We start from the raw sequence: 72,089 nt of genomic DNA on the forward strand, positions 1-72,089 counted from the left end.
TTGAAAAAAAAACTTATTAGTACATAGTTACCTAAGATTATATCTGTATATATATATGTATATATGTATATATGTACATTCAGAATATATATATTTAAGTAAAGCACTTCTGAATATTTATTCTTTCTTCTCAAAAATGCTGAAATTTTGTGTCTGGCCTGTGTAAAGGGCATTGATACAAAAAAAAACTGTTTAGATTTATCTATTATTGTACATAACCCAATTTTGGAAGTAGGTTTAATGTATATAAACCTAAGCAATGTTCCTTCTGACAAGAATCAGCCTTCAGAATGTGGGTGTCTATATACCAATGATTATATAAACTTATGCTTTCAAATAAAAATACTAATGTAAATGCAAAATATACTACTTTTGCTTGTCTCATTATACTACTTAGCAATAGTTTTCTAGATTCAATATAGTGAACTAACTCTCCTTTACAACTTTTTAAGTTAAATTAAAAAAATGTCTAATTCAAGGGAACTGAGAGTTTGACAGTAATAGAAAATGTATACTTTTCTGAGATTTAAAAGCACAGCACCACAAGTAACTTATAAGCATAATTCTTGAAACTTTGTGGAAAGGTTCTGCTAGGAAGCAAAAGTATGAAAAGTTGAGATATTGGCGACCCATGAATGCCAATATAAAAAGATTGGCACTGTATTTTATAAGCACTTATAAGCATTTTATAAGCACATACAATTTAAATGTCAATTAATATATTTTCATCCAACTATTTCTGTATAATTTTATGCACACAGTATAGATTTCAATTTGCCAAGATTATCATATCCAGCAATTTTCAGAAAAATACATAAATCACATGTCTATGCCCTTGCCTATAAGAACTTGTCCATGTAGTGTGCCTTAATAGAAGATAGAAGCCACCATCAACAAAACCAAAATTAAGAGGCACTAACTATCACTGGTTATTAATATATCTTAATATCAATGGTTTCAATTCACCTATAAAAAGACACAGACTAACAGAATGAATATAAAAACAAGATCCATCCTTCTGTTGCATCAAGAAACACACCTCAAATTCAAAGACAGACATTACAGCAGAATAAAGGGTTGGGGAAAAGTTTTCCAGTAAAATGGACCTAAGAAACAAGCTTGTGTAGCTATCCTAATATATAACAAAATAGACTCCAAACTAAAATTAATCTAAAGAGATGAAGATGAACATATCATTTGTCACAGGAAAAATTCCTCAAGATGAAGTCTCAGTTCTGAACATCTATACCCCAAATACAAGGGCACCCATGTTACAAAGAGGGCCTGTGTGTTTGTCCTGGCCCCTCAGCTAGCTTAGCCCTGAAATAACCACACAAAACTGTATTAATTAAATTACTGCTTGGCCTATTAGCTCTAACATATTATTGGCTCTTACACCTTTATTTAGCCCATTTCTATTAATGTATGTATCACCACGTGGAAGTGGTTTACCAGATAAAATTCTAACCTGTGTCTGTCTCAGGCAGAGGATCCATGGCATATCTCTGACTCTGCTTTTTTCCTCACAGAATTCAGTTCAGTCTTCTCCACCTACCTAAGTTCTGCCCTATCTATAGCCCAAAGCAGTTTCTTTATTAACCAATGAAAGCAACACAAAGACAGAAGGACCTCCTACACCACACCCGCATCTGTAAAAGAAGCATTATGGAAACTCAAATCCTATACTATGATATGGGAAGAGTTTAACAGTCCACTCTCACCACTGGGAAGGACTACCCAACAGAAACTTGACAGAGAAATAAAGAACTAAGAGAAGTTATGACTCAAATTGGTTTAACAGACATCTATAGAACATTCCACCCAAACACACACACACATACACACACACACACACACACACACACACACATCTTCTTCTCAGCACCTCTCAGAACATTCTCACAAACTGACCACATACTTGGTAACAAAGCAAACCTCAACAGGCACACAAAAAATATTCAAATAGTCCCCTGTGCCTTTGGACCACTGTGACTTAAAGTTAAAACTGAGCAAAAAGACTAATTGTAGAAAGCCAGCAAATGCATGGAAATTGAACTAGGCTCAACTGAATCAGCCCTGTGTCAAAGGAAGAAATTAATAAAGAAATTAAAGTCTTCCTAGAATTCAGTGAAAATGAATGCACAACATAACTAAACTTTTGGGACTCTGAAAGCAGTGCTAAGAAAAAGAAAGTTCATAGCACTACATAAAGATCCTGGAGAAACCTCACACTAGCAACTTAACAGCACATCTGAAAACTAGATTAAAAAAACAACAACAACAACCAAATTCATCCAGGAGGAGTAAACACACCAGAAAATAATCACATTGAGAGCTAAAATCATTAAATGAAAACAAAGAAAGCAATACAAATAATCAATGAGATAAAGAGTGAATTTTTTGAGAAAATCAACAAGATAGACAAAGTCTTATCCAAACTGACATAAATGCAGAGAACATGCAAATTAAGAAAATCAGAAATGAAAAGCAGGACATAACAACAGACTGAGAAATTTCAGAGGATCATCAGGTCGTACATCAGAAACATGTACTCAAAAAAAATTGGAAAATTTAAAGGAAATAGATAATTTTCTGGATATGTAAAATACACATACAAAAATTAAATCAAGAACAGATTAACAATTTAAATAAACTTATAAACCCTACAAGAATAGAAGCAGTCATCAAAGATCTTAGGACCAAAAAAAAAAAGCCCAGGACCATATGGTTTCTACCAGAAATTGCACAGAATTTTACCAGAATTTCAAAGAAGAACTAATAACAATACTCCTTAATTTGTTCCACACAATAGAAGCAGAAGGAACATTGCCAAAGTCTTTTTATAAGGCAACAGTTACCCTGGTAGCCAAACCAAATAAGATACAACTAAGATAGATAATTACAGTCCAATCTCCCTCATTAACATTGATGCAAAAAATACTCAATAAAATACTGCAAACCAAATTCAAAAACACATTAGAAAAATCATCCAGCATGATAAAGTAGGCTTCATCCCAGAGTTGCAGGGATAGTTCAACATATGAAAATCCACCAACATAATACACCATAAAAACAAACTGAAAGAGAAAAGCCACATGATCATCATCTCATTAGATGCAGAAAAAGCCTTTGGCAAAATGCAACATCCTTTTATGATAAAGCTCTTGGAAAAATTAGGGATATTAGAAACATACCTAAGCATAATAAAGACAATATACAGCAAGCCAACAGCCAATATCAAACTAAACAACTTGATATTGGTACAAAAACAGACAGGTGGACAAATGGAGTCAAATCAAAGACCCTGATATTAATCTTATGAACACCTGATTTTGGAAAAAAAAACTACAATTATGCAATGGATAAAGGAAAGCATCTTCAACAAATAATGTTGGCATGACTGGATATTAACATGTAGAAAAATGCAAATAGATCCATATCTATCCCCATGCACAAAACTCAAGTTCAAATGGATCAAGACCTTAACCTTCTGTAAGGCAAAGGATACAGTCAACAAGACAAAATGACAACTTACAGAAAGGGAAACAAAATCTTCACCAACCCATATCTGATAGAAGACTGATCTCTGAAATATACAAATAACTCAAGAAACTAGATATTAAAGTATCAAATAATCCAATTTAAAAGGGGGGTACAGATCTAAACAGAGAATTCTCAACAGATGAATATTAAATTGCAGAAAGGAATGTAAGTAACTGCGCAACACCTTTAACCATTAGGGAAATGCAAATGAAAATGATTCTGAGATACCATCTTACACCAGTCAGAATTGCGAAGATCAAATCCACCAATGATAGCTTATACGGGAGAGGATGTGGACTAAGGGGAACATTCTTCAATGCTGATAGGAGTGCAAACCTGTACAGCCACTTTGGAAATCAATTTGGTGGTTTCTCAGAAAATTGGAAATCAGTCTACCTCAAGACCCAGCAATAGCACTCTTCAGTTCAGTATATGCATAAAGCATGTTAACCTGTTCTGCCCAAGTTTCTGGTCCCCAAATGAATTCACGGAGCCATATTTCTGATGCAAATTACATGATGGTTTTTAATTCTAACTCAAGTTTGGACTGCACTTCCACCATGCCAACAGTGTGAGTGAGGGAGGTGCAGCCCTGAACAGGGGGAAGGGGCAAACTTTTAAAGGGGAGACACCACAGTCAGGGGAGTTCGAGTCCTGTTATCTTGGGGTTGGGTGAGGAGTACATAAGATAAGGTAGTTTCTGAACCCATTGGTCAGTTTTGGGATGCAAAAACCTAATGGAGAGTCATAAATTACTGACAAGGTATCTTCCAGGACAGGATGCCTCCCAAGAACATCTGGACCTCATTAGATTTAATGGCTCTGCTTCCTGTCTTCTTAGTTAGCCACTTTTGGGGTATTTGTTTAAATTTCTGCTATCACAGCACATTTCTGGAACTGAGATCTGCTCTCCCCACCTCATTATATGGATTAAAATGAAACCCCTTCTTTAAAATGGAGTTTGCAAAATCAGGTCCTCTCAGATCCATACCACAAGGACATTTGCTCAAGTATTTTCATAGCAGTATTTTATGTGATAGCCAGAACCTTGAACCAAACTAGATGCCCCTAAACTGATAAATGAATAAAGAAAATGTGGTACATTTATACAATGAAGTACTATTCAGGGGTTAAAAAAATGACATCTTGAAATTTGCTGGCCAATGGATGGAACTAGAAAATCCATCCTGAGTGAAGATTCCCAGACACAAAAATAAAAACATGGTATGTACTCATTCATAAGTGGATAGTAGAAATAAAAAGAAATAATACAATCTACAATCCCAGAGAAGATAGGAAACAAGGAGAACCCTAAAAGAGACATGCATGGATCCCCTGGAAAGGGAAGTAGACAAGATCTCTTTAGTAAAGTGGAAAGGTTGTGGGACACAAGAGGGTGGTAGGGGGATGGGGAGTGGAGAAGTGTAGCTGGGAGGAGAAAATGAGGGACCTGGAAGTTCCAGTTGAGTGAAGGACAGTGATGAGAGCAAGGAAAAATATATCTTGAAAGAGGGAGCCATTATGGGATTAGCGAGAAACCAGCCAATAGAAAAATTCCCAGGAATCCACAAGATTGACCCCAGCTAAGAATCTAAACAATATTGGAGAGGGTACCTAAAACGACCTTCCCTTGTAATTAGATTGATGAATATCTTAATTGTTATTATAGAATCTTCATCCAGTAACTGATGGAAGCAGATGGAGAGAGATCTAGCCATAGAGAGGGAGGAGAAATATAAGCAAAGGGGCCGAGACCATGATGGGGAAAGGCACACAAAAAAAAGTGACCCAAGTTAGCAGAAGCTCACTGATTCTGGACTGACAGTTGTGGAACCTGTATAAGACCGAACTGATGGGAGATCACCAACTCCAGTTGGAATGGGACTGATGGATCATGCGACCAAACCCGTCTCTCTGAGTGTGGCCAACAGCGGGGGCTGACTGAGAAGCAAAGGACAATGGCTCTGGGCTCTGATTGTTCTTCATGGACGGGCTCTGTGGGAGCCTTCTCAGCTTGGTCGATCACCTTCCTGGACCTGGGGGGAGTTGGGAGGACCTTGGTCTTAGCATAGAGTGGGGAACCCTGATGGCTCCTTGGCCTTGAGAGGGAGGGAGGGGAGGTATGGGTGGAGGGGAGGGGAGGGAAGGGGGAGAAGGAGGGGAGAGAAAGGGGAGAAGGAGGGGAGGGAGGGGGGAGGAGGAGGGAAGGAGATGGAAATTTTTAAATATAAAAAAAAATAAACCATGAGGAAAAAAAAAAAAAAAAAAAAAAAAAAAAGACCGAACTGAGCTCCCAAAGTTCTGATGAGGAGCGGATGGAGAGAGATCATGAGAAAGAAAGTCAGAACCATGAGGGACGCGTTCACCCACTGAGACGGCAGGACAGAACTAATGGGAGACCACCAAGTCCACTTGGAATGGGACTGATGGAACATGCGACCAAATCGGACTCTCTGAGGGTGGCTGATGGTGGAGGCTGACCGAGGAGCCAAGGACAATGGCGATGGGCTTGGTCTCTACGACATGGACGGGCTCTGTGTGAGCCTTGTCAGTTCGGTTGCTCACCTTCCTGGACCTGGGGGGAGTTGGGAGGACCTTGGACTCAACATAGTGTAGAGAACCCTGATGGCTGTTTGGCCTCAAGAGGGAGGGAGTGGTCGTGTGGGTGGAGGGGAGGGGAGGAAAGGGGGAGGAGGAGGGGAGGAGATGGCAATTTTTAATAAAAAATAAATAAACTGGAAAAAAAAAAAAGACCGAACTAGACCCTCTGAATGTGCGTGACAGTTTTGTGACATGAGCAATTTGTGGGGCTGCTAGCAGTGTAACCAATACTTATCCCTAGAGCCGATTCTTAATGGAGGGATGCCTTGTTCAGTGTAGATACAGGAGGGAGGGCCTTCGTCCTGGCCCAAGTGATAGGACAGACTTTGTTGATTCCCCATGGAATGCTTCACCCTCTCTGAGGAATGGATTCAGGTGGAGTGGGAAGAAGATGAGGGAGCCGGGCAGAAGGAGAGGGAAGTGAGATTGGTATGTAAAAAAAGACTTTTAAAAATATAATTAAGAAGATATTAGCAAATATAATGGCCTATATATTTTTTTCTTTTTTTTTATTAAAGATTTCCATCTCCTCCCCTTTCCCTCCCCTCCCTTCCACCCATACCTCCACTCCACCCCTCTCCAAGACAAAGAGCCATCACAGTTCCCTTCACTATGTTAAGTCCAAGGTCCTCCAAGCTCCCCCTAAGTCCAGGAAGGTGAGCAACCAAACTGACAAGGCTCACAGTGAGCCCGTCCATGCTGTAGAGGTCACGTTCATTGCCGTTGTCCTTGGTTTCTCAGTCCTGCTCCACCATCAGCCACATTCAGAGAGTCTGGTTTGGTCCCCTGTTCCATCAGTCCCATTCCAACTGGACTTGGTGTTCTCCCGTTAGATCTGTCCCACCGTCTCAATGGGTAAATGCACTCCTCACGGTCCTGACTTCCTTGCTCATGATCTCCCTCCTTTTGCTCCTCATCGGGATCTTGGGATCTCAGTCCGGTGCTCCTATGTGGGGCTCTGTCATTTTCTCCATCCAATGCCAAGTGAAGGTTCTATGGTGATATGCAAGATATTCATGAGTATGGCAATAGGATCTGTACATTTCTGGCACCCTCTCCTCAGCTGCCCAAGGACCTAGCTGGGGGCGTCTTCCTGGACACCTGGGAACCCCTCTAGAGTCAAGTCTCTGCCAACCATAGAATGGCTCCCTTAATTACGATATATAATTCCTTGTTCCATATCCACTTTTCCTATATCCCAATTATCCTATTCCCCCAAGCTCTTCCCATCCTCCACTTCACACTTTTCTCTCCCCATTCCCCCCTCCTCCATGTTCCCATTTTTTGTCCGGCAATCTTGTCTACTTCCAGTATCCAGGAGGATAACTATATGTTTTTCTTTGTGTTCACCTTCTTATATAGCTTCTCTAGGATTTTTTACGAATTATAGGCTCGATGTCCTTTATTTATGGCTAGAAACCAATTATGAGTGAGTACATCCCATGTTCATCTTTTTGGGCCTGGGTTACCTCACTCAGGATGGTGTTTTCTATTTGTATCCATTTGCATGCAAAATTCAAGATGTCATTGTTTTTTACCGCCGAGTAGTACTCTAATATGTATATATTCCACACTTTCTTCATCCATTCTTCCACTGAAGGGCATCTAGGTTGTTTCCAGGTTCTGGCTATTACAAATAATGCTGCTATAAACATAGTTGAACAAATGCTTTTGTAATATGATTGGGCATCTCTTGGGTAAATTCCCAAGAGTGGGATTGCTGGGTCCTGGGGTAGGTTGATCCCAATTTCCTGAGAAACCTCCACACTTCTTTCCAAAGCGGTTGCACAAGTTTGCATTCCCACCAGCAATGGATGAGTGTACCCCTTACTCCACATCCTCTCCAGCAAAGTCTATCATTGGTGTTTTTGATTTTAGCCATTCTGATAGGTGTAAGATGGTATCTCAACATTGTTTTGATTTGCATTTCCCTGATTGCTAAGGAGGTTGAGCATGCCCTTAAGTGTCTTTTGGCCATTCGAACTTCGTCTGTTGAGAATTCTCTGTTCAGTTCAGTGCCCCATTTTTTAATTGGGTTCATTAGCATTTTAAAGTCTAGTCTCTTGAGTTCCTTATATATTTTGGAGATCAGACCTTTGTCTGTTGCGGGGTTGGTGAAGATCTTTTCCCAGTCAGTAGGCTGCCTTTTTGTCTTAGTGACAGTGTCCTTTGCTTTACAGAAGCTGCTCAGCTTCAGGAGGTCCCATTTATTCAATGATGCCCTTAATGTCTGTGCTGCTGGGGCTATACGTAGGAAGCGGTCTCCTTGCCCAAATGTTGTAGAGTACTTCCCACTTTCTCCTCTAACAGGTTCAGTGTGTTCAGATTGATATTCAGATCTTTAATCCATTTGGACTTGAGTTTTGTGCATGGTGATAGACACGGATCTACTTTCATTCTTCTACAGGTTGACATCCAGTTATGCCAGCACCATTTGTTGAAGATGCTTTCTTTCTTCCATTGTGTGCTTTTAGCTCCTTTATCAAAAATCAGGTGTTCATAGGTTTGTGGTTTAAGATCTTCTATTCGATTCCATTGGTCGACTTCTCTATTTTTATGCCAATACCAAGCTGTTTTCAATACTGTAGCTCTGTAATAGAGTTTGAAGTCAGGGATGGTAATGCCTCCAGAAGTTCCTTTATTGTATAAGATTGTTTGGGCTATCCTGGGTTTCTTGTCCTTCCATATAAAGTTGATTACAAGATACAAGATCAACTCCAAAAAAATCAGTCGCCCTCCTATATACAAAGGATAAGGAAGCAGAGAAAGAAATCAGAGAAGCGTCATCTTTCATGATAGCCACAAATAGCATAAAATATCTTGGCGTAACTCTAACCAAGGAAGTGAAAGACCTATTTGACAAGAACTTTAAGTCTTTGAAGAAAGAAATTGAAGAGGATACCAGAAAATGGAAGGATCTCCCTTGCTCTTGGATTGGGAGGATCAACATAGTAAAAATGGCAATACTACCAAAGGCAATCTATAGATTTAATGCAATCCCCTTAAAGATCCCATCAAAATTCTTCACAGATCTTGAGACGACAATGGCCTATATTTTTAATGTGAGAAAAATAGATTCTGTAGCACTTGTGTATAAATAATCGATAGCTATGTGAATGTTTGATATTTACATATAAAGTAAGAATGAATAAAATTAAAAATTAAGAAATAAAGGGCAGTTTGCTACATCAACTGTGGATCAGTCATATGATGCATTATTCAAAGTAATGTAAGATTGTTAATATTTGAAGCAATAGCACATGTCTTCATTAAATTTTCATTGAAATCTATGTAACATTTATGTTTTATAAATGCCACAAAAGGTCCTGTTTCCATTTCATTTTTGCTTAAATTTTCTGCATCCAACAATTTTCTCCATCAACACGAGCTAGAAATAGTTTTACATCTAAATATAACAAAGTATTCCATCTGATTGATATTGCACTATATGACATAATTAGTTCTAAATTAAGTGATGGAGAAAGCACCTTCCTTGTTGATATGCAAATAATATTATAAATAGATTCTCAAGGGATGAACAATGAAATCTCTTCCTGCAGCCCATTTTTAAAATCCAAGCCTAATAAATTGTGGTATGGTTACCAAGTACAGATTGCATTCTTGTACGAGTTCAAATTGTGAAGAAAGTTAATTTTATTCTTGCCTGCCCAGCACAGCTTTCTTCATTTATGTTGTCTCCACTGAGCAAGGCTGACTCATCCTCCAGGATATTGTGGTATGTGTATTCGGCTTTACTCAGACCCTACATTTATGTCTTGGTCAGGCATATTTATATTATTTATTTTTAAAAATGCCTTTTGCTTTTAGAATATAAACTTTCAATGTATATTCTCTTATGTATATATTTTTGGTAAGATTTATATATCATAAAGTTTGTGGTTTTTTTATTTTAGAGACACTTTAGATATATACAAATATATTAAGATATTAGTGAAGGTTCTGACATACATTTTTTCTTATTAGTATCTTACTTTTCAGTGAGACATTGACCACAATTAACAAGCAACAGATTGTTAATTAGTGCTTTTCCACTGTTTACCAGCATTTCTTTTTTTTTCATCATCTTTTCTTTAAGGCTTTTTAAATTTCATATTCTTCAGGTTTTGTCTTACACAATTAATATTGTATGTTGCAGCCCCTTTGCACTATCCACTGTCTTCAGGGCTTCTTTGATTTAGATGACTTTACTAATTTTGAAGAAAAAAGAATTCTGTAGCACACATGCCTGTTAAAAGATGTCTAATCATTTTCTCATGATAAGAACACATTTATAGATTTCACATAGAAAAGCCACAGTAGACAAAGACAAGATCTCCTGTGTAAATTGGGAGCATGGGGAATTGGGGAAGGGCTGAAGGGGAGGGGGGAGGAAGGAAGGAGAGCAGAGAAAAATGTAGAGCTCAATAAAAATCAATAAGAAAAGAAAAGTCAAAGAGACAAACAAGAATTTCTTCTCTCAGTGTATCTTGAGCATACATTGCCTACCTGAAAATAAATGTCACTGTTGACCTGTATTATCTAGAAGTTATAATGTTGTGCACATTTTTAAATTATATTTATGTGTGTTATGTGTTTACATGAGCATGCACATGTGTATGTGCATGTGTAGGAATACAAGCAATTCCAAAGTCCACGGAATATTATAGAAACCAGAGGACCATTCTAAAGTGTCATTTTTTCCTGCCATCTTGTGGCAGTAACTGAACAGCTTGACATGGCTTCTGGGAATCAAACTCTAAAAAGAACAGCGATTGCCCTTAACTGCCACGTCAGCACTCCAGCACCGTTATTTTACTATTGATTGCATTATTTTGATTTCTATCATTGTGCCCTTTATTAGATTAGTCAAGCATTTTATGGTTCAAATTTTATGTTCTGTTTTATATTTTAAACATGAATTGTTTTACCAACCTTTAATAATTATACCTTCAATGTTAAAAAAAGAAATGATTTCCTGTGAGAATTAGTTATAAATGACTCTTTTGACAGCCTTGCAAACAACCTCATTTGCCTGGAGGAATCGCTGGCTTTTTTTCTCTTGATTATTTTTTTAACATAAAAACAGGGAAACAAGGCTTAAACTCTTTATAAATGTTGTCTTTGGAGGAAGAATCTAACATACTTCTGTTCCTTTGAATTCAAATTACCCTTTAAGTCTAACTTGTGATTTCCTTATGATATGACTAAGTATGATTTTCCTTGGATTAATTTTGCTTCATATTTATAGTATTTGTTGAAATCACTTGAATTCCTTTGTTCATTTTGGAATCTTTCAGGCAAAATGTCCTCACACATTTCTTTTGCACCTTCTGGATCCTCTTCTTCTGAGAGTCCAATAAGATGTACGGTCTCTCTCTATGTGTGCTCTGTGTATTTCTGCCCATTTTCCAACATCGCGTTTGCTCACATTGCTTTGCTGGCTTCGTCTACTGCAGCATATTAAAGGATATGTATAACTTTAAGTTAAAGCTTTTAGATTATTATCACAGTTTTGTGGTGAAATTCTCTAAATTGATTTTGAAATTATTAAGCATAATAATCATGGTTACTTTTAAGACTGTGTATAATGGCTCTGATGCCTGTTTATCCTTCTGGCTAGTTTCAACTCATTCTCTTGTGGTTTAGACTTGGCCCTACCCTGTTTTGCATGTTATTTACTTACAAAAATTTCTGTGAAATTAAAGATAATCAAAACAAAAATTAAAACTCAGAAACTTTCATTTTATATTTCATAAGATTCATTCTATTTATTAAATAATTCCTTTTAGGGGACAGCCAAATGGATCAGACATTAACTTCTGGTACATTGTTTTACTAGTTTTGAAACATCAGGATGTACCTCTAATATTCCCCACCAACATAACTCAGTTTTGTTTTTTCCCTACTCTCTCTTTATTTGGTCTTATCTGATGAAGAATTTGCCACTGTCTTGAAGATCCACTTGAAACATCCACTATAATTAACGGTCATGTTTGTCTAATGCAGAAAAGGTAACCTAATATTGTTTCTAAGTATTCATGGCAAAGATGTGTGACTTAATCTTGGAGATGCTTAAGTAGCACTCTGTCCAAAACTTCTTAAAAAACATAGCATTCAGAATGCAGGACCAGGAGGATTGCTGAGTTAGAGGGCAGCCATGAATATAGTGAATACCACAGAACTTGGGACTGCATAACAAGAAACACACACACACACATGCACAGGCAGAAGCATGCACATGCACACACACACACACAGGCACATGCACACGCACACGCACAAACATACACACAAACACACATGCACACATGCACATACACATGCACAGGCACACGCATGAACATGCACACACACGCACACATACACACACACGCACACACACACATAAACACACATGCACACACACACTCTGGGTCTTACAGATGGAACCTTGTTCTTTCCATTGCAGAACGTTCTAATTGCGTCTTCATGGTTGCTTTCTTCACTTTCCTAAGATATAGCTTTTTCATTTTCTTCTCCACATCAGATGTGCATCTCCCGATGTGATGTATAGGTGATGTTTAGGTGGTATTTGATGTTCCTTTCCCAGGGGCTCAAGGTTTTGTTCCCTGAACAAAAGGAAAGAGAGAAGACTCTCAGAGGCTTTTAATTGTTCTTTTCTGTAGGGAGTGTTACTCCTTAGCCCAAATCTGCAGCAGGAAGACAGTGGCTGCTCTTAGACAGTGGTGATCAATCCTGATGCCAAAGTTACTCCTCAGCAATAATCATTTCATTTATAGTATGGTATAGATGTAATGTTTCATTTCATTTGTCTTCTTTCTTCTGTATTTATTTATGTTTATACATACAAATATATCATTTCCAGATGGTTGTCATACATAACTTTAATCCCAACACTCAGAAGACAGACGCAGGTGGATCTCAGTGAGTCTGAGGCCAGTCTGGTCTATAGAGCTAGTTCCAAGACACTAAGGCTGTTACACGAGAAACTGTCTCAAAAAGCCACAAAAAGAGACTATATCATCATTAAGGAAGTTTATTTGATTTATGTTTATATATACACAGTTGCACACAGTTGATAATTTGCTGTTACTTTTTATTTTTCTCTTTGGGGGCCTACCACCCAATTCCCAAATAAATATATGGAGACTTATTCTTATTTATGAATGCCTAGCCATAATCTGGCTTGTTTCTAACTAGTTTTCCTAACTTAAATTAAAATATTCTGTTTTTCTTTTTCTACATTTTGCTGCTGTACTTTTACCTTTCAACTTTTTTTACTCTTACCCTGTGGCTGACTGTTTGGATGCGTGACTGTGAGGCTGTGTGGCTGTCCGTGTGGCTGTGTGTCTATGTGGCTGTGTGTCTATGTGGCTGTGTGTCTATGTGGCTGTGTGTCTATGTGGCTGTGTGCCTGTCCATGTGGCTGTGTGTCTATGTGGCTGTCTGGTTGGCTGTGAGGCTGTGTAGCTGGCCCCAAACATCCTCATCTCCTGCTACTTTTCTTGTTCCTCCCTCCTGCTGCCTAGATTTCTCCTCCTGTTTATTCTCTCTATCTGGCAGTCCTATCTACTTCTCTGTCCTGCCTAACTATCAGCTGTTCAGCTCTTTATTAGAACAAGCAGATATTTTAAACAGGCATAGTAACACAGCTTTACATATTTAAACAAATGCAACATAAAAGAATGCAACATATCTTTGTATCATTAAACAAATATTCCACAGCATAAACAAATATATCTTAAACATTAGTTCCACAACAGTAATTAACACTCAAAAGAAAATGACTCTGTATCAAACTTACATAAATTTGAAAAAGGAAGGAAAGAAGAGGGATTCTGTGAAGAAAAAAAAAAAACAGTTTCTCAGGAACGCTGAGCAGCAGATAAGGAATCCACCCTCTATTGTTCATGTGTACTGTCTACCCATGCTCTTCCTTGGGTCACTTCCTCACTTTATCCTGAAGAGACATCAAACAGATCTACCGATCTGGGCACAGAAGTTCAACATCTTTAAAAGAGGCACAAGATCATTTTCTTCTCTGTTTCGGGTTTTTATTCTCTATTCCTGCTGAGTATCAAAACATCATGAAGTTTTGGGGCCATATTTTTTAATCTTTAAAAATAACTTTTTCCTTAGGTGAGTCTAAAACATTCTCCTTGTAAATAGTTCTCCGTCCCAGTTTCCCATCTGAGTCCTTCTTAAGTGTTTCATTAAATGTTCCTGAGGCCTTGAATCTTAAGCAAAATATCTAGTAACTTTCCTTTACCAGCTTAGCATATCTCTTTCTGTCATCCTTGTTCAGGTGATACATAAAAACATCACGTTAGTGAGACTTCATGCATATAGCTTTTGACATTTCTAGAAGACACAATATCATGACCAACTATCTGTTCTTCTGATTCTTACAAGCTTTTCAGCCCCACTGTAATGATCCCTGATTTTAGACCTTTGAGGTCAGTTTTAGCAAGTGTTGTGGTGTGGGTGTGTCAGTTGCAACTGCTCTCCAGACTGCAGCACTAGCAACTAAGCAACTGACAACTAAGAAACTGAGGGTGGGAGAAATAGACTCCCCCAGGAAAGTATACCAACTGGTTATTCAATACCAAATTATCAGTGCTGGAGTGTGTGTGTGTGTGTGTGTGCGTGCATGTGTGTGTAGTAATATATAGAATGATCAGGTTGCATTCATGTATTTAATCACACACACGCACATTCACGTGTGTGTGCATACACACACACCAGTTAAAGACCATAGATTTGCAAAAAAAAAAAGCAAGAGTAGAGTGCATTCATGGGAGGGTTTGGTGGGAGAAAAGTGAAGGAGAAAATGATATCATTATATTGTAATCTCATTTATTTATAACTCGAAATAGTTTACAGGACTGTTCAGCTGCTTTTGGTAGTGATGACTCCCCATCTGTCTTTTTAAGGTTGCTATTCTGCTGTTGTGCTAAAACACTAGGCCAGAAGCAACCTATGGGAGAAAGGATTTTTTTGGCTTGTGGTCCCACAGGGAAAATCCGTCATGGTCAGAGAGGTATGACAGCAAATAAAAGCAGAATTTCCTCTTCTGGGTCCTTACATCTGTTTGCCATAGAAAGTGCATCCCACAGACTCCCTCAATCATTACAGACAATTGTAAATGAGTATAAAACAGGAGACTTATTTTGACATGACATAGTGGTAGTAATATAAAAATCAGATCAATTCAATAATTATCATTCCTGAATTAAGAATGTCCATTTCTTCCAAGGACTTATGAACCCTCCTGGGGCAAGTTCACTGCTATCTGTTTTATTGAACTAGATATGGTAGTTTTTGCTGATGTTTGCATGTTGACCTTAGAATTCTAAAACTCAATTAGTTTAAGAACATTTCCCTCTCCAGTTTTTTCCTCAAACAATTTGTTTGCTTTAAAATCCAGGCTACTTACTAGGTAATTACTTCAAAAACAAACATATACCAGAATTTTGCAAGGCAAACTAATACCTTGTTTCCAAAAGAGCCGGCAAAGAGGAATTCATTGGAGAGTCATACTATATATTTGTTAAATATTACCTAACATTTTGATTTCTATGCTCATTCACCGATTGCAATAGGAGGCATTGGGTTAGTCATGATTCCTATACTGTGAAGAAGGAAGCACCTGAAACAATTCATTTAGAAAGAAGAAACATTACATAATGTCTTTTTTTAATTTTTAATTAGAATCTCAAGTAACAAGTTTCCTCATGGGTTTCATGCACACTAAGTTTTGGCCTGTCTTTCCCTCGTTTGCTCCTCTACCCATCCTCCTGTTACCTCTCCTCACCTTCCTGCTCCAGTATCCAGCATGGCCTTATTTCTCCACTTTGCATCTTATATGTTCTATTGCAGTCCCTATACATGCCATGAAACCTCTATTTCTCTCTCACAGGTCACTGTCTCTTTGCTTGACTTCTCATACTCTCCCACATAAGTGTGCATACATACAAACACATATCCACACACTCGTGTATATCCTACACACATACATATACATACACACATACACAGATATATATATATATATACACATACATATATACACAGATATGTACAGATATATCTACACACACACAGACACACACACATGCATTATAAACTAGTTCCAGGATCCACATATGAGAGAGATAGTAGGATCTGGAGGAAGGCGAGAGAGAGTTGGAGAAATACAGAGAGAGGGAGAGAGAGATTTGATTTTCTGATTACCTCACAGTCTGTGCTTGGCCTTTTTTGTTGTTGTTGTTGTTTGTGGGTTTTTTTGGTTTTTTGGTTTTTTTTGTTTCAAATATGTCTGTATACTCTGAAACATGAAAGGTCATGACTGAGGAAATGAGGAAACAGCCTCTCAGAGAGGTTGGGAAACCAGGGAATAAAAGAAAGGACACAGAGCCCCTATTATTGCTTTCAGTGACATGCATTCAATGAGCAAAGTCGCTTCTATTAGCTGCCACCACTGAAGAGTTTGGCCATCTCCTAGCTTCAGCACCGTTTGAGAGCAAAGACCTTCATGGGATACTGTGTGGTATTAAAGATCTAATCCACAACAAAGCTACATTTGGTCAGATTATACATAGCATATTATTCTGTACTATTTGGATAGTAGATTCAAAAACTCTGTCACATGAGAGATTTGAAAGAGAATTGGTGGAAAATCGAATTATTTTCTTTCAGAAATATTTGGGCAAAAAGCTTAACCTCCCAAACTCTATTTTGCATCTCATTTGGGAAACAGGGCAGAGCACAACAAATATTTCTCCAGTATTTGCTAAGCACACCACTGATATTACTGTGATATGCTAACAAATGTTCTGTAGCTTTCATGTAGAAAAAGCTGTTTCTGGCCCTGATATTCTTACATTTTTTTTCTATTATGCAGATTGACTGTTTTGATAGGCCACAGTGATTGATGCTGGCTGTGTCTCACAAGGTGGAAATGAATTCTATTGTCTGAGAATTGGCAGAGCAATGGATACTAAAATACCTGTCAGTGGCTTTGTTGGTGTCCCCATAGTTTTAAATCCAATACGGCTTTGAAGTCGTTAATGATTTTCTGGTGGTCACTGAATGAAAAATCTAACAAAATTAAATTAGCAGAAAAACAAAGATAAAAATTATTAGAAAAAATTATTATAGAGTCCATGATATTATTTCAGATACATATTCATATTAGTGTCTTGTTTAGCACTTGAGTGTAACGAAACATTTCTTCTATACACTAGATCAGAGGGTTCTGATTAAATCAACAATAAACAAAAAAACATCCATAATTCCTCATTTAACGCAGGGGTAAAGGCAGAACAAGTGAGCAGGTGAATAGTTTGAAAAGTTCTGACAGCTAAGTGTAGAAGAGTAGCTGGAGCAGAAACTGTAGACTCAGACTGCCTGGGGTATCCAAGTCCTACTGTAAAGATATTTCAAAATTTGGTCTGTCCATCAACTCTATGATTAGGATGGTGATGGGTGGTTATAAAATTTTGAGAGATGAGATGACTTCATGTGGTGAAGCATTTTTTATTTAGTTACTGTTTGTTATGGAAAGTGTACATTCCAATAGCTTTAAACTCAACATCCCTAATTAAAACCAGGTGAAATTCCTGGCACTGGCAACATCAACACAGGCAGCAAGATCACGAGCTTAAGATCAATCTACATTACATGCGGCATTTGACGCTAGCCTAAGATAAATAAAATCTTGTCTCAAAGAAACAATACAACATAAAAATAAAAATAACCAACATCTACCCAGAAAAATACTGTTTTCTGGTATTCTTAATTTAATTCTTTGTTAGGACAATCTGAGGTCATTGTTATTTGAAAGAAACAGCAAGACAAAAACAGTCTAATAGTTAATAGCAAAATTAATAAAAATAAATGAAAATATTTTTTCTTGATATCACACATGTCACCATGAGAATATACATACTATTGCTTACATAGTTAACATATTCTTAGAGTCTCCACTCTCATCTAACTCATCTGTCACCACTGAAAAGACTACACTCGGCTACAAAAGAAATGTTTCCAAATGCATAGAAGAACATATAGTATGCTTTTATGCTGTTCTGAAACTGGTCAAAAAGATGGAATATTTATGTTAGTGCATCTTTTTATAGTAAGCTTTAAGAATAGAACAAATAGTGATGTAATCTTTAGGAAAAGAGAAATGGAAGCTTTAAAGGCATGCTGTAAAGATGAGATGAGTGACCCCCTAGCTTAGTAGAAAGATAAGATATGCAGAAGAATAGTATTAACGTTCACAGCCTATATTTTCCATGCAGAGATGGCCAATGTTTGCTACTCAGTGTCTTCAGTTAGTGAAACTCAAATTATGTATAACATTAATCCTCTTCTATAATTAGCGATTGCCTAGAAAATTGAGTGTCCATGATAGACAAAGAGTAGCTTTTCATAAATGACAATCAGGCACACTAATGAATCCTTCTGCATACAAGAAGGAAACTCTGTGTATAATGGAGGAAATAGGAAAATCTTAGAGACTCCAAAATATTCTAAAACCATTTCAGAATCACTCAGATAAAACTGGAAAAAACGCACTAATCCAGATAGATTTATAGCGATCTTACAGCTCTTTTTCCCATCGTCCTTCACAGATACATAAAGGAGATATGACCAAGCATTATGATTATTTTCCTTTATTTCTCTCTGTACTTTCTACTTTTGTCTAAAATTTTTAGAAAAGCTGATTATAAAACTTCTTGCACTCTACTAGCAATGCATAAAATTCCAGTGGTTATGTTCCATGTCTTCTATAATGTACTTGTTAGTATTCATATCACTGGAGTTTATCTGAGTAGATAAACTTCAGGCATAAGCTACCTATGAATTCCTGGGTTACAAGTGACTAAGGATAGCTATGAATAAAACCCACCAAAAAAGTATAAGCTTACTTAAAGTGTTATGAAAATACTTTTGTTTGTGTGATATTTCTGCAGTTGATTGTGTAGCTCAAGAGTTTAGACTTTGTGGATGAAAACACTGTGTTAAAATTTGTACAAGCTTGAAAGTATTTGAAACATAATGATAGAATCTGAGTCTTGTTGTTCTGACATTCTGACATCTTTTTTCTTCAAAGTATTATTAAATCCAGTACTACACATACCAGCTTACAAGGAAATAATCCTACTGTAGAGTTTTCTCATCAACATTTCTTGACCTCCTAATGAGAAACAGACACTCAGTTCTGAGACACTGGCTGTAGAATGCCTTTGTATCTGTAATTACTCTTTCTGTACGTCCAGCTATCTCCAGTCAATCACTACCTGTTATAAGAAAACCTCAGAAATGAACAATTCACAAATTTTAAATTGTGTGTCATCTGACTGGCAATAATAAAATCTTGTTTCATCACTTTTGAAGGGCATTAGTTATCCTAGCTCATTGACGGTATAAGAAAGGCCCACACATTAATACTATATTATCCTGCAATAGCCACGTCTTCTATCACACTGGTCATGTTGCTGTCACTGTGCTTGTGTTCAAGTAACATTTGGGGTTTAATCGCATCACACAGGTATGCATTCCATCATTTCACATCATTAAAAGAGAAAGATTATCACAGCACAATATGTTATGTTGACAGACACCATCCAAATGACTTTTATTGCATTATATTGTAATAATGATTCTATTTCACTAGTTAATGATGTTCATGTCAATCTATGACTACTTCAAAAATCAAATGTTATTCTGGAGTGTATTAAGACATAGTATATCTAATATTTATACTAGTCAGAGTGTAAGACATTGGCTGGAACTGTTGGACAGGACAGGGATAATCATTTCCAAAGCCTTCCCTTGCCCAAACTCTAAAGATGCCTTTTGCATAAAAGATCTCTCTGTTCTTTCCATGGAGCCTGAAGAGTCCTGAAATTATGCTGAATTATTTTAGTGATTTAAAAAGCTATTGCTAAAAATTATAAACCCACATGCCAAGGTGAAAGGCCACTTAAACCTTCTACTGTGCCAATTAAGTTAATGAATGCAAGGATAACCTACCTCCTAGAAAACATGGTTAAAAGCTGTTATAATTAGATCTTTTTAGCGACGTGAAGATTTTAACAAGCTACTGTCATTTTTGCCTTAGGTTTGCTTTTGCTTTGCTTTTCTTTCTGTATTCATTTCTTATTTTAACCATAACATTTTTTTCAACATTTGTTTTAGTGCCGAAACAACGAATGTGGGTTTGCCACTGTTTCACGAGGGGAACGTCTCCATTAAATCGGTGTTTTGTATTCTTTTATGAGGAATTCACACTGCACAGAATGATTTTTATTAGGATGAAATCATAGAAGCAGGTGGATTCATTTCTGAATGGAGGAGAGCAATGCTGATTTTAGGAATGTGCTATGTAATGTTAATGACGATCATAAATTGCTGTTGCTATAATACATATTACATTGCACCTTTTGTCTTGCACAGTTGTGTAAATTTCAAATTCCTAAACTTGCATCATAGAAGAAAATAAACATTCAAAGGTAGTTTTTGGAATGAGCTTTCTGTTTGGTAGCTTATAGATAAGAGCTCTCATCAGTTTTGGAAAGAAAAAAGTCTGACAACAGTACCCAGCTGATCAAAGAGTTTGTGAGTTATTAAAAGAAGGGAAATCTACAGAGTTGCCATTTTGTGTTATCATTTCCTTTCTCTGTTTGCAGCTTACACGAGTTTCATGCTTTCAAATTGTGACAACGATTTAACATTTTAAATATATTTCTGATACGATGGAGGGAACATTTGCATTTCCCTGTTCTTTGGTGATTTTCTCTGTCCTCTATTCTTGTAAAGGAAGTACCACCCTGCCTTTGCCTGCAGAGTTATTCACCATCTTCAGGAACTGGAGTCACCCAGATCTGAATAGTTTACCCTACAGAGTTAAGAAGCTTTGCTTAGTTCTTTTCCACATTGCATTTCTGTAAGAATCAGAAAATTTCAAGTTTGCAACACAATGGAAATAAAATCCCTTTTCCATGGGTAAACTTAATGTATTACATGATATTGGAGAAATACAGGAAATAAATCATCTTTACTATGTATTTTTTCTTGCTCTTTCTCACACTCTCTTAGTTTTCTATTGAGACAGAACTAATTATTTTTACCTCAGTCGCGAGCCTCCTGTCTCTGGTTTCAACTGGTAACTTGAGAAGCACGTCCATATTACATGAAAATGTAACTTCATATGCACCTTTCAATTTGGTTCTGTGGTACACTTAATTGTTTCATTTTCTATAGATTTGAATGTACTATGCTTATGAAAGAGCCTAGTGTCCAGAAAAGGTAAAGATTGGTAGTGGAACACAACTCTGTGATATAGTATTTATTTAGCATGATTAGGGCTTTGTGGTTCATACGCCATCAACATAAATCAGCAACAGCAACAAAATCATTAACAAAGAGCAACTTGCTATGGCCCTGTATTGTCTCAGTAACTCCTGGGTAAAATTAATCTAATTGAGCCTGCTGTAAGTAAATTTGAGCCATGCAACAGACCATCTTTCCATCACTGAAGAAATGGGTTCAAGTTGCTTAAATACTTAACTCCCCATAATCTGTGTAATTTGCGAGTCTGTTTCAACGAGAAGTATCCTTTGTACTCATCCTGTGATTGGATTTTAAACCTACCATGTGCATTACTCCCCATCATTTTCACACATGCTTCTCTGTGACGCAAGCTTTTTCCTGCTCTGCTTGAATATAATTACATCTTACTATTAGTACCTTAATGTGAATTTTGCTTCCTGCAAAATCAATATCTGTCTTGCCTAATGGAAATTACTTCCCTTGTACCTCATCTCACCCTCACTCAGCTATCAATCTTCTGAGTGGTGAAAACTGCAGATAGTAGGGTTCAGTGCAAAAGGAACCTATTGGACCCTTTCATTAAGTAGGGAAAATGACTCCCGCAGGAATTAAATAATGAGTAGTTTGGGGCTTTCTATTGTTGCTCATTTACTTCACCTTTCTTCTCTGCTTCCCTAAGGATATTTTCTATGGTGATAGCTTTTGGGTTACTGGTCTCAGGGCAGTGCTTCTAACATTAATCACAGTGAATTTTTCATCTCAAATATTTTAGATTTTATGCCCCAGAGTTTGGTTGTTTGATTTTTTAAAAAAATCCCTCATACTTTTTTTAATTTGTGAGGTTTGTGGGAAACAGTTAAATAAATCTTTGAAATGCTTAATAGCCTAGTCAATTCTAGATATATTTTATTATTTTTCATTATTTGTGTTTAATACTTTTATGTTTATTAATTTTTTGTTGGAAGCATCCTGGTGGGGATGTTACCTTGTTATGTAGTGTTTATATTTTTTTCATAGATATTCTGAATCATTGTTTGGAGTGTAGGTTAAGTTGGTTATAATTCTTATTCTCCTTTTCTGGGTATGGGAATAGAACCAGGAATTGCAGAGCTTCACTAAGTGTTATGCAACTTGAGAGGAACTCAATCTGGACCTATTTGGTAGTTACAAGAAATACGATATACTCTGTCTCCACTTAATTCACTAAGGTCTTAAGTCTATCCAGATGGTGGAAATAGGCATTATAGACAGTCAGTACTATGTGAGAGTAAGCCAGAGTCACCATTACATTTAACCTGTCCAGGTGATTATTTCCTAGCTTTCAGGAGACAAACTGTACGCATGTGTCAGTGCTCAGCTGAACACCTTGAGAGAAGCCTTTTCTGGATCTCCAGGCTTCTCCTTCTGAGCCCCCTTCTCCTCTTCAGGATCATGCATCCACATTGTCTGGATTTGTCTCTCCTGATTCTCAGTTCTGTGGTTCTTCTCCTGCGCAACAACCTTCAGTCCCCTAGTGGCATGGTGACATGATTCTTTTTATATGTTTGAAAGTTTTGTTACCATTGCTTCTGCAGCCTGATATCCTTATCATCCATTTTTCTGCATGGCCTATGATTTTCATAGTCTAAAGGAGCAATATGAATCTATCTACTCTTTGTTACTCTGCACTGCCTTGAATCAGAAATGGCAATTAAGAGTTCTCAAGTTTTTAATTATAGATTTATTTATCTTCAGTCTCTACTTACTTTTTTCTTTCCTTCTTTGCTCTGTCTTTCCCAAATCTTTCTATCTTTTTCCTTCTCATCTTCCTTTCTCTTATTCTATCAGCTTTGTTCATGTCCCACTTACTGAATGCTTATATTATTTATAAAAACTATGTCAAAACTATCGACATGATAGTTATGATCTGATACAATATTTGTTTTCTCAAGTATATAAAATTATATTCAAGAAAACAATAATGATTTAAACAAAATCCATTAATTGAAATGTGTACTTGAGACAGTTTGTGAATACTAATTGAAGAATAAGTGGGAGTCTTATTATACAACTTATATTTTATGAAAAGAAGAGGAGGAGTAGAAGGAAACAGAAAGAACTCAATCAACTTTATAAAGATTTAGAACTAGCATGTTTCATCTTTATCTCTGTTTAGTGTTTCCACAATAATCTCAAAGGCAGATGCCTTAATATCCACACATAACCTGCACAATGCAGAAAACAGCATTTGAAATCAAGTGGCAAATGTTATACAGATATGCCAATACATTTTTAATAAAGTCTATTATGCCATTTTCCTCTGAAATCCCAGATAAGGCTGTCAGTCTTAGAATTGAATTCAGTTTCTCTCTTGTATTCTTAGGGCCACAACCTAAGAAGTAGCACAATATTTTACTGCTAGATACACAATAAATCCTTCACATATCAATGTGTAGAGATAGCCAGGGAAACAGAGTTTGGGGTTTTCCTCAAATATTACTTAAGCTCAGAATCCAGAAAAGTTGTTACCGTCATTTCTTCCCATGTTTTTCAGTCTTCAGATACAAGCACTATTAATTAGTTAAGCACCCCGTGTGTAGTAGTTTTCCAAGCTGAAATGAGACAGAAGCAATAATAAAAGAGTCAGGTGAAAGAAAGCTTTTGTAGAGTATGCCATTATAGGATTCTACAGTAAGAATTTAAGACAGTAATATATATTACTGATAAAAATAATAAATAATAATAATCAATAATAATAATAGATGACAGGGCGGCAAAGAAAGACAGAGAGTAGCAATGGTGACATTATGACCAGTATGGGGTTATTATTTAGTTCTTTCTAATATAATATCCAAATTGTTTGCATTATAAGTGGATGATTTCTAGATTCCATAAACTATCCCACTGTTATCCTCAAAGAAAGTTGCACTTTGTATAAAGAAGATCACTAATATTTTTGTTGTTGTTGTTTGTTTTGTCTTTTTACTTCTGTCTTTAAAGTAATAGCAAATAATAAGTCTAATTCCTAGAAGATGTACTACACACTAAATATTTTATTTAAAAACCATTCACACACACTCATTTTGTGTTCACCATATGGCTTATTTGAAAACTAAATATTTAAGTTGACTAAGATAATATTAAGATAGCTAGTGTTAATACCAGAAGTGAAATTCTCTTTTAAAAACCAATTTCAACCAGTCTATCTCATTTGACTTAAGTAATTGAGAAGGTGCATTCCATATTTTGCACGTTATATATTATAAAGGATCGATCCTCTGTTAGTTTCCACACTGCCCATCTGTCCCATTTTAATGTGTAATCAAGAGGTCAAACGTGGACGAATAACTTCATCAATATATCTTTCAACTTTGATATTTCTGCATGATTTCATTTTAGAATGCAGGATGACCTTTGGAGATGTAGTGTTTGTTTTCCCCGCGCTGATTTCATGACTGACATTACCCGAATCACATAACCACCTGCTTGAGTTTCCTCATCTGAAAACCAGAGATAAGAAGAATTTCCTGCTGCTACTATTAGGATCAAAGAGTGAATAGTTCTAAGCTTTGATAACAAAGGAATCATCTGTGGCAAGGCAACATCACAAAGTCAAAGCTTAGTAGATCAGGCCTGCAGAGCAATGCCCTCTGTTGTCAAAACAATCTATCCCCAAAGCAGCAACTGTTTCTCAAAGACAATTCTTTTCAGATGTCTAACTGAAGTCATGATTCCTGTTCTGTTGCTGCGAAACTTGCTCTCATTGTCTTAAACTTTCAAATCAGGAATAGAAACAGGAAGATAAATGAGATCCGTGGTGCCTGTTAGAAAAATATTTGCGTATTTATTTCCCTAAGACCTTCTTCTGTCCCCGCAATCAGTATCTATACCTGTCTCTATATTCAGCTGGGCAACGGATAGAGTCTTTAACATTCACCAACATTTTAATGTTTGTGAAATGTATGGTCAACTTGCATGGTTCCTCGTCTTATGGTATTAGACTTAAACGTTGTTATTGATGGCAACATGGAACAGAAACAAAATCAGTAATACATGCTGAGGCTCTTGTATACAAGATCATTGACAAAAGGGTTATTAGATACACGCTGCTATTAGGCGTGCAATGACAAACCCTATTTGCGTCCTCCCATCCCGTTGACAGTGCTGCTTGTACTGTGCTGTCTATCCCTCTCTGCATTACTGTAGCATTTTTAGTGTGTCTGTAATTACACAGGCGACTGTCTGAACTTTCCAAGCTGTGTTCTGAGTTACAATCAATTAATTTGTACCTTTGGTCACTAACACAATCTTGTTCTTTTTCCAAATTTAACAAACAACCATTCTAGGCTTTAGCAGGCCTCACACCTTTCTTTTATTGCAAATACTTTAACATTCAACCTTCTGTCCTCGGAGAAGTATATATACACAGATAATAACCTATGCACCATCTATTTTTCAGAAAGTCAACAGAAAGTCCTAAATGCAATATAAATATAAGATGTAATTAAATAATACACATTCAATTTGAAAATGTGTGAGTAGGCTTACACATAGAAAATTTGAGAAAATAAGTAGCTAGCACTTGAGTGCAGAATGTGACTTATATAAGGACTCCAAATGCAAATGATACAGATAAAAGACACCAAAAACATCAGCTCTGCTACTGGTAGTGGGAACTGAAATGGCAAATACATGAAAGAAAATCCTCTGTTGATTCAGTGAAGATTGCACCCTGGAAAATACATTGCATGTATTAAAACCATACAAAGTATTTTATTTATGTGGTAATGGAATGGGGTGCTAGACAAAGCAAACTCCCAAAGCCAGTTTTTTCAAATCACATGAATATTTATCAAGTATTTCTGAAGCCGGAAAATAAAACAGCACTTTGTTCTGTGGTCCTGTCCTTTGGACTGACAAACACCTGGCTTCTGGCACAGTCTTTTACTGATTGTATACAGTGTCATGCAATAATTGTGAAACCTCACAACTGCATATATTCCTCTAAGATGGCACCTAGAAAAAAAATAAGAGCACCCCAATAGTGAGTTCCATGTGAGATAGTATATAACAGTCACAAGCTTTTCTTTTTCTTTTATTTCTCAGACAGAAAAGAACTCTGACCCTTAGTATCGCCATTCCTATGTACCATTTTGTATAACATGACATGCTTGTTAAATCACTTAGTATTTTCCTGTCATGTGCTCAGAACTTGTTTGGAAATGTGAACTATTGCTATCTTCTTGTGGGAGTTTTGACTATAATCACCTCACTGATCTCATAATTAAAAGTATTGGAATTACTGATTTAATAAAAAGCTTCATGTGTTACCTCAACATTAGTTGTCAAAGTGATCTCCATACCATACATTGGGAAAGCAAAATCAAGAAAACAGCTGCATTTAGCCACAACCTGGTATTTTCCATTTTATTATATTATATTTTATTTTATTTATATTTAATTAAGCTTGTAGAGATAGGGCCTCCTGACTGTCCCTGGCTGCTCTGGAACTCCCTATGTAGAACAAGATGACCTTTTTTGATTTATTTATTTTTAATTAAAAATTTCCACCTCCTCCCCTCCTCCCATTTCCCTCCCCCCTCCCTCTGACCCCCACCCTCTTCCTGGTCCCTCTCCAGTTCAAAGAGCTGTCAAGGTTCCCTGACCTGTGGGAAGTCCAAGGTCCTCCCCTCTTTATCCAGGTCTAGAAAGGTGAGCATCCAAACAGACTAGGCTCCCACAAAGCCAGTACATGCAGTAGGATCAAAACCCAGTGCCATTGTCCTTGGCATCTCAGTCAGCCCTCACTGTCTGCCACATTCAGAGAGTCCAATTTGATCACATGCTATATCAGTCCCAGTCCAGCTGGCCTTGGTGAGCTCCCATTAGATCAGCCCCACCATCTCAGTGGGAGGGCGCACCCCTTGCAGTCCTGAATTCCTTGCTCATGTGCTCCCTCCTTCTGCTAATCATTTGGACCTTGGGAGCTCAGTCCAGTGCTCCAATATGGGTCTCTGTCTCTAGCTTCATCCATCGCCAGATGAAAGTTCTATGGTGATATGCAAGATATTCATCAGTATGACTATAGGATAGGGCCATTTCAGGGTCCCTCTCCTCAGCTGCCTAAGGATCTAGCTGGGAACATCTCCATGGACACCTGGGAACAACTCTAGAGTAAAGACTCTTGGAGGCATTACCATCCCTGACTTCAAACTCTATTACAGAGCTATAGTATTGGTATTGGCACAAAAACAGAGATGTTGACCAACAGAATAGAATAGAAGACCCAGATTTTAACCCACAAACTTATGAACACCTGATTTTTGACAAAGGAGCTAAAAGTATACAATGGAAGAAAGAAAGCATCTTCAACAAATGGTGCTGGCATAACTGGATGTCAACCTGTAGAAGAATAGATCCATATCTATCACCATGCACAAAACTCAAGTCCAAATGGACTAAAGACCTCAATATCAAGCTGAAAACAGTGAACCTGATAGAAGAGAAAGTGGGAAGTACTCTACAACACATGGGCACAGGAGACCACTTCCTACGTATAACTCCAGTAGCACAGACAATAAGGGCAACATTGAATAAATGGGACCTCCTGAAACTGAGAAGCTTTTGTAAAGCAAAGGACACTGTTATTAAGGCAAAAATGCAACCTGGGAGATCTTTACCAACCCGGCAACAGACAAAGGTCTGATTTCCAAAATATAAAAAAAAAAAAAACTCAAGAAACTAGACTTTAAAATTCTAATTAACCCAATTAAAAATGGGGCACTGAACTGAACAAAGAATTCTCAACAGAAGAAATTCAAATGGCCAAAAGACACTTAAGGTCATGCTCAACCTTCTTAGCAATCAGAGAAATGCAAATCAAAACAACTTGGAGATACCATCTTACACCTGTTAGAATGGCTAAAATCAAAAACACCAATGATACCCTTTGCTGGAGAGGATGTGGAGTAAGGAGAACACTCATCCATTGCTGGTGGGAATGCAAACTTGAGCAACCACTTTGGAAATCAGTGTGGCAGTTTCTCATGAAATTCGGGATCAACCTAAGGCAGGATCCAGCAATACCACTCTTGGGAATATACCCAAGAGATGCTCTATCATGCTACAAAAGCATTTGTTCAACTGTGTTCATAGCAGCATTATTTGTAATAGCCAGAACCTGGAAAAAAACTCGATGCCCTTCAATAGAAGAATGGATAAAGAAAGTGTGGAATATGTATGCATTAGAGTACTACTCAGTGGTAAAAAAAAAAAAAGACATCTTTAATTCATCTTTAATTTTGTATGCAAATGGATGGAAATAGAAAGCACTAGCCTGAGTGCAGTAACCCAGACCCAAAAAGATGAATATGGTATGTACTCACTTATAAGTAGATTCTATCCATAAATAAAGGACATTGAGCCTATAATTCGTGACCCTAGAAAAGCTAAATAAGAAGGTGAGCCCAAAGAAAAACATATAGTTATTGGATATTGAAAGGAGACAAGATTGCCAGGCAAAAACTGGAAACTGATGTGTGTGTGGGAGGGGGGTGGGAGTAAGGGGAGATGGGGAGAAAAAAGTGAGAAGGGGAGGATGGGGAGAGCTTGGGGGAATGGGATGGTTGGGATGGAGGAAGGGTGGATATGGGAGCAGGGAAGTATATATCTTAATTAAGGGGGCCATTTTAGGGTTGGCAAAAGAACATGATGACCTTTAAGTCAAAGAGATCCACTTGCCTCTGCCTCCAGCTGCTGGAATGAAAGGTGTGTACCACCAGAACCACCTTTATAACATTTTAAAGAAAGAAAGATGCTGTTGGTTATTACTATAGTTTTAGTTGGATATGCCTGGTGAATAAGGATCTAATAAATGTTTTTATGTAAATGTTGCTCTCTTCCGTATTTTCTCATATACAATTTCTTTCAAGACATACCTCACTTTAATATAGTTGTTTACTACTTATTGTGAACTAATAATCACTTCATATAGCCTAAACAAAAACCAGATGAAAACATCTTTAGAAATAATTGTCCCAGTCTGTATCTCATGTTTTAGCTTTGTTTTTTTTTTCTTTTTGGTAATATGTATTTAAGGTACACAGCATGCTGCTATTATATGCATGCTGTGATTTCATGCCATTTTTCCCTTCTGTTTTCAGCTTATTCCCCTTAGTAATGGAAATGAACACACCTTTACAAAGCATGAATTTTGCTTATATTCAAAATATATATATATTAAAACTAAAGTTCTGGTTTGTAATATGATTGCACTTTCATGTGTGAAAGTTCAATATTATCTTCATAAAATCTATGCTTAATTATTTTTTCCAGCAACTGTATACAAGAGTTCTCTTGTGTCCTCATGTTCTCAAGTACTTCTTTCTTTCCATCACTTTGACAGATATGATCTAATAGTTCACTATGATTATAACTTACATTTCCCTAATGGTTAATGTCTTTCACATGTTTAATACATCTTTTGTGTGTTTGAATGTCTAAATATGTTCTACTAGAGGCATTCTTCCTCACCGTTACAGCAGGTTTATGTTTCCATACATTTCAAATATTTTCTATCGTGATAAAAGTATCTATCTAATTTTACATACTGTATTGTCTTTTCACAATACTACTTAACTTCATATCAATAGTATTAAGTTCTGTTTAAATTTCCTGCCTTTGTTTTTTGTTTAAGTCTTTTTGTTGAGTTCTATGAATATGCTAATATTTTTTATTTATTACATACCTGAAAGATTTTCATAAGGATAAACAGATTGATATGTTCTATAATGACTGAATAAAATAAAATTTACATCTTGGACTTTATCCATTTTCTTTTTTTTGCTCTGTGGTTTATGGGGAAGTGACTCTATCTGACAGTTGAGCTGCATTTGATGGTGGTTAGTTATATTGTTATGATCAGTGTTCAATAGGTTTTATATTTCTATAGAATGTCTATGGTTTAGGGTCTGGGCTACTTTGCCCAACTTCTTTCTGCTTTTTATATATGTCTTTCATCATATTTCATTCATACTGAATGTTGAGGTTCAAAGGTTAGTACACTATTAAACCCATTCAAAGCCCTGCTTACCACATCGAAGTGAGCTTACTCTAAAATGGAACAGCTCTGCAACATGGTTTCATTCATCCCTACCTGTGCAATTTTAATTAAATAGAATGTGGGGGAAAAAAGATGTTCTCACGATATTTGATTACTAAGAGTTTAAGTGTGTACCTGAATGTGCAGATTAAAGGGCAAGTGGATAAATAATGCATGTGTCTTACAACTATAACCACTGGTACCAGTCAAATGTTTAAGCTATAAATTCTGGTGCTGAAATTCTTAGAAATTGTATACAGTTCCTTGAGTTTAAAAGTACAAAATTTGTAGCTTAAAATTTTATTAATAATATCCAATATTTAGGATCTGAACATTTCTGAATAATTTATGAAACAAATTTTATCCTAACAGGAGCCATGAGTTAGATACTCTAGTTACTTCCTTTCTCTGAATGAGGACCTTACACAATAAGGATTGCTATGATTTGCTCAAAGTCATAAAGATTTATTTTCAATTAAGCTTTTAATCAGAGCATTTCCTAATAATAATGAGACAATATCATTGTTATGATATATAAAATTAAGAACATTAAATTCTTTAATTGTTTTGCTTGTTTGATCAATCAGTTTGTGGCTGAGTTAAAAAGCATGGAAGTGACTAATTTTAAAAGTAGAAAAAGACAAGGTCTCCTGAGTAAATTGGGAGCATGGAGACCTTGGGGGAGGGTTGAAGGGGAGAAGAGAGGCAGGGAGGGGAACAGAGAAAAATGTAGAACTCAATAAAAATTAATAAAAAATGATGAATGGAATTTCTGTAGTTAAATGTTTGATCAGTTCTAACGTTGTTTTTATAAGGCATTTTCCCAAACTTAGTAACCAGTTTCATGTTGTTTACTGTATTTTCCTTACTCAAGTGGTGGACACTGTGATTAGAGATGAATTAGAGGTTCCTATTAATTTCTAGAGTGGCATTGAGAAAAACAATAAATATTTCATGAAAAAACACCAAGTAGTATCATATATTTGCTAATTGAGTTGCTATGAGTGGTCACAGCACTGATATCTGTGTTTCTGCCTTTGATTAATCAGATCTTTGGAAATGTACTATACAAGTTTTTTTATCTTATTTTCTATTTTATTGATTTCTATTGAGCTCTACATTTTTCTCTGCTCCCCTCCCTGCCTCTCCCCTCATTTTCAACCTTTCTCCAAGGGCCCCATGCTCCCAACTTACTCAGGAGATCTTGTCTTTTTCTACTTCCCATGTAGATTGATCTATGTACGTCTCTCTTAGGGTTCTCACTGTTGTCTAAGTTCTCTGGGATTGTTGTTTGTAGACTGGTGTGCTTTGCTTTATGTTTTAAAACCACCTATGAGTGAGTACATGTGATAATTCTGTTTCTGGGTCTGGGTTACCTCACTCAAAATGATGTTTTCTAGCTATGCTATGAACATAGTCGAGCACAGGTTTTTGTATTACCGTTTCTTGAGGAAGGTTGTTTCCTAATTCTCTGAGAAATTGCCACACTGACATCCAAAGGGGCTGTACCAGATTGCATTCCCACCAGCAATGCACTTTCCACATCAGTTACAAATGCATTTAAATTTTCCAAAAGTGCAAAGTAAGAAAACATTTACTGGTTTTAATCTTTATTTGTTATTATTTGAAATTTTTGTACATGCATATTTTGTGTTTTGATCCAATCTATCCCTCATTTCCTTCACTCCCATTCCCTTTCTACACCACCTTCCAGGTTCAGATCATGAGGGTCACAGTATCTCAGTGTTATGAGCCCTTCACTGACCTTTGTAGAGAGTGATTTTAGTAAAACTAAATAGACTGTGCTGTGCTTTGTCAAAGGAAATTCTTTAACACAATCTGAGCAGAAATTGTGGACTCTAATCATGCAGCTGCATAACTGAAAATTTTGGCTGGCGTTTCCTCTAAAAATTGGATTGCTTGTCCCACCTGGAATACCTGAAGGAACTCGCACGTGAAGACAGGCATAGATTTTCTTTTCAAAGCACAAACAAGTCATTTTTTTAAAAAAAATTACAATCGAGTAGTTACCGAAACTCCATTTACCATTCTAGACTGCTTCTCTCTCATGTGTTGTTTATTCAATCTAGCTAAAATTAGTTTCCTGAGTGCTTTATTCATGTTACAAACTGCCAAATCGAATATGTTCCATTGTAAGTTTTATCTTACAAGTTCATCTGAACCTGGTAAACTGAACTAAGTACCATGTTCTATTGTAACTATGAATGGGTATCCGCAGCTTGCTTTACTTTATTTTCCCAGTAAAGAGTAACTACTTCTCATCAAATAAAACATGGCTTTACTTGAGCTTTTGTATCTTAGAAGTTCTATTTCTTACACTCTCACTAATGTTCACTTTCCTTGGAGAAGTAAAGAGTCAAAAATTTTGATATTCAATGATGTTTTATTTATTTGAAGCAAAGAACGTCACTATGTATCCAAGGCTGGGCTTGAATTCGTCATTCTTCCTCTGGCTACTGAGTCCTGATATTATAGGCCTGTACCACACCCACCTTAATATTTAATTTCTGCTTAGCTGCATTTGCCTGCTCTTGGTTTGTGTTATACATTGTTGTATTAATTATCTGCTAGGTGGTCTGTCTTCTGAAATGTGAATGGCAGTCATGACAGTTATAACCTGTGAAGTTTTCTTCGTTGCTTCTTTACCCTTTAGATATTTTCTTTGAAAATTCCATAAATTAAGAATAACTAACTCTGAAGCTCTATGGATGCCTAGCAATGTATGAAAAAGATAAAGTGATTTTCAGACTGCTGATCCAGGATGTAAATCATCTGCAAGCATGAAGGACATCTTTATTTTTCTAAATCAAGCCCTTAAGAATGATATTCAATAATAGCCGATTCACTCTATTCTTCATTTACAAGTGAATTAGCACAACAAAGCTGCTTAATGGGAGCATTGACTATGCTCTTATTAATACATTAATCCTTATTTTGCAGTGGGACTTACTTTTGCAAATAATTTCCTATAAGAAAACTCCTTTCATTAATTTTTTAAAATATAGAAACAATGACTTTTTTAATGTTACCATCTTACTATCAAGAATTGATGTGTGCATCTTAGGCTACTGAAAGTCCTGTGTGAGAAGAGTTATATAGTATTCACTATAGTTAATAGGCTTATGAATGATATTTCATGAGTTTTTATCATTAGTAGGAAGATCATCTGTAATACTAATTTGTCATGTATAGGCAACATTTAACTACCTTTATTTCAGGTCTCCATTGGGCAACTTCTGAAAATGTTTAAAATTTCTTTAGTTTTCAATTCAGAGTACTCCCAAAAATAGAAAATGTTTTGTTAGTTTTTTGGATATGTGTGTGTTTGTATGTGTGTGGGTGTGCATGTGTGTGTGTACACATATATATGTGTGTATGATTTTTTTCTTTTTTTCCTTCTTTCTGCTTTTTTGTTTGTTCGAAAAATGAAAAATTGGAAGAGATGCCAAACATCTGATATACATCTATTTTACTCTAATAAATCATTTGATTTATAATATCTCTTTTGGTACTTTAAACATAAAAATAAAACACTCTGAGCAAAATTATACAACATTTTTGTATATGAATGAATTTAGTGGATGAATTTGAAATAATCTTCAAATTAAAGAAGAAACCATTTACAGTTTTTGTCATTTGGTCAATTCTGAGTTTCTTCCTAAATGATATGGCAGGACAGTTAAACTGCCTTGCTAGCCACTGATTTTCTTCCCTGAGTGTCGTGAGTCTCTGTGGAAATCCGTATAGACATGGAACCAAGCATGAATCCACATATTCAATGTATCTTCAGTCATTTTCTTTCTTTCACTCAATAATTGTGTGTTTACATTAAAATATTATTCCATCAATTTCCAGTTCTCTTTCTCCCTCCACACCCTTCCTTCATACTGTCTTCCTTATTTTATTAGTATTTTTATGTATAAACATATAAATACCCTTGTTGAATAAATTTAGTTATTTTGTATGCACATTTCAGGACTGGCTAGACGGTATTGACTAAACAAGGAGGAGAAGGTGCTCATCGCCAAGGAAGATTAGCTCTCCTTTCTCATCTTTCTTCAACTGCCTGTAGTTCTGTGTCTTGGAGTGGTGGCCTGAATATTTCTCTGTCAAAGCATCAGAACACTTATAGGTGTTGTCATCATTCATCTCATGTTTAGGCAGCCATATTTTGGTATGATGACATTAGCTTTTCTCACATTTTAGGAGATACAATTTCACAGCAGACTTCCTGGCCCTCTAGATCATTCTTGTTATGATCTTCTTCAATTGTTCGTTGTGCCATGGCTTCAGGATTTGTGTTGCCCCTTTTTCTAAACTAATATGGTCAGTTATTATGTTACCAAAATCTATCTCACCATGGATGACACGGGTCTTTTTAAAAGAATGCCCTTACCCTGGGTCTTATGAGTTCCTAGGTTTTACCCAACAGCAAGACTCCCTTGAACCATCTCCCATTCATATTTATAAAACCCCAAATTGATTTTTCAAATCCTCTGAGTATTAGTCGCACTAAGGAAATTGGGAAACCAGAAAGGCAAAGCTTAGCACACAGATATGGTGAAATCATTGGTTTAATGTAACAAAACGTTGAACCAGAGAAGCACAGGGGTCCTGAATTTAGTATGGAGAAGTAGGTATAATATACCATTTCCAGAATGCCTCCATTTATCTATTTCCTATTAGTAAAATGCAGATTAATAGTAATAAAAATGACATTTATTATTTTATGATATAATGTAGATAAAAGGAAGCCATTAAATCTAGTTTCCCAAGTCTAAAATATTGCCAAAAATGACAAAAACATAGCAGTTGGCCACAAATTCAGAGAGGAAGTTGTAATGGTTTTACACTTATATGTAGAATTTTAAGAATGTGGTTAATTGTTGATTGGTATACTGAATTTTTATATTTTGGTACCTAATACTAGAGGTATTAATCTATAAATTGTAATAATTCAAGTATTTTATGAGTCTATACACTATAAAACATTTCTTTCTATCTGGAAATATAACATATGCAATGCTAACTTTCAGATGTTGATGAATTCTGTTGTGATTAGTAAAATTCATATTTACTTAAAAGCACTAATGAAGGTATTATAGCATTCTTCATTATGCAATATTAAAGTCAAAGGACATTAAATTAAAAAAGTCAAGCTTTGAGCTAAACTTACCTGAAGAATTCTTTACATTTAAATTTGTTGCTCTTGCAAGTAATAGAGAAGATAAAGTAAAAAACGAGAAAAGCTAGAAATTTACAAAGTGAAATTAAATATTTTAAATATTAAATATTTGTGAAAGGAGTAATAGCAAGGTAAATTATACTTACTGGGAAGAGAAACTTACCAAAATGATGAAGGAAGTTTTAGCTCACCCATCTTCTGCTGATTTCCGGTTGATTGGCCATCTGGGCAGAAAGATTCAAACCGGAAACCAAGACAAATATTTTGTTGTTTTTCAAAATTGGATAATTCAATCTGACAGTTGAAAAAAAAGACAACGTAGGGAATGCGGGGTGCTGATGTAGTGGGGTTACTTTAGAGTTCAGTAGAAGTCATCTTAAGATCTGAGGGAATCTTTTCCAGTCTTGCCACAATCAGAAAACAAGAGCACAGGAGAATGTGTGTACTGGGATGCAAACCCATGTCCATAAAAGATTTCTCTAACTCTGGAGCTGCCTAAGGCAAGAACCTGGAGGGTGAAGGATAAACTTTTATGGTTCTGAAGGAAATCCTCCAGCAGTTTAAAGTAAGGTGTAAACATTCTGGACAGGACTTGAACTAAAATCGAGGACACAGAATTAAAATGAGAACTACCTCCCAACACCAACAATCCACAATGGTATAAGCCCCACCCATCCCATCTGCCTGAGCACAACATAAAGCAAGTGTGTTAGTGATTCTTATTACTGTGACAAAATGACCTAAATGGTCTTGATCTCTTTGCTCATGTTCTCACTCCTTCCACTCAACAGGACATTGGGAGCACAGACCAGTGCTCCACTGAGGGTCTCTGCCTCTGTTCTGGTTACTGGATAAAGATTCTATGGTGATATTTATAATATTTATCAATTTGATTAGAGGACAAGGCAAGTTCTGGCACCCTCTCTTTTATTACTTAGGGTCTTAACTGTGGTCATCCTTGTAGATTACTGGGAATTTCTCTAGTGTCAAGCTTCTTGCTAACCCCATAATGTCTCCCTCAATTAAAACTACCTCTTTCCTTGCTCTCATCTCTGTTCTTCCTCCATCTCAACTAGCTCATCCCATGATGGCGACACCCACTGAAACAAATTACCTGAGGTAATGGAAATTCACCTACTCCATCTGGAGGGCAAACTAACCTGCATAGGACCAAACTAGATCCTCTGAATATGGGTGACAGTTTTATGGCTAAGGCAGACTGCGGAGCCACTGGCAGTTGTACCATGATTTATTGCTGTTGCTTGTACAGACTTTTTGGAAACCCATTCTCTTTGGAGGGATACCTTGCTCAGCCTAGATATAGTAGGGAAGGCCTTGGACCATCCCCAAAGCAATGTACCTTACCCTCTCTGAAGAGTGGATGGGGGTGCAGTGGGGGAAAAGATGGAGGGAATGGGAGGAGGGGAGGGAGTGGAAACTGGGATTGGTATGTAAAATGAAAAAGGATTGTTTTCTTTCAAAAAAATAAAAATGACCTAAATGACAGAAGTGTTTGGCTCACAGTTTGAAGTAGCAGCCAGTTCATCATGGCAGAGAAGGAATGGGCACAGGTATGTAAAACAAGTGCCCATTCTGTCTGTAGCACAAAACAGACAGGAAAACTATGAGGCTCATTTTGCTCTTTCTTTTTTATTTACTCTGAGACTCCAGTCCATGTGATGGTGTTAACCAACATTCGGGATGGATCATCACTGTTTGATATAATCTTTGTTGAAACATCCTGCAAGGCACATTCAGGTTGGCTTAGATTAGAATTCTAACCCTACCCTCTCTTAGGACTGTAGGGTGAGTGGGGGAGCAGGAGGGAAATGGGAGGAGGGGAGGAAGTGGAAATTTTGAATGATTTTGAATTATTTATAAAGCAATAAAAATGATGAAGTTTGAATTTTGAGTGCTATGTCTACAAAAGCTCTAGATATTGTTATTTATGTATACGCATGTTCATAATTCAGTGTCACATGTTTCACAGAAAAAAATTCTAAACTCATTCAAGTTGGCAAAATGACTACTCATCACAAGAAGTTATCTTTTTGAGCCCAGGTCAATGGCATTTGATTCCTTTAACATTATTTCATGAACAAAATGTTATATATATGAAAAGTAAATTTAATTTGTAACAGGAACCCTAGACACAAGAAGCAGATGAAACAATCAAGAAAATAGCACAACAGATTCTTTAATGATTTGTATATGTTCATTGTCCATCCTTTTTTTAAAAAAAGAAAAAAGCCTTATTGGGGATTATCATCCTTGTTTTTCTTAGTTTTCGTTCATATTTTATGAAATTGGTGTTCTGCCATACATGTAGTGTGTCTGTGTGAGCATTCAGATACCTTGGAACAGAAACATTAAACAGTTGTGAGCTGCAACATGGAAGCTGGAACTTGAACCCAAGTTCTCTGGAAGAGCAGCCAGTACTCCTAACCACTAAGCCATTTCGCCAGCCCTTTATCCATTCTTCAGTTGAAGGAATATAAGTTGTTTCCAATACCTAGTTATTATGATTACACCAACACTGAACAAGGCTGAGCAAGTGTCCTTGTGCTATGATTGAGAATTCTTTTAGTATAGCTGGGTCTTGGAATAGATCAATTCCCTATTTTCTGAGAAACCATCATATTGATACCCAAAGTATCTATACAGGCTTGCACACCAACCATCAGTGGAGTGTTCCCCTTGTTCCACATTCTTTCCAGCAAGAGCTGTCCCATGTGTTTTTTATCTTACACATTCTGTAAGGCATAAGATGGAATCTCAGAGTACTTTTGTTTTGCATTTCCTTGATGGATAAGGATGTTTAACATTTCTTAATGTTTCTTGGCCATTTAAGATTCTTGTGATGAAAAATCTATGTTTAGATCTGTATCCCATTTTTAATTGGATTTTTTTGTTTTTTTTAATGTATAGTTCCTTAAGTTCTTTATATATATTGAAAATCAACCCTCTGTTGAATGTGGGGTTGGTAAAGATCTTTTCTCATTCCGTAGGCTGCTGTTTTGCCCTGTTTTATTAATTGTTTTCAATAGCAACAAGCTATTTCAGTGACTGAGCATTGAATTTCACATGCAAAGATGGGTTTCTCCAATCAAAGCCAAGAGGTGCTTCAAGCTTCTTTGGTAATGCTATGTTGCTCATCAGGTAGAGTACATGGCTAGTATGCAGGGAGCCCTCGAAATGAATCTCATATACTACATAAACTCTGTGCTACCTGTAATCACTGCAGTCATTAGGAGAGACAGGGATATCAGAATGTCAGGGCCATCCTCTCCTGCTTGACTATGTATGAAGTTTGAGACTTTTTCAGGATATGTGAAACCTTATTTCAAAGAAGGAAAAATGCTCTATTAGGTCCACAACATCTGCCCATGGAGTGGGCATTTGATTGAGAAAGAAGAACCATTTGCATTATGTTACTTATGCTTAGAAAAATGTACTTAAGGAAAAGATGACCCTAAATATCATTTGGTGATTACTCAGGACTCTGTGAGTTTAGACATTTGACCTCTAAATGAAGAGTAGACATAGAACACTTGGACTTCAGCCTCTTCTTTACAGCACCCAAGTCTCATCCTTTTATCCCTCTACTTTAACTCCTTCAAAGCTCTTCCAACCTTCCAAGACTAAATATAAATCACTTCCCTAAGACTCAGGAATGATCATCATCTGACCACACACTGGGGAGTTTTTCATCCTTTTCTACAGAAAGTCTAGTTTTTACTTCAAATGTTCTGGGATAAGCAGTCATATATTTTCAAATGTTACCCTCTTCTCTGCAAAATTTTTTTTTTTTTTGGTTTTTTCGAGACAGGGTTTCTCTGTGGCTTTGGAGCCTGTCCTGGAACTAGCTCTTGTAGACCAGGCTGGTCTCGAACTCACAGAGATCCGCCTGCCTCTGCCTCCCGAGTGCTGGGATTAAAGGCGTGCGCCACCACCGCCCGGCTTCTGCAAAATTTTTGTATTTGTATCTCAAAGGTCAGCTGGATCTTCAAATTATCTAGGAAACACCCTGCTCCATTGTAGTTAGTTTTCTATCCACTAAAATAAGACCCAGTATAACATAATCTATTTCACTGTTTGCTATGCTGTGTTTAATATCTATATTCTTTCTAATGTGGGAACTGCATCTTATTTTAATTATCTGGCTTTGTAGAATTAACTGTCATACATGAATAGTTTCATAGATGCTAAAAATGAACAAATAAAAAGGGACTAGCATATTGCCTAAAACTCTAAATATATAAAAATGGATCAATATCTCTTCATACAGTTCATAATGACAATTATCTCAAGGCATCTGAAGCATTATATTTTCTATTTTGCACAAATGTCCTAGACATTAAGTATAGCATATTACATTCTAAAATACTGGCTCATTTGTGAAAAAAATTGTATGAGTTGCCACCTCTTTTCTTATCTATTGTATTATACTGACAAAGGTAAAAGCAACATAATTTCCTACCATCTTAATATTTTCAAATGCAGACACTTGGCTAGTCCTCATGAAGAAAGAGTCTGGGAATGTAGAGCCTTCTTTTAAGTGGCTGTAGCTCTGTTTCTTGAGTGTTTGCTTATTGTGCTTGAAGGCCTGGGTTTTATCTCCAGAGTCACATAAACAGCATGCAGTTCCACACAACTGAACACATAGCACTGGGAAAGTGGAGACAAGAGGACCAAGGTTCAGTCACCCTCTAATTCTGAGCTACATAGCAAGGGAATGATTCTCTTAAAAAAATCGAGGTATTGAAGGGAAGCTGCTGTTTGTTCCTGCCTTCTTGGTAGCTCAGAGCTGAAATAGCCACACAAATACTGTATTACTTAAATTACTGTTTGACCCATTAGCTTTAGATTTTTTATTGATTTTTCTTGAGCTCTACATTTTTCTCTGTTCTCCTCCCTGCCTCTCCCCTCCCCTTCAACCTTTCTCCAAGACTCCCATGCCCCCAATTAACTCAGGAGATCTTGTCTTTTTCTACTTCCCATGTAGATTAGATCTATGTAAGTCTCTCTTAGTGTACTCATTGATGTCTAAGTTCTCTGGGATTCTGTTTTGTGGGCTGGTTTTCTTTGCTTTATGTTTAAAAACCACTATGAGTGAGTACATGTGATAATTGTCTTTCTGTGTCTGGGTTACCTCACTCAAAATAATGTTTTCTAGCTTCTTATTGGCTAACTCTTACATATTTATCCATTTCCAGTAATATGTGTATTACCACATGGCTGTGACTTATTGGGTAAAGTTCATTCTGGCTCTGGTGGAGGTACATAGCTTCTCTCTGACCCCACCTTCTTTCTCCAAGCATTCAATTTAGTTTTCCCCACCTATCTCTGTTCCCCTATAGCTCTGATATATTAAAGCAATCCTATATTAACCAATGATATTCAAAGTATACAGAGGGGAATCCCATATCATTGAGGAAAAAAACCAAAGTAAATAAAAATTAAACAGATATTTGAGGCACTAAATAACATTGGGACCAAACTGAAGTTTAATGGGTTACCATGGAAATATTAACCCTCATGTCCACACGAAGAAATCATGTAAACACAGTGAACCTCATAGAACCCATTTATGTGAGGGTCTCAAATAGTTGTAGTAGTCAAATATTTTTTTTCAAAAGTCAAGGGCATGGTCTTGCCCAAAGGATAGGCATTTCATTTGATGAGGACTATTTCTCCCACAGCATGCAGCTATGACCTATTACCAGTCAAAATTTAAAGGTATCAAAGCCCAAAGTTCAGCTAATTCAGGCTATTTTTGAGCCTCAGGCCAGTGAGAGAGACACAGTCTCAAAGAAGCAAAGGTATACTGAACAATGATTCTGGAAATTGAGTTTTGGGATTCACACACATAAGTTTGCACCTGTTCACACAAGAGAATGTAAGCAAAGCTGTGAGCCACAAGACCCTTCTCATATCTGAGAGATCCAAATCTTTAATGTATAGGTATTTTCAGTAGGGCTAAAAGTTTCTTAACAATTTACTATGTTTCCTTGAAAATGTTGGTTGACATCATACTATTTTCCAGTGTATTTTCTTCCTTCATTGTTATATCTTTCTCCATGTAGTTTTTCTTTATTTTTTGCATATACATACCTGTTTATCAGACACACATAGATTATGTCAGAAATAAATAGTCCAAATAAAAACTTGTTTCAATTAGCAAATACAAAATATAACCCAAACTATTCAAAAGGAGAGAGAGAAAGAATAAATGTCAAACACACACACACACACACAAACCCATGTTGCCAATAAGCTTTTATTAATGTTCAAAGTAGTACTTGGGTTAGTGTACATTAAAAGTATAGTATGGTTTCATTCTATGATTCTAAAGTAGCTAATGATTGCTTTACAATCATTTTAAGACCACTTTTCCAGTCACACATTTAGAGTGTCAGTTAAATTAAGGGTACCTGTATTTGAATTTTCCCTGGTTTGTTTTTTGAGTAAAGAGGGCTTGTTCCTATAAAGTAATGCAATGCATTCTAAAAGTATGCAAATCATTGATATTTGTCTCTTGATCATACAAAAAATGCTAAATATTTACTTAAAAGTTGTTTTTTTTCCCAAAGACTTATTTCCCATGTTAAGCATTTGTTCCATGCTTGCAGACACAAAATGAGCACATCAGTCAACATGCCAATGTGCTTGGGAGTAGGTTCTCAAAGTCTTGACCATAGACAGAAAGCTATAGACAATAGATGACTACTGAGAGGTGGAAAACATTTCCCTCCAGGGATGAGTCCCTTTATAGGCAGTCTAATGACAAGTGGTCAGCCCTAAACATATGTACATATTAGCAACTCTAGATGGATAGTCACTTTTATGTGTGGGGGTGTGCTCGTGTGGGGGTGAGGGAGTGTACAGTATATAGGAAACAAGTTTATAAGTCTGAGAGGAAGTGTAGGAGAAGTGGTGAATTCTAAGGGATGAAGGGAAACATAGAAATGATAAATTGCTCATTAGATTTTACTGCAGGATTATTATGAAACTTTTGCTTAAAATTAGAGAGTGATTTATTGTTCCTCATTTTAAATTAATATTAATGATATTCCCAATTAAGTCCATTTCTAAGTAATTATTATTTGTATAGCATATAGAAATAATAAAAAAGTATGTGATCTTTTTTAAAAAATTATATATGGTGAGGATAAAGTTTTGAGTTGATTGAGAATCTAGAGATGGCCTTTCTTGGCAACAAAACATATTTTTGGTGTTACTTCAAACATTATGATATATAAAGTATCCTGAGGAAGACTGTGTTAAAGCAATCATACGCTGAGTTTGAATTACAACTGTATCATGAGCTCTTTAAACATCAAAAATTGGAGTTACAGAGAATTATATTTGTTCACACTTCCACAGACACCAGCTCTGTGAATCTTAGAACCAAGAGTACACTTTTGCAAGTCATTCATTCAGTCCTGTTTTTGAATCTGTATTATTTATCTGAGTGACATTGATGGAGCTTTGTATTTTTCTCTGCTGCATCCATAGCAACATAAGGCACTGACTTTTATTTTGATAATCTAAACCTCTGCCTTGTTTCGTACAATCTTGACCTTTGCTCACCTAATCATAGTGACTTGCCAAATTCTTCTTGGCTGTCCCTTCATTGACTTATGGTATAAATTAAAAGGACACTCTTCTATAACCCAGTGAATCAAGACATATTGAGGCTCAAAATGTCCAAAGAGTATGAAATAGGACTACCTAAGTTTAGGCACTGAAAGGTCATGAAGCTACAAATTTAAAGCAAGTCAAAGATTTAGAAATAACTGATTTACTGTGAAAATTGATAGCTTCAGAGATAATACACAATTAACATTATGTTTGCATCTTTTAAATTAATGAAATGAAATTGTGCTATGCTGTAGATATTTTAATATCTAATACATTTTCCCAGAAAAAAATGACTCAATTTGAATATAATTAATTTCTGTTGTTTTTTCTAAAAGAGTTATTTTTCTATGCTTCTATTTTAATTTACTATTTTAGAAATTTTAGGTTTTCCGTCATGCAGCTCATGTTGCTAATTTCATGGTAAAAGTAATTGATTATACAAAAGCTGAAGAATCTATTTTTTTAACTGTGGTGGTGTTTATAGACTTGCAGAATTGTTATAAATTGGATCTCATACTTTTTACTTTTTCTAAGCTTCAAATTACCTATTTTTATTCACATTTTATAAGAAAGTTATTTGAAGTTAATAATGAAAATGTCCAAAATACTGGTTTTCTTTTTTATTACATTATATTTTATTATCTAAACAATTTTTAAATTTAACTATATTTTGATCATATTCTTCCTCTCCCTCAAGTTCTTCCAATATCTTTCCCTGTCCCTACCAATTACTTTAAGTTATTTTTAAAAAATATTCAATACAACAATAAATCCCAAAACCAACAAATAAAAATAGAACCAAAAAACAAACAAAACCAATAAACAGAAACCCACCAAAGTGCAACCAAATAAAATCACACACACTCACACACACACACACACACACACACACACACACACAGATAGATAGATAGATAGATAGATAGATAGATAGATAGATAGATAGATAGATAGAATAAATTTAAAGAAAAATACTACAGAATCCATTATATGTATATAAACTACTCCTGAAAGTGAGGACTCTCCTGGAAAGGTTGACATACCAGTGTTATTCTGGAGAGAACTGGTTTTCCCTTTCCCAACCAATATCAGCAACAGTCCAGTTGTTAACATTTGTTCTAATAGCTAGGTTTTTATTTATTCATTCATTTGTTCATCATTTTTAAAAGTTAACAAAATAAATGAGATACAATGAAGACTATCACATCAAAGTTGGATAAGACAAACCAACTGAAGGAAAAGAGCCCAAGATGAGGAACAAGAATGAGAGACCCCACTCCTTCACTTACTCAGAAAGCCCATGAAGAGTGTTAAACGGAAAGTTCTAATACATATGCAGAGGCCCTGGTGCTGAACCACGCAGGATCTCCTTGGGGCTCTGTGAATTCATATGAATTCATATGAGCTTTACTCATGTTGACATAGAGGGCCTGTTTCTTTGGTGACCTCCATAACTTCTGGCTCTTGTACTCTTTCTGCTTCCTCTCACATGGACCTCTGAGATCTGAGGGAAGGGTTTAGTTGGAGACATCCCATGTAGAACTAAGTATTCCAATGTCTTTTATTCTCTATGTAATGTCTGACTATGGACATAAATATTTGCTCCCATCTGCTGAAGAAGGAAGCTTCTCTGATGACAGCTAAAAAAGACTCTATGAGTATTGATGAATATTACTAGGATTCATTTTATCATTATTTTTTTTTATTTTTCAGTATTATTTGGTTTTCCCTAAGTCTTTTGGCATCTAGTCTCTGGTTCTTGGTCATCCAAGCAGTGACAAGTATGACATATTGTGGAAGGGGCCTTAAATCAAACCAGTTATTGGCTGTTTACTTGCACAAGTTTTGTGTCACCACTGATCTAGCATACCTTGCAAGCAAGACATCACTTTAGATAAATGGTTTGTTACTGATTTGGTGTTTACATTTCTCTTTTGTTAGAAAGCAGAATACCTTCCTGTATCAAAGATGGCAGAATGAAAGAATGATGTCTCTAATGTGGGTACCAGGTGAGTATCTCCATGTTCAAATATGGGTATTGTCTTTGGCAATAGAGCCTTGTTGTCTTTGGCAATAGAGCCTTGCTGCCAGTTTGTGGATGATAACCTATTGTTTTTACAACAGCCTGGGTTCTTTGGGGATTCTGTAGCATCCCTTTGGCCAACAACTCAAGTAAGTGTAACCCAATCACGGTACAGAAAGTTTTGTTATGTAACAAGATATGGACACTTGGGTTTCTGTCTCCCTATTAGTTAGAAATTTATTTATATTTCTTTCATGTAACTCTATATTTTAGGAAGTTTTTATTTTATTAGGTTTCCATATTATCTCTCAAATGCCCCTTAAGTTTAACTGTCTCTCCCTGTACTCCCTTCTATAGCCCATTCACTTCTATCCTACCACTCAATCTTCCTATTCTAGCAACCTCACAACCATACACATTTATTTTATTTCCCTTTCTTTAAAAGAACTCTCTGTTTGCTCTAGTTCCCTACTCCAAATCTAACTTCTGTGGTTCAGTGGGTTATATCTTAGTTATCATTGACTTAATCACTAATACACACATGTAAAGAAACACATACCTCATTTGTCTTTCTGGGTTTGAGAAACCTCAGTCAGGATGATTTTTTCTTGTTCTCTCTCTCTCTCTCTCTCTCTCTCTCTCTCTCTCTCTCTCTCTCTCTTCTCTCTCTCTGATATATACATACGTATATATCCATACTACATATTTCAAAATGTCATTTTTTAGATGTTGAGTAATACTCCATTTTATCAATGTACTACATGTTCTTTATCCTTCTGTTGGAGGGGCATTCAGATTGCTTGTAGTTTCTGGTTATTACATATAGAGCAGTAATGAACAAGGAACATGGATGAACAAGGGTCTCTGTGATAAGATGAGGTGTCCTTTGGGTATATGCCCAAGTGGATTAGCTGGATCTTGATGTAGATCAATTCCTATATTCCTGAGAAATGACTAAAATAATTTCCATAGTGACTGTACAACTTTGCATTCCCACCATCCATGGATGGGTCTTCCTCTCACTCCACATCCTCACCAGCATGAGTTGTGTTATTGTTCTTAGCCATTCAAGCAGACATAAGATGAAATCTCAAAGACATTTGATTTTCAACTCCTTGATGGCTAAGGATGTTGAACATTTCTTGGAGCGTTTCTCAGTCATTTGAGTTTTCTTTATTGAGAATTCTCTGTTTAGATATGAAATCTACTTTTAACTGGATTACTTTTTGATATCTTTTTCTTGAGTTCTCTCTGTATTTTGGACATTAGTTCTCTATTAGATGTGTAGATGTTAAAAAATCTTTTATAATTCTGTAGGTTTCTGCTTTCTCAGAATGGTGGTGTTCTCTGCAAAGCAGAAGATTCTCAGTTTCATGAGATACCATTTATTAATTATTGTATTCAGTGCCTGTGCTAACAGTGGTCTGTTCAGAAGTCTTTTCCTGTTCCAGTGAGTTCAAAAATATTCTCCACTTCCTCTTCTCTCAACTTTAACATACCTGGTTTTCTGATGAGGTCGTTGATCCATTTGGAGTTGGGTTTTGTTTGGGATAAGAAGTATGGATCTATTTGGCTTCTTCTACATACAGCCATCAAGTTTAAGCAGTACCATTTATTGAAAATGCCGCCTTTTTCCAGTGAGTATTTCTGGCCCTTTTATAAAAAAATCAAGTGTGTATTGTAGATTTAGGTAGATTTATGTCTAGATATTCAATTTGATTCCATTGATCAATGTGATTGTTTTTGTTCCAGTACCATGCTATTTGTATTACTGTAGCTTTGTACTACAACTTGCAATCAGAAACGGTGATGCCTGGAGCAATTATTCTATTAAACAGGATTGTTTTATCTCTCTGACTTTTTTGTTTTTCCATATAAAGTTGAAATTGTCCTTTCAAGGTCTGTGAAGAATAGTGCTGGGAATTTAATGTTTATCACATTGAATCTGTAGATTGATATTTGTAGGATGGCCATCTTTACTATGTTAATTCCACCAATCTCAACCATGGGAGATCTTTTCACTTTTCACATATTCTTTGATTTCTTTTTCAAAGACTTGAAATGTTATCATACAAGTTCTTTAACTTTCTTGGTTAAAGATTCCCCTAAGATATTATTTTTTATTACTTGAGATTAATATGAAAGGGGTTGTTTCTTTCTCAGATTTATTGCTATCTATATATAGGAGAGCTACTGGTTTTAGAGTTAATTTTGTATTAGGTACTTTACTGAAAATGTTTATCAGCTTTAGGAGTTTACTGATAGAATTTTTCAGGTCACTTATGTATACTATTATATCATCTGCAAATAAAAGTAATCTGACTTTCTCCTTTCCAATTTGATCTCTTCTGGTTGCTGTGCCACTGTAGCTAAGGCTTCAAGTACTTTATTAAGATGGTATGGAGAAAGTGGACATCTTTGTCTTATCCTGATTTTAGTGAAGGTGATTTGAGTTTTCCTCCATTTATGGTGATTTTGATTATGAACCTGCTGTAAATTTCCCCTATTATTGTTGAAGGAGCTGCGGGCAGTCCTGCCTTTCATCCCGCCCAGCTCCCGGCCACCTGGCTAGCCTATGCCCCAAAATAACAACACACAAATTGTATTCTTTTAAACACTACTTGGCCCATTAGTTCCAGCCTCTTACTGGCTAACTCTCACATCTTGATTAACCCATTTCTAATAATCTGTGTAGCACCACGAGGTGGTGGCTTACTGGAAAAGATCTTAACCTGTGTCTGATTCAGAGAGAAAAGTCATGGTGACTGACTCACTTCCCTTCTTCCCAGCATTCTGTTCTGTTTACTCTGCCTACCTAATTTTCTGTCCTATCAAAAGGCCAAGGCAGTTTCTTTATTAACCAATGAATCATAGACAGATGACCCTCCTCCATCATATTATGTTGAGGTATATCCTTTGTATCTGCAACCTCTCAATGACTTTTAAGTAAACAACATCTGATTTAACTTAAGGCCCACTCCACAAGATAGAGACCATCCCGGACACTGCTTAAGTGACCAAGAACCTGAGACTAGTTAACCTACATATAGCGCCAATATCCAAACTCCCTTTGATGACTGTACTGCAATTCACAAGTTGAATGTATTCCAAGGTGGAGAATACTGTATGCCCAGTGACACTCGTAAGGCACACCTTTCACTTACCATCCAAGACAACCCATCTCGGACATCCTAGAGACTAGGTGTTAACTCGAACAGTTTATTCCATGTTCTTTAAATAGCACTATAAATGGTCTGTTCATATTAACCAAAAGTATAATACTTCACCTTCTATAAATCTAGTGATGTTGTGTGTCCTACAAATGTGACCAGCTTCCAGTCTTGCAAGGATTAAAGGAAAAACTAAGCCCAAAGACGGCAATATGTTTATGTGACTGAATATAGGTAGTTCTCAGAACTTAAACAGTCCTCTCTTTAAAATAAGTGAACTTTCCTTTTTTGTTTTACTTTGCTCAACTTAGACCTTTCTCTTCAGTGAAAGTGAGAGCACAGTTTCCCTTTGGTTTCAATGTAGGTTACAGAATACTTGCTTGTTACCTTTAATTGCTTCATACTTACAGTATTTGTACCCTGAGAGCCACACATTCATTTTATATCACCAGATATCTAACATGAAATACTTATCAGAGATAGGACTTTTCAAGAAAGGGACACATAAAACAATACATGGACACTAATAGAAGGTCATTGATTCTCTGCCCCATCCAAAGAGAGGCCACAGATTAAGCAATAAAACAAACAGTGCTTGTGATATTTAATTTCTGCAAAGCTGAAGTTAGCAATGCATAAACCATAGGAAGATACATGAATCTTACAAACTAGATAGGAAAGCCATATGTCGCTAGCTAAATTTTTATTGCTGCTCTACCATACCTGTCATAAAATTTGTATTATCAATAAATTAAGTTAAAAAACAAAGAAAGGACCAACTACAATTGTAGTGTGACACAAAGCAACTCTATTTTTTCTTTGGCCTCATTACTTCCTAGCTTTGTTGCAGTCTGTGGCTAAGATAGTCATAACATTATGTAGTAAGGGAGTATAGTCACTCAGGAAAGGTGCCACAGTATAACCAATGAGTCTCTTTGTACTTTGACGCTGGAGAGTGCAAATCCCAAGAAAGACACAACTAAGAGATCTTCAAAGAAAGAGTGCTACTTGAGCTTCCTCACAGGATGACGTTGCTGTTTCCAAATACATAAATGTATAGGTTGGAATGGGTATCCTTACACACACATACACACACACACACACACACACACACACACATGCACACACAGAGACACACACATAATTTTTATATTTTATCTATATCTTTCTGACATAAACCAGTTCACACAGCCTTTGGAATGTAAAAGATTTACAAATGAAAATCTACAAATAACAAAATCTGGGTAGTTCTTAGGTTTGGACAGCATGAATAGATACTAGAGATTCTTAAGCGAAGGGGTGAGTAGGTGAGGGACACAAGTTGGGCTATAAACATTTTTTCTGAGTTCCAATGCCAGATTTGTCAGAATGACAGCAGTGGGTCCTTTGGAAAATCACTTATCACCCCTGAGCATTACTTTTTGTTTCATTTAATAAAAATCTCCATACTTGACTGGAAAATTATATTTATTGAAATAAAATATGTAAAATATTATATAGTTGGTATTAAAATAATTGTAATCAATGTAGCAACTTAATATTCATTCAACATATTAATGAATATGCAAAGGTATTATAAATCCCAAACTATAAACAGACGGGTGAGCAGGGCACATACCACATTCATGTCTTCTAATGTTTAAGGACACAAATGCTGTTCAGTATTGGCGAGAATGCAGTAGTGATACAGAATGCAGGCACCAGCCAGGATGGCAATGGAAATAAAAACATCTGCTTTTCTTCCATGAGGAAGGAAGCACTTCATTATTCTATGTCTAAATATCATTATAAATGTCCAAGACAGAACAAGACAGTAGGAGAAATTTATAAGTGCAGAATGGGGTGGTCTTCTAGAGGAAATTGTCTTGTTTCATGAGCTACAAGTTGAGGACAGTGGTTCCTTCACATGTCACTCTATGAAGGTTCAAATAACCAATGGTTCAACTAAACATAGACTGAAATATTTGAAATTTCATTTGTATTGAACATTTATATAAACTTTAGTTTTTCTTTCCTCATTTCCTAAAAAGTACACTAAAGCATAATTCATATGGAATTTCCATTGTGACTGGAACTGTTAATTGTGTAGGTGATTTAAAGTGATGTATTTGTTTTCTGCGAACATATTTTTCCCTTTCACATGGAACAATTGAACATCATTGGATTTGGGTATTTACAGGGTCCTGGGATGCAATCCTCACAGAAAATGAGGAATGACTGTTAGGGGTATAGTTCAAATATGTGGAAGGTAGACAAACATCAAGTTATTAAAGATGTTTAATAGCTAATAAATAAAATAATTGCCTAAGCTTAGGCTCTGAGAAATCTTTTAAGACAGAAAATCCATGTCAACGCTGTGACTACATCATGGCTTGCCTTATAATGTGTGTGCATTTGTGTGTGTGTGTATCTGTGTGTATGTATATAGGTACATACATATGTGTATGTCTATGTGTGTATGTGCTCTTCCTTTGATAAAGCTGTACATTCCTAATTGAAGTGAACTTGACAGCACATCATTTTATTTGTATAGGAGTGTCTGGGAGCAATTGGACACACTTAGATTATCTTAGGTGCACAGAGAAACTTTGAGTTCTGCATCTAAAAGGAATCGCCTTCCTTAATTAATTTTAATTTCATAAGCAGCATGAAAGACTAGATAGAAGAATAAAAGAGCTGGAAAAGAGAGAAGAAAAGGGGAGGCTAGAAGCAAAGGAAGAAAGAGAATAAGAAAGACAATCAGAACAGGCTTTTAAAGTTACTTAAAGTAAAAAGACAAATGAAATTCTTAGAACAAATCTTCAGTACAGCTGAAATAAAAATGAAAAATTATATGCAAATTTGTGCCGATAGAGCCTTTAGTTCAATTATCATGATGTCAAAAGATGATTTCAAAGCAGTAATTCTTCAGTAAAATTAATCTTTTAATTTCTTTTCTCTTTTAATAAGGAAAACCTATTGATGTGCTTATGTAAAATAGGAAGCATGCATTCTCAACCTGTAACTCTTTGCCTGACAAGTGTAGGTGGAATCTACCATCCAGTAACTTAAAGAGTCAACATAGACATTTTACTACTTTTAAAATAACACTCAAACTGGTTAATTAGCTGTCCAATTCTGTGAGTATTGACCCTGTTCAAAAGATGACACCTAGCAAAAATTAAACTGCAGTTTCTTTATTAAATTCTTCAGATTTTTGTCAAACACTTTTCTCTTGCCTTTCCCTTTACTCATACATCACTATGCTCTTTGGGTGACTTTGTGTAACCCTTAGCAGAAATGTCATAATAGAAGAATAGATGTGCAGCTGTGCAGGGCTTCCAAGGGGCTGCATCTGACACAGCTAATCAGGAGTTTTTTTACCTCAGGCTGAGAAACAGTTTAAACCAGTCATGGAGCAGAGAAGGAATACTGTGCAGAAAGTCATCAAAAAATTATAGTAGGTGGCTGGTGGTTGGTAAGACAAGATTGGGATTTTTTTCTGAATAAGAGCTTTATGAAACTTACATTACAAGCTTTTGCTGCAAAAACTGTTGATACATATGAAAACCTTTTGTAAGAATCAAATCAGTTGACCTGGCATAACTGTAGTAATCTGGGTAATCTGGTTATATGTCTAGGTGATCAGAAGATTGTAAGCAGTGAATATGCCCATAGAATCTTGATAAAGTAGAAATAAGAAAATAAAACAAAAACAAAGAACATAGATCTGTGAAACACAGAAATATGTCTGGTAATTCATTCTCTTATATGTCTCTCCAAATCCATACAATACAAACATAGCTTCAAAATGATGAAAGAAGGAAATAGGAATAGAAGATCATATCTGCAGAGCATTCTTTGCATGCATGGCTTTGCAGACATGGCCTGGGACCTACTTACATTGAGCCATTTATCAATGTAACTAAAGCCTATGCTGATAGTCCTCTTATCTAATTCTCATAAACATCTGTCCTATTAATAAGAAACATTATCATATTTTATAATAATGATGACAATCATTTTTTCAATAAAAATTTAGAACTTAAATGAGGAAACTCAGATATGCAAGGATATTATTTTTGGTCTGATTAATACTTCATGGCATTTTCTTGTTAGTTTGACTTTACTTTCAGAAGGTCAGCACTCCCTGGGAAACTACTAATTCTTCCTGGAAAAATGCTAGAAATGTGTCTATTTGTCCTGAGATAGGAAGAGTAGTCTGGGCTTGTCATCCTACTCACTTCAAGCAAGAAAATGAGAACAGCAGCAATAGTAAATGTGAAACCATGGAGAGAATATTTTTATCCTAAGACAAGACTTATTTTTAAAGTTAAAGTTTCACGCAAAAAAAAGTGTTCTATGAGCATATTAATCACGTTAAGCAATTGCAAATAGTTTTGTCAAGCAAAGATTGATTAGAACTGTCCATTTAATAGTTTTAAAAATCATCATAGAATATTTAAAATGTACAAAAACCGTTTCTCAAAAATCCAAAAAAAAAAAATGTTTAAAATATGTAGGATTGAAAGCAAACAAGCAAAAAAAAGTACCTATAATTCTGAGAAGATTTCAATGGTCTTTAAAAGCTTTTCTTCTTGTCCCTCTGCTTAGACAATCCTTCTTGCCACTCACCCAAAACAGATGATCTTCCACATAAACTATGGTGATTCCATTTTTTAGAATTGCTTTAAGCTCATAGCCCTTAAGTTGTGTCTTCAAAGTGCCTTTAAACTTGGGAGGTTCCATCTGGTCATTCTTCCCTGCTGATAATTTCTGGAAAACAGGGTAACATTTGGCATTTTGAAAAGTCACAAAGACTTTTTCTTCTCTACCACACGCTGTTCTTTAATTTTTTCATACAATAAATTCTGATCATAAATTTCTCCCCAGAAAACTCTTCTAAGATCATCCTACTTGCCCACTCACCCAATTCCACACCCTTTCTTTCTTTCTTTAGAAAACAAATAAGCGGGTAGACAGACAAAACACACAAACAACAACAAAGCACAGTGCCAGTGTAGTAATGCATACAATTATCTGGTCTTCCTAGCCAGTCCCATTACAGCAAAAACTACATAACAGAGACCCACTCTCAAAAACAAACAAACAAACAAATAAATAAATAAACTCCAAAGAATCCAAAAAACACGAATCAGAATCCCCCCCCACACACAAACACTCACCCATATGCCTTCAGTGACACACACACACATGCAAAACCCCTACAAAAACACAAAATTCAAAACCACACCTGTAGGCCCATATTTCTGTATGGCACAAGAGCCATAAGTCCGGTCTGAGATGGTCACATAACTCTGCAGACAAGCTGTCTCTGCCTAATAATAGTGCTCCTTTCTCTTTTGTTATTTGTGTAGTTCACCTGAGGAGAGGGGTGGGCTGAAGCTGATGACTTAAGGGTCAGGAGGTTTGGTGTTTCCTTTTGTAATTTGGAGGATGTCTTATAGAGATGCTAATTCATGGGCTAGTGACAGCTAGCTTACAGGTAGAAGCAGACATGACTAACGGCCATTCGCCAGGGTTAGCTAGGATACAGCCTAATGTGATGTATGTGATGATATATAAACTGTTTGGAGAATAAATGTGAGAGATCTTGCCCTTCAAGGATGACCGTGTAAATTGTGTCCGATTATTCCTTGCGACTCCATACCAGTCTAGTTAGGGAAAGATAATCTTATATTGAAAGACCTGGATAAATCCAGGTCTCCCCAAAGAAAGCCCTGGATAAATCCAGGTTTCCCCCCACCCCCCCGCAGGAAAAAAATAGCCAAAAATCTAAGCGTGACGAAAAGAATCAGAAATCTAGGATTAGCCAGTTCAGTGACTGTGTTTCAGGAACTAGCTGAAGATAAAGTTAGATTGTAATCTTGAGAATAATCTTGAGAAACAGGGAGTTTCCCCCTTGTGATTATCATTGGTATTTTGGAATACTGTGTTTCAGGAACTAGCTGATTATGACCCTGAGAGTGATCTTGAGGGGCAGGGAGTTGCCCCCTTGTGATCATCACTGGTATTTTCGGAATTTTCTGTGACACCCTCCCTACCCCCTGGGATCACTGGGCTGTGGTTTCTTCCCTTAAAAACCCCTTCCCTAGGTCACTTGGGGTTGAACTCTTCCCCTGCGTGGGTTATGAGTCCCGGCCCCAGTGCACTGGTTCTGATCTCATCATTAAAACCTCATGTGATTGCAGCAAGGACGGTCTCTCGTGAGTTACAGGGGCAGGGAGGGGGAGGGAGGGTCGTGTTATCCCGAGACTTGAGTGAGAGTCTCCCCACACTGGGGTCTTTCAATATGTTGGAGCCACACAGGCTTCAACATACACCATATAACAAAATATATAAGCAAAAACTCAAAAGGACCAAAAGCACACAAAGACTACAAAAGTATCATTGAGTTTGTTTTATGTTGGACATCTACTGCTCTGCCACATTCTTCTGCTAGCAGAAAGACGTTGTTTGTGTTGCATAAATTAATCAACTGTTTGCTCCTGTCTTATCCAGAACAGGGCAATGAGAAGAGATCTGTCACTAATGGGACAACTCCTCACTGCTCTTCCTACCAGTGTAGTAAGATATCTTTTTTTTTGTTGACTCCCTCAATAATATTGAAAAATTTGGGGGGACTGGTACAAGATTAAATACTTTTCTTACACTTGCATAACTTTATAATTAATGTATTTAAATAAAGTAGGTTTTAGATAACATGTTTCAAAACAAAGAGAAAGTGACATATCACTGTCAAGTGACCAGTTAAATGTAAAATGCAAGAAATAAGGCAAAAATAGTAGGTAAAGTTTATAAGATTTCTATATTCTTGATATCATTTTGAATAGCTTTATTATTTTGTTTGCTTTAGATTCTTTTCTTTAAAATAAGGGTATAAAAGCAAGATTGATAGATTTCTTATTTCTAGTACAGGCAATTGGGTTTTATAACCAATTATTAAGACACAGTGTTCATATTAATATCCATTTGTCACTATAAGGCAAAGTACTCCTTACATATCTGAATGTATCAGATATGTATCAGAAGGAAGGCCTCTAAGTCTAGAATACTCTGGGCCACAGGTGAGCTGAAACTTATTCCTAAGGAGTATAATAAGGATAGGAGTGGAAAGGAGGCTCAGTAGGCAACATCACTGCAAGTTAAGGTTGGGATCCCAAAGTCAGATTGTCAGAGTTCATGAGAAATGATGAGCATGCCTTTACACACCTGTAACCCTTGCACTTTGAGGCAAAAAACAGGAGGATAAATGGGGCTGGCTGATTAACCAGTCGAGTAGAGGTGTTGAGTTACAAGTTCAGTGAGAGCCCTTGTTTCAATAAACAAAATGATGAAGAAATGATTGCAGAAGGCATTCCAGTATGGTTTAGGCTCCACACCCACCACATAGAAGAGTAAACATGGAAACACCACACGCACACACATGCACACACACACCACACATGCACACACACACACACACACACACACACACACACCAGGACAAAAAGCTCTCCTGTTTCAGCAATCTGTAGGAACTTGTGAAACTAAGAAGATAGTTTCCCGTTGCATTTCTAGGTTTTGAAATATATCACATGACACAAGCTAGGGATCTTTTAACGGGTTTGGTTCTTGATCCCATTCTTCCATTAGTTTCTTATATGCAAATAATAGGATTAAAGGGGACTAAGCGCTGCCCCATTCTCTACACTGTTTTCTAATAATCTAAAAGACACAGTATAATGAGTTAAATGAACTATTGAAATGCAGTATCTTCACAGTAAATTTTGTAGCAGAAATCATTCTAAACTTTGCACCATAGTTTAAAACTGAACTCCATATGTCTCCAAAAGAGAAGGGTTTACTTAAGGAAGCTTTGAGCAAAAGTATTAATGGCACCCACATACCAAAAATAAAATTATAAAGTAAAATAAAAATAAATTTTATTTTAAAATTTCACTAAGCTACTGAATTTACATGTCCTCTTTCATCACCCTTACAAAATGGACTATTTGACATATTTGTAAGTGACAGCTTGACTTCTTTCAACAACAGTGTAGAATACCTTTGGGTAAAATCATACCATGTACTGATTGTCATATTTTTGATAGAAAACATGTTTAATGCAATATATTCTTGTAGTTGCTCATATAACTATATGCACAATATCATAACATCACATAATGAAACTAAATGGAAAAACAAAGTTTAAATTCTTAAACCAGTAGATTTCCTTAATAAAATAACTTCTCTGGCTAGATTAATAATTGAATTGCTTTAAAAAACTAAATTATTCTGAGAACTGGTTCACAGGACACTGCTGATTTCATCTTAAATGTTCTCTACAAAATCAGGTTTTTGAATGCTTGTTCCCCACTAGATGGCACTCTGTGTGTGTGTGTGTGTGTGTGTGTGTGTGTGTGTGTGTGTGTGTGTGTGTGTATAGGGGACAGGGAGGTTTGGCTGTGAAACTCATCTGGTGGAAGTCACTATAGGTGTGCTGTGAAGGTTACAGCTAGATTCTGGAACCTTCCTGTCACCCTCTGGTTCCCAGCCTGTGATGATATGAGGAATGTCTGCACATATGCTCTACCATACCTTCCCTGCCCTGGACTGGACTGAATCTTTCTGAAACTATGAGCCAAAAGAGTATTTCTTCCCTTAAGCTTCTTCTTTCCCACACCCTGTCATAGCATGCAGAAGTTACCAACACAGAATCCCAGGGCTCTTAGTTCCAAAGAATCAAAAACCAAAGCCTTCCACAATTGCAATGCAGCAAGAAGAGACTTCGAAGAAAGCAACTGCAGCTGTTCCTGAATATTCCAGAAGACTCCTGAATCTCATCTTGCTCTAAATGAAATAGACTTTTCCTATCTACCTAGCCTAGCAAACTCTCAGATTAACATTGTATTAGTCATCAAAGCCATCAAACAAAATGGAAACTCAGTCACATCAAATATAAACGCTGTTCAGAATTACATATTAGGATAACTGGACAAAAACAAGCTGCTTGCTTCTCATGACTATAGACACTCAATTCTTTAAAATATATTTTTAAACCATAAAATAAATGATAACGTGTGGTATTGTTTAATTAGTATTCTGGTGCTGATCTTTCTGATATTGGTACTATATTTTGGGGAAAGATATATGCCTAGTTTCTTTTGTGAATGCTTTTTCACATGACTCAGAGCATCGGTTAGGAAGCCCCCTGCAGAGCTGCGTAAAGATTCCAGATCACAATAGTGACAAAGTCAGCGTGGTTAAGTTTAGAAGTAGACAGTACTAAGCTATATTAAGCTCTGCTATTCTGAGCATGCATGGCCTGTGTCCGGATCAAGTTTCCTCCTCCTTTCTACCATAGAATGAGGAACCTGACAGAAAGCCACATGCAAATGACTCATCCTTTCAAATGTAAAGCTGAAGTCGTAGGTCTTTTCTGTGCAAAGCCCATTGGTAAATTTGCTAAATACCACAGCATGATAGGAATTTCAAAAGATTGTCTTTGCTGCTGTACGTACAACTCTCAGTAGGAAAGAAACAACAGCTCTTTGACAGTGTGATGGTCCATCTTTTTTAACAACTTAATTAGATTACCATGTAGCGATTAGTGAAGTACATCTCTGCACTTGAGGGCACCTCCAGTGCTGATTACATCACTATGACTTGGATGTAATGAATGCATTAATTTTTGACGGATTATGTAGATGATGGCATCATTAGAACATGGTAAGTAGTAGGAGATGGGACATTTGGAAGAAAAACAAGAAGCAAGCCCGGAGGGGCCAACTCTTGCTGTATGCTTCCTCTCTATTAGTAAGTGAAGAAACTTTTCCAATGTATACTCGAGCTATGAAAATATTCTGACCAGAATCACTGCCAGAACTCTCTGAAAACATGAATCCAAATATATCTTTTCGCTCTTTGTTCCATTTTAGTACAGTGATTTTAAAAAAAATGTAACAAATAGAGAAAGCATCTAGTACAGTGACATAGAAAAGAACAATAGATAAGTCTTAGCTAGAGGGACATAGAGCTCAGTGGTAGAGCACAACTAGCATGTGTGAGGCTTTGGGTTCAATGCTCAGTCTCTATCTACCTGTCTGTCTGTCTGTCTGTCTGTCTATCTATCTCATCTCTCTCACACACACGCATACTCACATTCATATGTGCATTGTGCCTGTGCTATGTCATAGTCAAAGATTATAAAATAATACGCAAATTAGCTGCTAAAGACCCTGGCTTTGTACAACTATAACTTTAGTTTCAATATTAACAAAACAATGCAGTTTTCCCTTATTTTAACCAAATATTGAAAATCTATAGAGATTAATAAAACTCTAAGACAAACTCATGGATATTATACTAGGCTAATTCTTCTGCCCAACCAACTGAAGATTCCAATGAATGGTAAAAATATATTGAAATAGAGAAGTCTCCTGAGACATGAATTTGGATGCAGATTTAAATAGTATTTATTAAGGCTCCATTGATCATATCTTTCTAAGGCTGAGTACAAGCTTGTTGCTGGCAGCAGGCTGCCACTTACTCCTTGTCTTGGTAGGTGACTTCTGTTGCTTTTACCTACAGATTTGCCAATCTTTAAAAAAAATAAAAAAACTGGAGCTTATTTATGGTGAGTTTGGTTGCTACAGGGTACATAAACCTGAAAGACATAAGACTTTATAGAATTTATACCAATTTCGGTATCATCCAATGCTGGTGGGAAATTTAGAATATATTATAATATGTAATCATATATGAGAGAATTTAGAGTGCTATTTTCATACTGCAATGCAACACAGCATATTGTGTTTTATGCTAACATGAATGGTACCTTCTTAGCATGTGAATACTATTGAATGGTTAGTTCATAACACCATATCATAATTATAAACTTATTTTATAATTAATGTTGCCTCTGTCTGGGCTTTTTCAATGTTTGATCTGTTTGCACATTGTTTGGAGCTGTGTTATTGTTCATCATTTGCTTGTTCTTGGACAGGATCCATTATGGCATCTACACTAAACCTCAACTCTCAATCCTCCTGCCTCCGTCAGTTGAATTAAGAGATTATATGTCTGAGTCACACACGTTCCATGTTTTAGTCTTCCTTAAATTCTCATCTTATCCCTGACATTATTTGAAATATAGGCACACTATATTTAGCAAATACTTGATCATGACCAGGCTTGTTTGATGGTTATTTTCTGCTGGAGTAAAATTATTTGGGAGTCTGGTATATTGTCTCATAGTCAGTAAAAATAAATACATTAGATATCTGTAATAAGCCAATACAAATATGGAAAACTCTAATTGAAAACTCAGAACTACTCATAGCTTCCTTGGCTTATCAGAAACTGAGCTGTGGTTGTTCTAGTCCACAGAGACTATGAAGCCAAATTGGCTCATGGTATCATTCAGGTAAACAACTGAAAAACTGCACATTTATTTACTTTAGTTGTATAAGACTATTGACTGAACACAATCTGTCAGAACCTGAACAAATTGGGTTTTGAATTTCATGCAGTTTAATAACTTTGGCATATTCACCAAAATGTGTGAGTTTAAGGTTATTAATGCTTGTTTTGGAAAAAATTTAAAATTCCCTGTTTAAATTAGTTTGGAGAGGTTATATTAAATCAAGTTGAACAAACTCCAGCAAAGCAGTTACTCTCAGAGTTCTAATAATGTGTGTTGGGACTCTCCAAGATAATATAGCGAGTGGAATTCCCCTTCCTAATTCTGTAGTAACTCTGAGGACTTTTGTTCTTCGGAGCAACCTTAGAAATCTCCATGTCAGTAGCAGTCCGCACTAATTCCAATATACTTCAGAAGAATCTTGTGGGAGACAGAAATGAATGAGAAATAAGAATAAAACACCAATTTTTTCTCAATATGTTTACATACAATAATCTACTTTTATTATTTAGAGGTTTAAACTCCTTACTCTAATTTTAGTTGTAATTTTGAAAATAAAATTCTTTCAAAGTCTCTGTATTTTTCTTATCTTTCCATTCATTGTTTTCTTATAGGGAAATCAGCATTAAAGTACTGTAATGCAGAGAGTAGTATTTCCCTTCATTATCATACACTTTTGTGTTGTAATAATTACAGAATAGTGTAGCCAATAAAAATTGGATCATAGTAATCATAGTTTTTGGCAATAAACTATAGAACAATACGTTGTTTTGCCATGAATTATATTCATTTAGATAAACAAGAAACCAGGAGAGCTATGTGTTTTTTGCTGCGGGAAGGCTGATGTCCTCTAGTAGTCTGCCAAGAACACAGAGTGCACCTGGGCAAAACAATGGATCTGAAGCCAGTCGCTACCTGCTAGGCACCCACTATATACTGAGCCCACAAAGACCAATCCAATGGACTTAGAAAATTGAAATCACAGTAAGAAATGAAAGCTTATTTAGCGGTAACTATTATCTGTTCTGGAATAAAACAACTGTAATCTGCCACAGAATAGAGTGAAAGAATTCTGGCAATTCTGTTGAATAAAAAGGACCTTTGCCCAACACTTTATATGTTGGTCAACACCTGCAAGACGTTGAAAAGATTATTTTTTTGAAGCTATAAATCAATGGCATGAAATCCTATTCTCTTCAGTGAAAGGTTAGGAAGAAGGCATAGATACGATTACACAGTTCCTTGACGAAAAGCTTTCAAATTTCCTCTCTAAATCAGCCCCATGCTCTCATAATATCTACAATTACAAAGAGATAGGACAGCATTAGTGGTTTCATGTTGGGGTAAAAACAGCAATGCAAAAAATACATGTCAATTCTTGTCTTCTTTGATATTCTAGTGCTAAATTGTGCTTCTCGGGTGTAAGAGGGAGGTAGCTTGTTCATCCCTGCTGCCTAGAACCAAAATAATCACACAGAAACTATATCATTTAAAACAATGCTTGGCCCATTAGCTCTATCTTCTTATTGGATGACAATCTTAATTTAACCCATTTCTAGTAATCCGTGTATTGCCACGTGGCTGTGGCTTATCTACTAAGGTTCTGTCTGGCTCCCGTGAGGCTACATGGCTTCTCTCTGACTCCACCTCATTTCTCCCAGCATTCAGTTTAGTTTTCCCCACCTAGTTCTGTTCTCCTATAGCTCTGCTATTGGCCCAAAGCGGTTTCTTTATTCATTAACCAATAAAAGCAACACATAGACAGAGGACCTCCCACACAACTAGGGAAAACAACTACTTCTAGCTTTCTTATGCTTTTCTCCTCAATATTATGCTCTCTGTATTTTGGTCCTCGTATATAGAATGTTGAAGTAGTTATACATTTTGTTATTATTCACTTAGTAGTTCTCCTCTTGTGGAGTCTACATATATTGTGGATGCAGAATGCTCATTTCTATTCTCTAGTCTCAACCTTATTACCTCCACAAGCAATTGATCTAATGTATTGTGGATCCATTGAAATGCTGTAATAGTTTGAGCTCTTCATATTTTCATTTACTTAATTAATATTTATTTCACACATTGCATTTTTCCTTTTTTATTTACTAGCACCTTGTGATCCCTTTAATTAGTTCTATGTACTTACTGCATGATGAACCTGTCAGTTTTGATGAACTTGTTCTATAAAAGGAAATGCCCCCTGAATTCTAATAACTTATTGAACTAAAGTTTGAGCTCTGAACTAAAGTTGCAGGTGATGTTCGAAAGAAATCTTACACTGGGAGACTCATCTATTTGAATCTTAAAGTGGGCTCAGTATCTGTAATGGGTGTTGTCTGTGCGTCTACTGCATCTCTGCTTCACTTCAGATTCCTATGGAAGGAAGATCCTTGCAAAATCTCTGACAAAGACATTTATGTGACTGAAAAAATATTCAAAAGAACTGTGATGAATATCTTAAAGTTACAATCTAGAAAGGACATAGGTCCTACTTATTCATACCCCAATTGTGACCTAATTAAATCACATTTCCTAGTGCAAGCCAAATAAGCAGAAAACAATCATTTCCTGTGTCAGAGCTACTGAACATGATCTTCTATGGAACACATATATAGTCTACCTCTCTTTATATTGAGAAATATCTTTATTCTTATCTTCCTAAATATAATCTGAGCATTTATCTAGGATATCACATGATTGTCCAAAAGAGTTGCCAAGTAAGGCGGTTAAACCAGACGTCAGAAGAAGCCTTATTCTAGTCAGGATGCAAAGCCATATAAGGCTGATGTTGCAGGTGATGTTCTAAAGAAATCTTACACTGGGAGACTCATCTATTTGAATCTTAAGGCAACTAGAAGACAATCCGGTTTGGTCAGATTTCATCAGTTGCAATGATGATGACATGGAAAATACCCACACAAAACGATCCACAAGTGGGCACCACCTGGCCTAATCAATTTCACACATAAAATTAGCTGTTACACTGGTATGTTATGTAAGTCGTCTTCCTGTCACTAATAAGACACTTGAAAAAGTCAAGTTAAACATGAAGATTCCTTTAATTTCCATTTCAGAGTAGGTCATTGGATAATTGTCATCTCTGGGCCTGTCATGGGATAGAAAAGTCATGCTGCAGATTCCATGATGGGGCAAAGCTGATCACTGCATGGCAGTCAGGAAGGAAAGAGAAAAGAAGGGGCCAGAGGAAATGCAATACCAAGAAATCACACTCACAAGGACCCATTCTTTACAAATAGACCTTAGATCTACTACCTTTCAACAGCCCCCAAAAAACTATAAATCAGTCACTGAATCAATACATTTAGAAGATCAGAATCCTCAGGTATAAGTAGTTCTGTAAATCTCTACTCATGAACATTGCTACATTGGACACCAAATCATCAACATGACTACTTAGGGTACTTTTCAGATCCAAATCATACCACAGACCTCTAGTAACATCAGTCAAGATAGACAGAAATGTAGCATGCAATGGAAGGAATAAATTATTCCACAAGTATAAAAGAAGACAACATGATTATGCAAAATAAATGTACTCTTCATTATATATAAAACAGACATCCTTAACAGGATAAAAGTATAAAATATTAAATTTTTAAATGGTAATTTAATACTTAAACAACTACTGGTTAATTACTTTAATAGATTTGATAATTCTAGACTTTAAACAACCAGCTATAAGACAAGAAAATAGAAGTTCATGAAATGCAAAATACAGGCATGAGGGAAGTTTTTATTTCTTCTTTTCAGAAAAGATAATTTTTGATCAAAACCAATGCAATGTAGATCTGTAACATATGGACAAGGTATAGAAATAACAGCACAATCCTAGGAAGGGGAAAAATTTAAAGCAGAGATCCATTCTTACCTAAGATTGTTCCCTTGACAACTGCATCATAGTGTGTTATTGGATGCTACCACAGAACTGCTACAAACAAAGGACTCAACAAAAAGGAAATAATGACATTACATAATAAGCCAAAGCACAGGAAAACACAAGGGAAAGATACATATAGAAAATATATGAAAGCTTTTCAGTTTCAAGGGGTCCCATTTATTAATTGTTTCTCTCAATGTCTGTGCTGCTGGGTTTATGTATAGGAAGTGGTCTCCTGTGCCAATGCGTTCAAGTGTACTTTCCACTTTCTCTTCTATGAGGTTCAGTGTGGCTAGCTTTCTGTTGATGTCTTTGATCCATTTGGACCTGAGTTTTTTGTGTGGTGATAGATATGGGTCTATTTTCATTCTTCTACATGTTGATATCCAGTTATGCCACACTATTGGTTAAATATGCTTTTTTTCCATTTGATATTTTTTGCTTCTTTGTCAAAAATCAGGTGTTTGAAGGTGTGTGGATTAATATTTGGGCCCTCGATTCCCTTCTATTGGCCCTCCTGTCTGTTTTTATGCTAATACCAGGATGATTTTAGTACTGTAGCTCTGTAGAAGAATTTGAAGTTGGGGATTGTGATGCCTCCATCAAAAACACTGTTGACAACTTATGCTGCAGAGGTTGTAGGGTAAAGGGAACACTCCTGCATTGCTGGTGAGAATGCAAGCTTGTACAGCCCCTTTGAATGTCAGTGTGGTGATTTCTCAGAAAATTAGGAAAAAACCTTCCCCAAGAACCAGCAATAATACTTTTGCATATATATCCAAAGGATGCTCAATTGTACCACAAAGACATGTGCTCAACTATGTTCATAGCAGCATTGTTGGTCAGTCAGAAACTGGAAGAAAACCTGAATGCCCCTCAATTGAAGAATGAATAAGGAAAATATGGTACATTTACACTATGGAGTACTACACAGCAGAAAAAAATAACTTCCTGAATTTTGCATGCAAATGGATGGAGCTAGAAAACATCATTTTGAGTGATGTGACCCAGACACAGAAAGACAATTATCACATGTACTCACTCATAAGTTGATTTTAAACATAAAGCAAAGAAAACCAGCCCACAAATCACAATCCCAGAGAACCGAGACAACAATGAGGACCATAAGAGTGACTTATATAGATCTAATCTACATGGAAGGTAGAAAAAGACAAGATCTCCTGAATAAATTGGGAGCATGTGGACCTTGGGAAATGGTGCAAGTTGGGGCAGAGGCAGAGAGGGGAGCAGAGAAAAATGTAGTTCTCAATAAATTAAAAAAGATTAAATCTCTAAGAATATGTAAATTTCATAATAAATTTCACTAAAATAAAAAATATATGAAAATAATTTAAGATGACAAATTTAACCATAACTGTATATGTTTGTAACTCTATTATATCTCACAGAATTAAATATTTTTACAAAATCAGAGTTTATTTTGTTGGATGAATAAATGTTATCTTAGAAAAAGTTGTTGAAAATATATAAAGATAAATGAAACCAAAATCACACTGTGTGATCAAAAGAGAAAGAAAGATGGCATATGTTAAAATTAAACAAAGAAAAGTTCTAGATCAAAGAAAATATTTTATTGACCAATGGCAGATATTTCAACTTATAAAAAAAGCACAACAGCCTTAATTTTATGCACACTTAGTAATAGAGAAAGGTTTAAAGAACCATGAAGAAAAATCAACATGAGTTGTCTATATTTCTAAACTGGAAGTTAGAAAGAGTGGAGTTTGAATAAAATATGTGTTTAAAGAAAACACACCAACATAAAGGTAAAGGGTTTCCTTTTTTCTTAAGAAAGCATTGTTAAATGGATAAACTTTGGCTATACAGGCCAATAAAAAGAGAAGATAAAAAACCTATTTCAAAACCAAAGAGGAACATTGCTTCAGATCCTAAAGCCAAAAAGTGAGAACAGAATGTGATTAACAGTTGCTGCCAACATGCTGACTTACACAGTTATATTGAAAAGCACTCTAAAAACCCCAAATTATCAAAAGTAACTCATGGGTCACTTTAACAAAATCTTCAGTGCCTTCTTCCCCTAAAATGCCAAGTTTACTTGGAAATTCTTCCTATACAGACCTCTCTAAGCATATTTGATGGTACTTATGATTTCATCAGGTGTTTACAAGTAAATGAAATAGGTGCCACACAATCTCATGGAGTAACCAGAATTTATGAATAAAGAGAGTATATGGAAAGAAAATTTTAGTGTTTGGGGGTTGCTTTGTAAGTTATAGAGCCTTGATACCAATGCTCAAGATCTCAGTTCAATCTCTGAGACCTTCATGGTGTCAGGAAAACCAACTCTCAGATTTCGCTTTGATTTTCACATACATGTGCACACAGACACGTACACACACAGAGCCATACACAGACACAAACACACACCAAAATAAATATAAATAGCAGAATATTAAAAACTGTAAGTATTCATAAAATTTAGAAAAAAACAAAACACCTTTAACTCATCAAACCAAGTGCTGTTCAAAAACATCATATAGTATAACAAATTTGGCTTATTTCAAAAGCATGTTTTTTGTTATGTTATGTTTTTAATATTCTAAAATTTTGTGTCCCTCAGAAATGTCAGAAACTACATCAATGAAGTCACATCAACGTGACTGACTAAATATGAGGTGAACAAGGGCAATAGTAAAAGCATGCAAAGTGGACACATTGCTCCAAACCTACAGAGAGAGCTATAAGCAACTGAAAAATGCTGAGTGGGAGAAGTGGTTTTCTCCAAATAACATGTCAAATGATTATCCAACAAAATGGTCAGCCTTAAAAACACGAATATATGTAACATACAGACTGCTCAGTTACAGGTGTTTAAAAATTCATAAATCAGAATGATGTGGCTAAACAAGAGATTGTGTAATAATTGTTGTATAGTTAGAGATGACATGTCACTGAGGGAGGCATGAGAAATGTCTCAAAAATCTTTTTTAAAAGAAAAAAGCTTTAATTACGAATGGTTTCGGGGAAAGGGAAAAATATGACAGTCTAGTTAAAGCTAGTTTATCCCTATTCCCTAAAATTAATTACAGGTTAAAGGAAATTGAAAAGATGAAAAGTTAAGGAGTGGAGAGTTAGATTGGGGTTGGTTTTTACTGCATAAGAAATGTTAGGAACTAATCAGTTAGGACAGCAGTACCAGAATACTTGATGACAGTAAGAGCCTGTACTAGGCATGGCAATAGAGACTACTGGGAGCAGGGACACAGAGCAGCAATGGGGTGGGGTAGGTGTGTTGAAGATTCCGTGCTGATTCATTAGGTACTCAACTCAAGATCAAAACGAGAAGAATGGGGAATGAGTGAAAAGGAGACAGCCAACAAACATGTGGGCACTAAAGAATTTCCAGAGGGAAGAGGAAGTACTTCAGTGGAGACTGACAGCAGGGGACACACCATTTCTTTTTACCATAATGGCCTTGATTTATCCCTCCTGTGACAACCTGATCCTTGCCCAAGTGCTAGCTCAACTGTGGGGGAATTTAATCCCTGCAGCTGGTATAAAGCTGAGTGTAAGTGTAGGGAAAGCTTTCAGCCTGTCAATTTCTCCTGCTAAGCTCCATGGAGGGCTGGCAGTCTGGGCACCAATACCTCACTTAGGGGTCTGCACGAGGAACACAGTTTGTCTGGGTGGCGGTGGGGGGTGATGCAGAAAGGTCCAAAGTGTCAATTTATGAGGCATGTGGGAGGGTTTGCTACAAGAAGACTACAGGCAGCTTCATTTGATTTTTATAGACCCACTGAGAGAGAGAGGAAGCAAAGAAACGTTCAGGAATATCTTGCGTTTAAATTATTCCTTTATTCACAGAGATTTACAAATGTTATTAAATAAGCTTCCCTTTGAGAAGTAAATATGAAATTGTCGTGCGGTTTCACAGGGGGACAGTATTATGCAGTTCAGGAAATCAGGCTGGGGAATGTCACTCAAGAGCAGAGCACACTAATCAATATGGAACAGTCACAACATATGTAGTTACAGCCCCAAATCTTACTAGACCTGAAGATTTCTAAGAATTTTAGATCTTGAAATGTTTCATCTTCATTTTCTAAATGAGGCTGATGATGTCTTTCAGTTTTCTTGATGTTTTGTTTAGAAAACATTTATGTGAGAATTTCATACAGTTTACTGTATGTACATAAAGTACCTAAATATTATACTGAATGGAGGACATTCATTCCAGTTACTACATGAACATTTTTCTTCACTGACATAATTTTTTGTGACATATAGACCCCCAATAAAAAAAGAACATATTGCTTGGATTAATGAACTCTCAGGAATTTACAATTGATAAAAAGCTTTGCAACTATGTAATTTTAATAATTGAAGACATATTAAGATCTCTCATTTTGTTTCATCAATAAGAATGATAAAAATCAGGGCATTTATCTGATTACTAAATAATAAGTGATGAGTTGTAAACAGGTTTAAGTTCATCTGAGACTTCTTTATCAGGTTTTACACCCAGTGTTTGAAGACTCCAGTAATGGAGTCTGAGTTAGTTCAGCAAGCACGAGACCCTGTCTAGGTATCACTTGGGTGAAAACAAAACACTCTGACTACAAAAGATTCTAAATACCTGAAGAAAGGTTTTCACATATTTAAGTCATGTGAAAAAGTTTAAGAAAAAGTAAGGATCAACTCAGAATATTTAAAAATTAAGCATCAAGAATGAAATAGTAAAAATAAAAAAAAAACCTTCTAAAGGAAGGAAATATAAATGGAAATATATACACATATATAGGCATATGTTACAATATATTTAATACTTTTTAACCTGGGAAATAAATAAGCTTAGATAAGGCCAAGAAGAGCTTATTAAGGACTAAGAAAATAGATAATCCTGTATAGACATAAACTAGGGATATAAGAAATTACAATAGTCCTACTCAGCACTCATTTTTGGCCAGAAAAACACATTTACGTAATGCAATTAGCTATGATACTTGCTTTTGTGCTTTTAACTTTTCATTTTATTTATCTGTTCTTGGAGAATTTCCTACATATATACAATGTATTTGGTCATCTCCACCCACAAACTTCCACCCTTCCAACTTCCTCCAGATCCGTCTCTGTCCTTCTTCCAAGTTTAGTCATTCATTCCCTGTGTCTTCCTATCTCCTTTCCCTCCCCCTCTCCCTCTCTTTCTCCTTTTGTCTCTTTATAACATACTGAGTTTAGTTAATGCAACCCATGAGTGCTTAGGAGTAGCCAAACACTGGATAATGGGAAACCTGAGAGAAATCATATCCTAGAAGAAAATGCATCAATTGTCCTTTCAGTTGTGAGCCTCGACCTTTAACAGATGAGCCACCAGCACAGTCTAGGTTCAATTGTTAATATTTCACAAATAGGATTGGAAAGCTGTGAGTACCTCTTATTCATGCTTGAATGTTGATTTGCTTAATTGTGGTGCTTTGTTCTTGTTGTTTGACAAGGTCATCCTATGCTACCTAGACTGGTCTATTGGGAACTCAGTGTCCATGTGTCAGCTTCCCAGATGCTGCTGAGATGAAGTGTGCCCAAGAAATACTACATTTGAGCTATATGCTTAGAAGAGTTCTAAAAGCAACGAAGGCTCCTTGCTAATCACCTATTGCTTATGTTAGCAGAATTTTATTGCACCTCAAGATAAGCACTTAACAACTTCAAGTCATAAAAATTCATTCATTCTTAAAAGCATATAATTCAAAATTTTAACATTTTAGAATTGGCCAGCATCTGCTTACAAAGTATTCAGAATCTGTCAACTCTGCTTGCTGACCAAAAACAAAGATGACTAAGGGACAGCGGCCAACACATTTGGAAGGCAAATTGATTGTCCTTTATCAAATTCAGTTGGAAATATAAGTGTGAGTTCAGTGGGAAGGTAGAAAGGCTTGCCAGCAATCAGAATTATAAATGTCTAAAGCGTAATTGAGGAATTGTAAATTTGACTTTGAAATCCTTGATGAAAAGGCACTATAGGAAACATAATTATTAGCATACTGTTTAATGTTTTAATTGGATGCAGTTTGCTGTGCTGTGCCAAAATGAGTTTTGAAGTTGATTGCCTTTTTACCTCCCTCCCTATTCTTGAAAGCTCAGCCAACCTTGGTAAGAGAAAAAGGAGGTACATTACATGAAAGAAGGAGGAAGCTAATGATTTAAGAATGTGCGGTTTTCCCTCACTTGAAGCATCACTCTTAAGTTTTTCATTTACAAAAACATACATTATTTTTCATGAAGAGAAGAATATTGTATTAGGCAGCAGATCATTATGGTTGTGGGTACTTGGAAGGATTCTGTTTGTTGTATTAAATTATCCTGGCATTTGTACAATACTCCACTGCCTTTGATTTTGAAGGCCTTTAATCATGGCTAGAAGTTATTTGTTAAATGTGGCTTTCATTGTATTAACATAAGTCAAATTGTTGGTTATTTATTAAAGAATAGCTAAAATATTAGAGATTTTTTCTTCAACTTCATTAGAATTTAGTAATTATCAAAATAGAAAGTATAAATTATTTTCCCCAAAATATCTGTCAAAATAGAGTTTTAGTATAGTGACATTAAAAAAAATAAAAGCAAAAGAAAGCCAATAAAGACACTACATTTCTCTGCCAGCCATGCAGATTATTCTTCACAAATCACTCAGGGAATAAAAAGTTGTTTCAATTCACACGAGGTTCTTTGATGTTCACGTAAATAAATAGGCTGCCTTCCTCCCTCAGCAATCTTTTCTGAATATGATTTCTTTCATCAAGTAGTTTGTCTTATCCCTGTGAACATCAAGGTGTTTAGATGCAGAACTTCAAACAAGCATTTCCTCCATTTACAGGAAACATATTAAACACTGTAAGTGGCAAAGCTTCCTCTTCACTTTGCAGGAAGACAGAAAATGGATTTTCTACTGCACCTTGACTGGTAGGAGACACATCCTACGCTGTAGTCATAATATTCTAGACAAACACCAACCACTCCTTCCCTTATAGGGAAACTGTCTGAGAAGAGTGAGTTGGCTTGACAGACCCATGAACAAAAACAAAGACCAGATGACAAAGGTCAGAGGCTCCGGAAAGTAGACTATGATTGTTACAAGAGAGGAGGTATGATAAGGGAAATTTGATGAAGCAGGCCCACGTTCTTTGTTTAGATGAGGGAGGGAGAGAGGGAGGACTTAATCTGTTTCATATTTTTCCAAGCTGAGCTCTAATTTGCCCAAGCTCTTTCTTAACTCTCAGTTGGCTCAGCAACTTTATTATTCTTGGCACTGTGTGAAATGTACTCTTTGTAATCTTTGAAAGTGGACCGATTTCTTGCTGAATGAACCTGTCAGCCAACTGTGAAGTCAGTTTTCCTGGCTTCCACAGGCAGGAGATTTTAGTTATTTTCTTTTATCAAGAAATTGAAGATATTTCTTAATTGGCTGTAAACAGGATGGAGAGAAAGGACATGTTCTGGTCTGATGCCTCAAGTCTACGTTGGAAGTCGCCAATAGTCACATGAGAATTGATACCATCTTTTGTTCCTTCAAAATGATTTGATCCTACAATCATTCCTAGTGCACCTGCCTACGAGAGGCACCTGCCTACTGGAGCTCCATGCAGTAAAAAGGATGCTTGAGGCTGCTCCTTCTTTCTATGTGATCCCATTGCCAATGCCCATTTATATGTCTGGTAAATATCATAGCCAAGGGAGGTCATAAGAGTTGATTTCTAAATATAACTCAGAGATTATTGAAAATGACAGTACATTTCTAAGTATTGTGAATTGGTACTTATTCACAGAAGAGAATGAATATAACCAAAGTTTAAATAAAAATAAAGTTTGTTCCTCTGCAAATATGTTCGAGATACAGGCAATCGAAACAGCTTAAAGGAAAAGATCTATCTTCACTATATGTAAATATCTATGATAATTATTGTATTCATAGACAAATGAAGTTTGTGAAGCAACTTTTCCACCTACATGCATTTTAACGTATACGTTAAAGAACTCCACTCTGGTGAAAGAAGACCACATTCAAATCTGTGTTTGCCCTAGGTGAATACAGAGACTTTGGCTTCTTGTCATGGTAGTTCCAACTCTTTTGAGTGATAGTCAAAGAAAGGATAAAGACTAGGTCATGTCCAATGTCATAGGCAGCTTTTGTGTGTTG

The sequence above is a fragment of the Arvicola amphibius genome, chromosome 5 (assembly GCF_903992535.2).
Source record: "Arvicola amphibius chromosome 5, mArvAmp1.2, whole genome shotgun sequence".
In the NCBI taxonomy this organism is placed as follows: domain Eukaryota; kingdom Metazoa; phylum Chordata; class Mammalia; order Rodentia; family Cricetidae; genus Arvicola; species Arvicola amphibius.